Genomic DNA, 69,360 nt, shown 5'->3' with positions numbered 1-69,360 from the left:
AAGAAAGAGCACAGCTAGGCAGCAGTAAGGTTATGTTACTGTTTCCACCCTTAAATCTCAGAGAAATCAATAAGAACTTGCTGAACTGAACCTTTCCCCAGGAGAAAACAGAAAGGATCACAGCACGAGGTGTAGACATGCCTCTCCTGCAGCCACATTAAAACCATCCCTCGTCTGGATTGCTCATGTGGGAAGGGCAGCTCTTGTGAGAGCTGCAGTGAGGCACACGACATGGCCCGGGGGCTCGGAGAGCTGCGGCGAACGCGGGCGCACAGGGATGCACATCAGCACCGGCACGGGGGAGCCGGGGATGAGCTGTTTTAGAAATAAGCTCTTCACATCTCAAGACAGAACTCCTGTTGACACACACCTGCCTCGCTTCTGCCAGAAAAGAACAAGGAGCCGCTTTCATCCTTCTGCATGAGCAGAGATGAGGCCGGAGCCCAGCATCAATAAATTAACAGAAGGAGAACTGCCTTTGCTTTCGAACAGAGCCACCGCAGATCTCAGCAGGCCCATCACAGCTTTCTGCTGTTGCCTAAATGAATATTCAGCTGGCAGGGAAATTGCAAAGACGGGCTCTGCTGACACCTTCCTGGGACAGCACGACAGCTCTGCCCTCATTCTGCTGTGTCCCCTTTGCAATAAGCTGCCTTGAGGCTGGTCCAGAGCACGTCACATTGGTAGAAACAACCTCCTCACCACCCACCATGGGGACCAGACCCGGGAGTCCAGCCAGCTCCGGGTCCTCCATCATTTCATTAATGCCCATCAGTGCAGCAAGCCCCTGCTGACAGCACGGACCCTGGGGCAGAAATCATCTTCCCAGCCTCGCTCAGTTCACAGGCAAAGGCTCTACCCACCCCCTCCCCGCCCTTGCTTGCTCCCCTGAAGCAGTCTCCCATTGCCAGTCCCCGTTTAGTGGCTTATTTAACCTCTGTGGGAGCTGCACTCCCGCAGCTGTAAGAAAAAGCCGTGTCCTCTGTGCTTGGAGCCCGGGGCTGTTTATTTGCACTTGAAATCCCATCCATTTGCTGGTCCGCCCCAGGCCTGGGCAGCACGGTGGGCTGGCAGGGACACAGCACGCTGCTGCCAGCAGCCCGTGACAGCCCCGCATCTTCCAGCCTGACAACCAGGTACCCCCGGGCACAGCCGGGCAGGCTGCGGGCCAAGTCCCAGACAAGACTCTGAGGAAATACTTTGCCCTGTCCAGCCACCAACCTCCTCCCTGCTCACAAGAAAGATGTTTTCCCATTTGTGCTAGTTAATAGGTCCTTGGCTCAAATGCCAACAGCCTGATTGTCTAGTGATGGTGAGAAGAGGAACAAAGAAAGCTGCCTCTGACCCCAAAAGCTTATAATTAAGAAATAAAATGAGCAGCTAACAGGAGGATACACCTGAGTGGCACCAAGACACAAGGGCTGAGCAGTGCTGCAGGCACCAGTGGGAAGCGAGGGGAGGCAGCGGGTGGCTGCGGGCACGAGGGCAGCCCGGAGAGGTGAGGCAAGAGAAGCAGGAGAGGTGGGAAAGCAAAGCCTGAAGCAGCATCTGAGTGAATGAAAGCTGGCCCACAGCAAGCTTGTTGTGGCCAAAAAAGGGATATTGCAGCAAGTGGAGGGGGATGTGATGAAAGAGCAGGTGGGAGTTTTAGCTTTAGGAGAGGCTTAGCAAGGTTACACAAGCCCTTGAGGTGGCCAGGATATGAAGATACAGGAGGAGGCAGGAGATGAAGACAGCTCTCAGATTCTGACAGAGGAGCAGTATCCTGGTGTTGCTGAGCTCAGGGAAACACTGAGCTGAGGAGAGGTTAAAAGCTCTGATATTGCCATGTTGTGCTTGAGCGGGTGGTGAGACATTCACGAGATGTCAGAGAGCTCCTCCGAGATATGAATTTGGACAAGGAAAGGAGAGCCCAGAGTGGGGATGCGTGCCTCTGAGTCATCACCATAGAGATGGTATTTGAGTGGAGCTGCAATGAGATTACCCAGAGACACAGCGCAGAAGGAGGGACACGGTCTGTGAATTCCAGTGGCAAACGAGCCTCCAACAACAGCCCAGCCGTTAGCCACTGAGGGGGACAACAGGTGGCCAAAACTGGGCCATGCCACGGCCCTGCCTCACCTCCAGAGCGTGATTTGGGCCCTCTTCAGAAGATGTCCATCTTTTTTCCATTGGCCACACAGGAAATCTTGGTCCCCAAACCATTAGACACCGAACTCAAGCACTTCAAGGGGGACAGAGCTGAGGTTCAGTCCTCCCTCTGCAAAACCGGGGGAACCCCACACTCACACCCCACAGGAGAGCTCCAAGGAACAATCCCAGGGCAGTGAAGTGACCTTTGGGGTCAGGGTGAGGGGGAAAGAGGGACCTCAGAACAGCACCAAAACAGGCACTGGCTGGGAGCATCACCACATGGCCGGGAACTGAAACCCCACATGGAACAGGAGCTGATGGAGAGACTGAGACCTCTTGGCCTCCTCCTCCAGGCAGGGGTGGGAGGAAGGGTGTGTGTGGTGCTCTGGACATGACACCCAAGCATTTTGCCCCCAGGCTTCATGCCCCGGGCGGTGGTTGGTCCTGGAGGCTCTGACCAGAAGGTGGCAGGCTCAACTCATCCTTGGACGATGGCTCTTCTGCAGGAGGGTCTGGCCATGGGACAAAATCGCTGGTAACGCAGTTCTAACCCATCACCTCAAAAGGAAGCCAGAGCATCGAAGCGCTGGAGGAAGAGGAGAAAAAAGAGACCGTTTGAGCTTCTCTGAAAAGGAACCACAACTTGGGAGAGCCGTTTCTGCAATCAAGGCCGATGCCTATCGGGGACGCAGTCGTGCTCAACGTCGGGCCTGGCGTGGGGAGAACGGCCAAGCCGGTATTGCAGGAGACTGTTTCTCTCCGTTCCCGTTTCAGATAACTAACATGAATCAATGGAGAGGAGGAATATGTCTGCAGTTCCAGTCGTCCCTCCCCACTCCCGGCGCTCTGGTCCCTGGGAGAGCACTTGAAAAATTACAATCGCTATAATTAGAAGCAACACTCACTTTCCAAGAGGAAACTGTGCAAAAGGTTGACTTCCTCTTTAATGCCATTTTGACTCGTTAACAGCTACATATCTGCAGCTCCAATGGTAAGGGGATTTGCTGAGCAGCAGTCTGGATCACTAACAAGAAGTAAGAGTTTCCTCCCACTTCGATGGGGATTACTCGCTCCAGGGAAGACACCAGGTACTAAGATGCAGAGGAGACTGTGATACTCTGTCCTCTCCCTTTGCAAAGAGCAGCAGCCAGAGGCATTTTCAGTTATTCATTATCTCGTCACTATTATGCGTTGTCCCCCAAGGCTAATTAACACTGCTGCATGCAGCACTGGCTTGGGAACACCAAAGACATCCAGAACTTCATTGCGAGAGCTTTCAACAGAGCTACAAGTCACAAGCAAGCTCCTTGTGATTCCATACAAGGAAATATTCACAACATACAATAAAAATAGCCTCCATCACTACACGTTATAATCACATCAGGGAGTTTCCAATCTCTGCAGTAATAAATGATGCCCTCCCTCCTCACCAAAGCATTCACCCAGGGTGCTCTGCAAACACTGATTAACCCTCCCGACGCCCAAGGATGGGCTGCAGCAACTTCAGCACAGACTGCAGTCAGCAAAAAAGCACGGCAGGGAGTCTGTAGCAAAGCCTGGACAGTAATGACCATTTTCTCTTCTTCAATAATCTCAGGAACACAAGGCAAGTTTACAGCATATCTTGCTCTTTCCAACCTTTTTGGGACCTTAAGGCCAAAAGAAACTGCTACATTTTCTCCCCCTTCAGAAATAGTTTTGTGCTGAGCCCAGGAACTTGTGATGGATAAAAGCATCTCCAGAAAGGCAGTCAGCCTTAACTCAGAATTATCAAGAGGTAAAGAAACACCCCACTCCCCCTGGCAGAGTGCTCCAGTGGTTAAATCTCTTGCTATTCAAAATGTTTGCCTTATTTCTAATTTGAACTCATCTGCATTTTGCATCCAGATGTTGGACCTCGCTAAGCCCTACTCTGCCACATTATCAAGCTACTTACTCCTGTGCAATGTTATTCAAGCATCACAATTGAATCTTCTTGATAAGCTAAAGGCAAAGGGCACTTTCATCTCTCATTGCACAGACACCAGACCACTTACTGGAAATGCTCCTCCAGCCGTGGCAGTTTGCGATGACCGAACCTTGGGAATTTCTGCAATGAACCTTTTCGCTCAGACCCCCCAGCCCCTCATTAAATTCACCAAATAAACTCACATTCTCTTTCAAATCACCATTGACACAAAGGGCATTTCAGCAGTCAGCCCCAAGATGGTTTTCTTAAGACAGAATTAAGCTCAGTTCATTTATCTACAAAAATCCCTTAAAAAACACTTTCTCAAACTTTTTCAGACATGTAACCAGACCACACTTTTTTCACTCATTTAAATCCAGCCTCAGAAGTCAGATGTGCCATCCCCATGTCATTCGCCGCATTTGACCTCCTCTGCAATGCCAGAATTAGATGTGTGTGTGTCAGCCCAAGCTGCTGATTTCTCCTGCCTCCCCAAAAAACATCTGCAAGGCTGTGAGTGGGTTCCTAGGGAAGCCGTGGCTCCCATACAAGGCAACTGCTCCCCGGCCAGTGAAGGACAGCTGGAAAGACTTGACCAAGTAAGAGATTTACTTGGCTGAGCATCATTTAATTCTCTACAGTGGCAGGGGGGGGAGGAGGCAAAAATACAATCGGGCCACCTAAAAAAGTGAAATATCATCCTGCGTTGCTTGTTTCCAAAGGGCGCTTGAGTTTCTGCAAATGTCACGCTCATCCCCAGACAAGTAGGGAAGAAACTCTATCTGGGGGTAAGTTAAACGTCTTCCCTTCTCCCACTCACTTCAGAGGGAAGAGTGCCTTGGCTGGATAAGTTCCTCCACCACACCTGCAGGTGTTTGCTTCGTGGGTTGTACCCTTCCCTTACAGCAAACCTGCATCACCAGGTGTAGGCAGGTACAGGCTCCTCTGCAGCGAGGCTGAGCACCAGGTCGTGTCCGCCGCCGGGCGGCTGGCAGGCAGGACCCGGGGGAAGCTCAGGTCACTCCACACGCGCCTGTGCAGACCTGGCCTCGTAGTGTTTTGAAAGAGAAAGGCGATTGCACATGTCAGGCAGATTAGAAGGTGATAGATAGACGGACAGGCAGGCAGGCTGCCTTCTAAATAGCCTTCATATTTTTCCCATGACATCTGTCTGCAAGAGTTCAAATTATGATTCTTACTTACAGCTTTGAAAGGATTTAAAATGCTTAAATCCCTGTTAAAAACTGAACTACCAAAGCTTGGCTGGATACTACATTTTTTAATCCCCAATGAAAGCAGTGCGTTGGATTTTAAGGGCTGCAGAGCTCTCATGGAAATACCCTGCAAACACTGAGCTCCTCCTAATGATCAACCTGCTATAAAAGTGGTTTGGTGCCAGATTCGGCTCACAGCTGTGCCAAAGTGAGTCCACCGAAACCCCCACACACCTTCTGGGTGAGGGATCTGAGCCTGGATGTGCAGTTTGCCCTGTTTGGAGACACTACACAAGCAATAACTTTGATGTAGAGGACCCAGATGCTGGCAGGGATATGGTAGAAATCATTTAGCTGCCTCTCACGCTGGTGAGTGCAGGGAGAGAGCAGCAAGTCCCAGAGCTGAATGCTTTCAGCAGGACAAGCTGCTGCTGCCCCCCAAGCAAAACAGCCATACATCCTACGTGCTCTGCTTCCCCTACACCAAACTGTGGCAGCACGGGGCTCCCGCGGGGGCTGGCACCCTGCTAACAGGTCCAAGCACTGTTGGGGTGCTCTCCAGCTGGGCCCAGAGGGTCTCTGTCTGAGCAGGAAGCAGGAGGGGGTCCTCAGCTCCCCCAAGCCAGAGTAGCCCTGCCAGTCCCCCCACACCCAGACATGAGGGGAACGTTGTAGGCAAGGCAGGTTCCATCACTAGCCCAATCCTTTGGAAAAGCCCATTGGTAGCATAAACCACAGACAATAAAGTCCCAGGGGAGACCTTCACTTCCCATTAGTCTTTATCAGCCTCGTTAAGACAGCAGGTTTAACTTCCACCTCTCGGTGCTGAGCACAGCCTGCCGTCTGCAGGAACTGCACCGCTCGCAGGCAAGCCCCAAAACTTCCCAGCTTCTGGCCAAAAACTGAAGCATGGCCAGAGCACGAGCAAGCACGACACCGCAGCAGCTCTGAGCCCATCACCCTGCCCATCGCCTGCACTCGTGCCCTTCGCTTGCTCTCATGCTGCACCGTGGGAGAGGAAGCTCCATTCTGGTTTATCTAAAACTGTTGCGCTCTGATAGGGACTTACAGAGGTGGATCCACCAAGCAGGGTGAAAAAAGGGACAGGGGTCCACCCCCGCCAGCGACAGTGCCCCATGCGATACACAGGGACATGCAATACGCGGGGGACTTCCCCGCCGAAGGAACATGATCGCGATCAGACGCAGTGCCTGTTCGCCATCCAGCCTGCAGCTGGATCTCATTGCCGAGGAAAGGCTGACTTCTGACTATTCTGTTTATTCTGCTACAGACCATAATCATTCTGCTAATTGTTTGGGTTTGTTAGGGTTTTTTTAGCAAGCTCCTATTTTTGTGAGCCCATGTGCTGCGCTCCCTCTGCTGGCAGGCTCACTGGGGCTGGACGAGAGGCTGCTGGGGAAGGGCAAAAATAAATCCCAGCTCCAACTGCCTGTGAAAAGTCACACCACAAACCCTTCCCAGGCCCTGGCTTTGCTACATGTGAGTGTTAAGACACGAGAGTGGCATTCTTCTGCCAGCTTTATTCCTCATGGCCTGGTTATGCTGAGACTTGTCAAAAAAAAAAAAAATGGGGGGGTTTGGTAAAATTCATGTAATCTTTGCTTTAGATGGAGAAACTCTTACGCTTGAAAATCACGTCCACAGCAAAGAGACAGGGTTGTATTGCTGAGGATGGTTTTGAGCTGCAGTGTTCAGAGGAAGACCCTCAGCATGAGTAATCACACCCATGACAAGTTGTGAGCAAAAACATGAAAGCAGATCTTGAAAATCTTGATTATAGAAAACCTCCTAAAGGACAGGAAGCATCTCCCCAGGAGAAACAAGGGGATGCTTCAGAAAGGCGCCTTCCCAAGCCCCGTGCCAGGAAACACGCTTCACAGCAGAATCTCAGTGGCATGTTCTCCGACTTCAGGCTGCATTTTTGTTTCGTGCGTGTGACAGGCAACCATTAAACACGCCACGACACAGCACAGACGGCTCCATCGCCACCGTAAGCAGCAGCTGTGACACGCCTCGCGTTTCTCTGCCCCATCACACAGCTCCTGCAGCCCAGCACCGCGACTCACGTCCGTCTCAGACACCATGGGCACGGCAGCAGTTCGAAGCAACACGCATGGGAAGTGTTAAAAACCCTGCCAGAGGATTGACGGATATTTGGGGGTGGGAGCAGGACACGGGGGTCAAACTCTTCCTCAGGACTCAACCAGCTGTACGCTCCCAGCATCATGCTATCCTAAAAATGACCTCACAGCATTCTGTTTTCTTGTGGGGTCCTTATTTTCTTTGATAACTTGAGCAAAGCCCAGTGCAAGAAAATCTCTTATGCTTCAGAGAGCGTTTCTCATACACGGAACCGCTACTGAGAGCCTCAGAGCTGCCTCCCCTTTCTGGAAAGGCGGTGAGTGGGATTAAGCCCGGGGTCTTGCAGCATTTACAGTGCTACTTTCATCATCAGAGGAGCAAAGAAATCTTTGATTGACATTAGTATAAGCCAGCGGCCAAGTCATTAACCTAAGAGTAGGGGAGTTTTTCATCAACCCTATTCAGTAGGAAAGTTAGGAAATGGTAAGGGCACTCTTAAAATCAGCCAAATAAAAGGCAAGACATCCCCCCATATAGCTACTTTCTTGCTAAAACTATTAATAAACATTGCACATTGCGTCAATCTCTGAAGGTCAAAGCAATCTTTTTCCCTAGTGGAAGCTCTTACAGAGATTTTTGAGCTGCATTTATGCCTAAATGTGCTTCTTTAATGAGTGCAATTTTACATCTGCTCAGGTAAAACGTGTTGTTGTACATTCACTTTCTTCCATGGTTTTATTATACCTATTTGGTTGATGATGCCCAGCCAAAAGAAATGAAAGAAGCTGGGAAATAAAAATTGAGTTCCTGAAAGTCTTTGTCTTCATAATAAAAAAACCCCCCAACAAACAAAACCAGGCACCTGAAGCAGCATCCTTCATTACCTATTTACTTTCACTGTACACCTTTTCCTAAGGTAAAAAAGCACTTAACTAACATAAACAAACTGAATCCTTCAGCTAGACGAGCCATTTGCTTCCAGCTATAACATGCAAAGGAAAAACAAAATGGCTGTGAACTGCCCAAAGGGCCCCAAAGGCTGCCTGACACAGACACCCAGAGGCTCTTAACAGAAGTACCCCACAGCGGGGGCATGGAGCAGGGAGCCAACAATATTAAATACAGCCCAGGCCTGCAAGCAGGCACCGCTAGTGGAAACCTCTCTAAAAAACTCCAGTACGCAATAAATTAAATCATACAAAGTGGCTCTTATCTCTGCTGGCAATGAGAGAGCAGCGGAGAGCACGATAGATGAGAAAAATTCAAATGAGTTCACCCGTGAAAATAATGATAATTATGAAATATTATTGCAGCTAACTGCCAAAAGAGGCCCAACAAGAGGTGGGCCACCACACTGAGGCCTGCACAGCACTTGAGGCGCGGCCTACCACGCCTGAGCCCAAAAATGTTCATTATTATTATTATCAGGATCATGATAAAGGCCCCAGGCGAGCTCAGCGGACTGGCCCAGGGGGCCAGTGGGGTAGGCCAGCTGACCAGGGACCACACAGGCCCAGGCCAGGCCTCACCCTGGCACCCGCCGCCATTTCCCCCCCATCCCTAGCAACTGCCCCCATAGCAACGCCCAGCCACGCCCCTCCCTCCTAACCACGCCCCCTAGGTCCCGCCCCTCCGTCGCTTGACGTCACGCTGCCGGGGGGCGTGACCGCTGTCACGTGGCCGCGTTGTCTAGCAGCGCCGTAGCCATGGCAGCGCCCGTACACAGGCGGCGGGAGCCTGCGCGAAGGGGGACGGGTAAGAGCGGCCATCGGGGATGGGGGGACCGACACCCCCAGCCGGCCCCGCGGGGGGGACCGACACCTCCAGCCGGCCTCGGGGGACCGGCCGGCGGAACAGAGACCGCGGTGAGGGGCGCAGATGCCGCCCGGCCCAGCGCGCCACAGTCCCCGAGGCCTTGAGGTCTCCTTGCGCTGCCCTGAAGCAACGGAGGGGAGCGTGGGAGTGCGAGGGGAGAGGAGGGAAAACCCTGACAGAAAATCACTCCTTTGGGGCCTGGGGCAGCCCGGGCTCTGCGCTGCCGAGCACTGTGGCAGGCTGGCCAGGAAGGCGCTGTGCTGTTACTGTGTGTAAACCTCAAAGGAAACCCCAAATCTGTGTGTGGGGAAGGCAGGAGGTGGGGAGCCACAGTGGGCCCGGCTGAGGGGATCTCGGCAAGAGCTGCCACCCTGGGGTGGGCAGGTGTGGTGAGGAGGGGTGTTGTATGGCACTGCTGTGCCGTGCTCCAGATGTGCTGCTGACGGGGCGACAGGTTCTGTCCCCAAAAAGGAGCTGCTTTTTTGTCTCTTTTCACATAAATATATTGTCTACACAATGGTGGGCAACAGCTTCCGCAGTGATGCAGTGTTTCAGCCCAACGCTGGCAGCCGGGAGAGGTCCCTGCAATGCCTTTTCCCAAAACACTGAACTGTGGGGTATCAGGATTCAAAAGGTAATTCTCCAACGATTTTGAATGTCTGCTCTTGGGGTTGTTCCCAGGCAGACTTAGCATCGTCTGAAACAACAGACAGGGCCGTGAGGTTGCCTGTGGTCGGCTCCAGTGCTATGTTAGTTACTGAGGTTTTCTAGAGAGCTTTGCTGGGTTTGGTTTTTTTTTTTTTCTGAGTCTTATGTTTTATTTAGGAGATGTACTTACTATAAAGGATTCTTGAGATAGAAACGGCTTTTTGCTGTCAGGAGCAACATCACAAAAATTGGATTTCTGCAGCTCCCTTCTCATACCCTATTCTCTTTGTATTATTGGTAATTACGTAATGGTAAAAGAACTTTAAGCAGAAGATGTAGGAAGACACAATCCCAGCTCCCAAAACCTACTGTTGAGTTACAGAAACAACAGAGTGACAGGTGGCAAATAGCAAGCAGGGGAGAAGGCTAAAAGAGATCTCTAATTCTATCAATTTAATGAGTTCTTTCCTTATCAGCTTCAGCCTTGTCCAGATCTGCTAAGTGGCTTTTCTTGGAGATCGAATGACTATGAATTAGCGTGTGGCAGCTCCTTTTGTTACACAACTGACCAGATTTTCGACAGTTCAATCTCGACAGAGCTGAGTTGTTTTCAAAGCCTGGCTGCTAACGCCAGCACACAGACGGCAGCTGAGCTTTTCTGAAAATTAAACCTCTTGCAGGGCCAGATTGTGAGGCCACAGGGCCTCCACCCACCCAGGCAATACCCAAGGCCTCACAGGGTGCGTCCAGGTTTTCACCCTGATACTTCCCCAGGGTGGAAAGCCAGCTGTGGGAGCCAAGATAACCACGATACTCGCGCTGGGAGCCTGTGTTCAGATCAAATTTGTGTGGCTGCATCCACACCGAAGTGGCAGCAAGCCAGACTGTCTTGGGAAGTACTAGCCTAGGAAATGTGATACAGTGTTTTGGGGGAAATCAGTCCTTCCTTCATTTGCAAAAGTGTTTTCTGTCTGGGAGTGCAGTACAGGAGCAATCCTCGCTCTCCATCTTCTGCCCAGGGAATGGATCTAGCTCAGAAAAGGCATCTATGGGGATAACCTCAGCCCCAGGTCTTCCTGCTCCAGGGCTCTTTGGTAACTTTTAGAGTGGTGTAGAACAAAGACCTCACTTGTCTTATTTCTACCATCATGAAAACCACTGTTGTTTTACCTTGGACCACCCAAATACCAGGGGCTGACCTCCTCTTGAGAAACTGGATAAGCACTAAACCTCAATGTGCAACCATTTATAGAGCTTTAACCCACACGAAGGCCACTTCCATCAGCAAAAAGAAACCTTGAGACTAAAAAGCCAAACTGCAGGTGGACCTTGTTTATTAAGCAAAGGTACTTTTTTTTTTTCCTCAGCAGATTTGAAATTGAGTTGTATTTTATAAATTGCAGATTTAAAACATGACTATTCCTATTTGTCTTGTCCGTAATATTTTCTTAGTAATGAAGAAGCTGTTTCTTGCTTCACTACAGAAGTCAGGAAGTGAAGCCACGTTTTGCCTGGAAAACAAAGGCACACAGCACATTTCAAGTGCCTGAGGACAGGTAGGGCAGGTGCCACTGAAGCAAGGGACCTTTTCAGTGGGGTTTTTTTCCCCTCTGATGCTGAGGTGACACCTAGCAGGAAAATATATTTCAGTGTTGTAGCAGGAGTTGAGAGAATTGATGCGTTAACTGCATTGGGAGATTTAAGACACACGAACAGGCAGCTAGATCTGCACTGGCTCTCATTAAATTAAGTACTCCTGAATTTCTGTCTGTGAGTAACAAACAGCATGGAGGTGAAAGCCTGCATTTTGTTATAGGCTCACCAGTATCATGTTTTCATGAACCATTTATGAGCAAGCCTTATGAATAATTATTTTACTCTGAGTTTGGACGTTTTTAAGGGCACTGATAGAAATTTAAGATTTTTCAGCTTCACATGGCTACTGAGCTGAACTTAACTGCTTAAAAGCTATATAGGTTGGCTGAAAATAATCTGAGCTACATTTCGTGTACAGTAAAAGAAGCAGGGACATAGACTCCATGCAGAAATACACAGGCACCTTCACTGAAAGTGTACCATATATATATATATACACACACACAAATGTGTACACAAATTCTGTAGGTGCGTCCGTCTGTTTTATTTGTGTGCACAGTTATTTTTAAGTGTATTCAAAACTGTAGCAAATGACTAGCTAGAACTGAAACTGTTTTCATTTGCAGTTACAGTAGATGCACACGCTATCACAGCAAGCACGCAAGGCTGTGCGCATGCAGCCTTCTTAGAAACCGCCTCGTGCAACTTCTGTTGAGGCGAAGAGGTATTGTGCCTTTGAACCTGTGCACCACATCAAGAGTGAAAGGAAAATAACACGCCGAGGACCTCAGTAAACATGGATTATCTTGTTTACTGTAACCACTTAAAAATGGCAAAGGCAGCCTTGAGTTCTGCAGAAGTCAAGTGCTTTGCCCTATTTCTATAATAAGGCCGCCTCATGCACTGCCTGCTTCCCACATGGTGTGTCGCGAGTCAAACAGGACTCAAGAGTAGGTGGGGCCTTCACCAGACAGCTCGGTAAGACTTCAAAAGTTTCAGTTCCTGAACAGGTTTTGTAACAACACCACCCCGAAGCAAGAGATTACAAGACAGTTTGGCCCTGTTGAGTCATGAGCCAGGGAGGCTTCAAATAGAGCTCCCGGAGCTGCTCATCCTGGTGTGCGCGGCTGCTCTGGCAGCAGAGGCAGAGAAAGCAAAAGCACTTCGTGCTGTATGAACCGGTAGAAAGACGTGCGCTGAGATATGGCTGGCATCCCACTTGCAGAGTCCAATGTCATCCTTAAAACCACTTCCTCCTGCTCGTCAGCAGCATCCTGTGTGATTTCCTGCGTTGTTTTGTAAGAGCAGTACAAATGAAAGGATTCCTCATTTATAGAAAGCTATTTTCTGTCTTTAGCAGCTTTTCTTTTAAATCTACTTACAAAACCCCTCTTCAAAGCAGTTTTCTAACAGGTTTTCTTTTTTCTCTTTTTTTTTTTCCCCTGGAATTCAGAGTATTTCTCTCTACAGTCAAAACCCTCTTCCTGGCTTTTTTTGGTTGGTTGGTTTGTTTATTTTTTTTTTTTTTAAATACAGCTATTGTTAACATAGAAACCCCAAAATTCACTATTTCTGTTACAAAATATATTTTCTGAGATACAGCTCAGCAAAGTTTTTATTGCATTCATAAGAGCTAATTTTTCACTGAAATCACCTACTGATCTTAATAACTACAAACATATTAGGCTTTATTTCAAAAAGAAATTAATTTCCTTTCCATCCTCATCCAAAATCCACTGTGAAGAGCAAATGTATTCAGAGTAATTTGCATGCACCATGCACCATTCCTACTATTGTTAGGCTATCACTCCCTCCCACAGGCACGTAAAGCTGCTTACTCAATGCTTAAGGCCAAACTCTAATATTACTTTGATGGATCCTAAATTGAGGTAAGTTGGCATCTTCTGGCAGCTCCTGAAACTGAGCTTTGGCAGAAATTTAACCTCCTTTACACTCAATTAGATTCTTTTAGTCTCACTTAAACTGCCACCCACCTTCCATTGTGTGTTATAAACCCTCCAAACACCCTAAAATTTCTTCTTTTATATTAATATGTAGATTAAATCAATTTGCCTTCCTGCTAGTCATGTTCATCAGGGTACAAATCAATCTAAGGAGAACCCAGCTGAGGCAAAGGCAGACTGCTTATACTCCACCATATCCCTCTGCTCCGAACATGTTATTCTCTGTGTCTTGGTGGCTTGTCTGCTTAGAGTCAAACCAATTTACTCAAGCTCTTTTGTTATTAAGAACGTTGTCAATGAAATAAACCCTGAGGATCTGTGTAGCACAAAGTCAAAGGCTTGCTGGCGCTGTGGGGACCAAACATATTTGTTCCTCCTGACCAACAGCATTTCCTGTGATAAGAATAGTTTCTGGTTACCACAGGCTGGCACATATTTATGCACAAATTCCAGTTTCTGAGAACTAAACGAGTATGCCTCGGGCAGCCCTTCGTGTGAAACTTGACAGGTTTGGTTCACACGGCTTGGTGAAAAACAATCTCGGCTCCCATAAGCCCATCCATGGGTTTGTACTCATTCTCCCTCCGCTCCAGCAAGCACCTCGCCGCGTTTCAGCCATAATATCTGCGTTTAATCCATCTTTAGTATAATTTTCACCTGCAGCCACTAGCTGCCTTGTGTTAATCTGCAGCCAGCTAGGGCTGAAATCAGGAGCTAGACTTCAGGTTTTATTCTACAATACTGGTATGACTCCAAGGAACCCATTTTGGTAGCAACAAGCTAAATCCAACAGCAGTTTCTATTTTACACAGACTGCTTTCAGAAGCTGTTGACCTAACCCCGCCTGTCTTCTCTGTCGTGAGGACATCCTAAACATGAGACCCTGTGTCTTTGTGCCAGTCCTTTATTTGGGGTTTCTCAACATCGGGATTGTGGCCAGTGCTCCCCGGCTGCCGTGTGTGCTACAGGTACGCAGCAGCAGCAGCAGCAAGGGATGAGTGTAAGAACTCTCTGAGTGTCAGTTTTAATATGGGTGCTGATGTTTGCAGTCGTTAGTCAGCTAATTACCCTTTGTGGCCTCAGTAAAATGAGGATTGTGCTACTTGGGATCTTCCTAGGCCTCTTAGAAGGATCAGTTGGTTAATGTGTATGGGAGGTTAAAATAGATATGGTGCTTTCTGAACAACAGATGTATCCTGATTGCCTAAGTATTTGACATCCATTGGCTTGTACCTTCTCTACTGCTTTCAGCAAGAAATATCAGCACACACAAGGCAGTATCTAGCATCTTTGCATTTTTTATACATGGCAAGGTTGTGGCAGCCTTTTGTGGCTTTGACTCACGCTCTCAGCTCACACTGCAGCTGGGACAGCCACTGGTGACCTCGGCGTTTGGACTGAGATGTGCTGCCTGGCCCCGCTTCCCCACTGATGGGAACTGTGGAGCTGCGCTGACTTAGGCTGGCCAGTGCCTGGTGCCTAGGTCCTGCCTTCGATTTGGGTTTGGTTTAGGTCACAGACTGCCCTGGAATTGAGGAGGGCCATGAATCTCAAGATGCACTTGACAAGCTGACCTGGCCTGAGCTACTAAAACAAAACACAAGCCATGGCAGACTTTCCCTGTGATCGCTGAACATTTACAATCTTCCTCGTTTACTGCGCAGGTGAAATTATTCCCTGTTAAATTGCATTTCTGCTGCAGGTATTCTGCTTCCATGCAGAGACGGCGTTTCTCAGAACTTGGAAACATCGTTCTTTAATCAACTGAATTGGACTTTGAATCTCATGAAGTGGCAGGAACTAAGTACACTGTGTCTGTAATGCCCCATCTGTCTTCTGTGAAGCTGCACAGAGCACAGCCAGAGGACCTTTGGGCTCATCTAAAAACATTACACTCCAAATGAAACCTGAACTAAAAATAGTAATTACTGGAAAACAAAGGGGACAACCTGACCCCACAGTTGGCAGTCTTAGTACAACAGCAGTGATATGTAATTGTCTGCATATTTCTGAACTACACTTGAGAACAGCTTCCAGGAGCTTCCAAGTAGAGATGCATGCACAGGTCTGGCAGAGGGTTTCTCCTTGCAGGAGAGAGGGCTCCTTGGGCTGTCCAGGCCCCGTCCCAAATACAGACGAGGCTGTTCAGCATAGTGCAGCTCAGCTACCTGCAAAACCTCTCAAGTGGGCCAGATGTGACTCTGTTACCTGACAGCAGAGGATTTGAACAAAAGAATGAAGTTCTAAATAACCCTGATGAAATAAGACTGGGTCATTGTGGAAGTGATGGATCGTGTGGTGGCAGAAATCCCAGCGTAGGTCAGGGTCCTGTATTATTAGGCAGTGGACAGATGTCCTGCCACCAAGATGGAGAAAACAGGCACAGTGTGAGAGATGACAAAGATCTGAGTTTGCTAAAGCTAAAGGACAGGTCAGCATCAAAGCCACAAGCAAGTTGCATGTCTTCTGAGCCTGAATACTTTTATTCACTGGCCATGCTAAAGAAACTATTGATACTGCAAATTAGTACTAAAGTTACTGAGATCTCTTCTAGCCACTCCTTTGGCCAGATGACCTGTCTCTTTTTTCGTGTAAAGTATACCAAGTAATTCAAGAAACCTCTGTCCTCATATACAAATATAATTCTCCTGTCATCTTCCTCTTTTCCCCCCCTCTTTAGGTTGCTTTGCAGTTCACAGCTGAAGTAAAGATGACTTCAAGACAGAGAGATTCACACACAGAGGACTATTCCCCCAAAAGCATCCCTGCATTTAACACAGCCCAAGAGAGGGCAAGGTATCTGGTATTTGCTGAGTCCACTGCTGAGAAAATGAACTCCATGCTGGCCTCCCACGTCTTCAAGATGGATAACAGTTACTTCAAAGAAGCCGAGCCTAGCATAGACAAAGAGCAAAAGAAAGAGGCCGGGGTCCTCGGGCTGCTCAGAGCGGCAGAAGCCCACAATCCCCTCGACACCAGAGACTCTGCTATCAGGAGCTGGGGGTAAGTTAATTGCCAGAGGATCTCTCGGCTGGGATCAGCGGGTAGCAGTGAAGGGCAGGGCTAATGAATGCAGTGTATCAGTCAGACTTGTTCAACCTAACCTGAAATGTCACTTTTCAGCTGTTCTCTGTATGATTAGAACCAGGAATAGCAGAAATAAAAAGTACATTTATTTTTTCTCTGTGTGTTCAAGTTTCTCCACAGCTTTTCATGAGAGGGCACCCTCTAATCTCTGCTGTGAAATGGCATTAAACTGAGGGAAAGCATTTCAACAATTATCGTAGACGTTTGCATGTGGCGAAATTCTCTCGCCTTACATTAGAGAAGACATGAAATTTGGAAGTTTGTACCACAACTCTATGGTCCTTTATACCAGGTTTGAGCACTACTGGATCATTGAGCAGGACAAATTCAATCCAGATCATGCCTGGGCACACAATTACGTTTCTGTTGAATTAGCCAGAGTACATAATACAGCGTTTATGCTGGCTTTATGCCGGCAGCAGGAAGAAAGACAATATCTAATCTGGCATAAAGCCTACCAATACAGACTTACTGTCATAACTTTTTGAACAATTTTGAATGGGATCAGTGCTTTGGGTTGAGTGGTCTAGCATTTTGTATCCTGGAGCACTAGATTCAGATTTCCTGTACCATCCACCTATGACCATTTTTGCAGTATTTAAAGTGTCTGGTTTCTCCATCAAATTTTCTCTTATTACGCCTCCTCACAGCAGCCCCTTGTTGTGAGGATCTCTCTCACAACAGCCTTTCACTGTTGCCCCCAAGGTCCTGCAGAGTTGTACGTGCATGTTAATTGTGTGTAAATTTTGTAATACAAATATCACAGTTGTTTTTTTGACTGGGGCAATGGATGCACACTGGCTCTCACCTGCTCATGCAGTTTCTATCGTGTTGCCCACGCAGCCATGGGAACTGGCAGCGCTGATCTCTTAATCCATCTTTCTAATGGGCATTAGTGGCATCTGATTTCTGAAGGGACCGATGCTGCTGCCTGCCTCCCTAATACAGAGATCGGGTTGGAAAAGACTACGCTTGCTCTCATTCACGGGAAGATGCTGTTTTCTAAGAAAACCAACCGAGTGCCAGGCTGTCATTCACTGAGGAACTTAGAAGAATCTCCCCTCTGAGCTTTTTTTACCTGCTGACACTTCTCATCCAGTCAGCCTTACCAAAGTAATCCTTCTAATTCACCGCTACACGCTGGAGTTTCTCTGTGTAGTCTTTGGGAGAAACCCATTTGGGAAAAGTTGCTTATTTTAGAACCCACAGCTCAAGGAAGATATTTTTCCCTAATCCTAAACTAAATGATATCATACTTGGCTAGTGCTGTAACCATGGTACTGAAGTTATTTATGACTCTGAAATTAATGCTATAGTTAGCAACACTGGAACAGGGTTTCTTCTATGCTACTGTCCAACTGCCTCCCTCCCCCAGCCCGAGGCTACACTGGAAAGCAAGACAGAGTGTCTCCAGAGGGTCTTTAATTTGCAGTAAACAATGTCAGCCTTTGCTGATTTCCAAAACTTGGCAACACACAAGTGGATGTGCACAAAGATGCATCTTCTAAGCAAAACAAAGCACTTGGCTATGTTTTTATTGATCTTATTTTGTTAGGAGATTTATTTGTTTTTGTTTATTTTAGTTCTTAAAGTAAATGTTAATTTCCGTGAAAGGACCTGGAACTGCAGTGTGCAGAGCCAGGGCTGGCAGGAGGAGGGAGAGCTCGGTTGTACACTTACTCATCAGCTCTAGCATCGGGGAATCACCGCGAGGGCAAAGAGGGGAAGTCAGCTTTTATGCCTGGAACACTGCAAAAGTCACCTCATCGAAATGGATAGCCTGTGTATACAAGATATCTGGGGACCGAACCAACATTATTCCAGTCTGATCCCTCTGTGAAGATCCCAGAGAAGGTTGGGAAGAATCCAGCAGAGTAGAGAACAGAAGAAACATAGAAAACCACACAACACTGAATCCCTCCTGGTCAAAGATCAGGCAGCTCCCTGCCTTCCACAGCGCAGATCACGGAGAGCAAAGCTCACGGCCGCATCCTGAGGCTTAGATGGTGGCCTAGGGACTGCGGCACCTCTCAGCTCTTCTGGGGGGCTCGTGCCAGCAGCAGTGGCTTCTGCGTGCCTTCCACAGCAGATCACCTCTCAACTCAGGGAGTGAAGAGAACCATAAAACGAGACTGCAGTAAAAGCACTGCAAATAGAAAAATAAAGGGCAAAACGCAAAAAGAAGAAATTGGAGGAGAAATATTACAGAATCCCAGAATCATCTCAGTTGGAAAAGCCCTTGAAGCTCCTCCAGTCCAACCATGAACCTCACCCTGACCGTTCCCAACTCCACCAGATCCCTCAGCGCTGGCTCAACCCGACTCTTCAACCCCTCCAGGGATGGGGACTCCCCCCCTGCCCTGGGCAGCCCATTCCAACGCCCAACAACCCCTTCTGCAAAGAAATCCTTCCTAAGAGCCAGTCTGACCCTGCCCTGGCGCAGCTTGAGGCCATTCCCTCTTGTCCTGCCGCTGGTTCCTTGGCTCAGAGACTCATCCCCCCTCTCTGCACCCTCCTTTCAGGGAGTTGTAGAGGGCCATGAGGTCTCCCCTCAGCCTCCTCTTCTCTGGACTTCTCTAGAAAGAAGAGACAGAGCCAAGAAGTGTGAGGAGGTGATGGGATACTGCACTGGGATGCAGAGTACGAGGGCAGCCCACCCGCTGATCCATGACCAAGGGCAGTTTGAGGGAATTTAGGCAGCTCGTGTCACAAAACAGGCAAGCCTGTCTCCATGCTCAGTGCCTGCTTCGGACAGCAGACTGGCAGATATAGCACAGCATTTTTGGTTGCCCGTGCCACTACCATGCTTCCATTTGCTATAAACAGTCTGACTGCACGTCAGTTCTGCTGCCTGAATGAGACTTTTTATGCTGCCTTTGAACACCAGTTTACCCAGCAGTCTAATTCTGCTCACCCCAAGAATAACGAGGAGCCAAATCATTACCCCCTGGTTTAGGGCTTTTCAGATACTCTGGCCTTGGGGCCAATCTGATTTACAACTCAAGTTGATGGAAGAAAGCCTCAAGACCTTCACTAAGAGGTAGATAAGGCATTCTGGGAAAATTTACTGGGGGACAATGCAGCATTTATTTGGGGTTTCAGTTTTATTTTGGTTTACAGTCTAAACTTCTAATTCCCAGAGCCACGATTCTCCCATTGCCTTCACGGGATTTATATTGGAGTCACTTGACCGGGTTTTGCTATGTCTAACATGATTGCCTTCTTTATTTTTTGCTTTTTTTATTTTTTCTCCTTTTGACCACAGGCGAAGGAAATAAATCATCTGGTACCCTGCCAGCAAACTGCCACAGGCGCTTTGAGACTGGAGGCGTTTCTCTTGCCCCGAAAGAGCATTAAAAAAACCCTGGCTGATAACTTGGATGGGGTTCAGGTATGTTTGTGCACATACCAGCAGTTAAACTGATTTCTTCTACTATCTTATCTGTCCATTTCTGGTTTTAAAGAGGAGGAAGTTTGGCAGGCAAGTTACTCTTGGAATGCACTCAGTAAACCACGGGCGAGAGAAGTAAAGAGCATAAATAGAAATAACCATAGGTACAGCAGCTGGGAGCCTGACTGCTGGCTACTATTCCTAGCCTTACCATGACTCATTTGGTGACCTTAGAAAGCCACTTCACCTCTCCATGCTCCAGCTTTCTCACAGGCAAAACCCCCCATTTCACAGGTCACCCCAGGTGGAGGGACCCTGGGTCTCCCAGCTGGGTGTCTCTGGAGGAAAAGCCTCATTCTACTGCCTCCGCCAGCCCCGGGCCATGCCACCACGCAGGATCAGGGCATTGCAGACTTTGTCCCCAAGGGGAGCTGGCAACTTTAGCCGAGTGCATTTTGTGAAGCTTTTTGGGTTCCTTCAAGGAAAGGAAAAGCACTATAACAAAATGTTGCTAATTATAGCGTGACAGCACACAACACATTCCTGCTCTGAACAGAACTCTGCTATCAGCCAACTTAATTATACATTACCTTTGTCCAGTTCCCTCCTCATTAATTGTGGCCAAAGCACCGAGCAAAACCAATTTGCTGCTTGCTCGCCATTGCTCCTTATTCAAGACCAATTCCTTGACAGTGACAGCCAGACCGTGAGACTGTTACACTGGGCTGGGTCCGCTCCCCTGCCTGTGGGAGCTCCCCCCCCAGCAGTTGTAAACATGTCTCTCCACTTTATTCCTGCCCGCCTGGAGCAGATTCCTGGGATGTTAATGCCAGATACAGCCCTGGCCTTGGACGGGCAGTCCCATGGCTGGAGCAGGATGGAGCTGCGTTACTTCACCAGGACCCTGCAAACCCCCTGAAATGGGCCACTGGAAAAACAGACCCTGTTTTTGCAGGGAAGGCTTTTTAGTGGTGTTTGGGAGCCTCCCGCACCAGTGGGAGAGGGGACCCTGCATACAGCTCAACCCCAGGGGCAGCGCAGGGAGCGTCCGAGGCTTGGTGCTAGCAGCAGGAAAACTGCAGTAAAAGCCACAGAGCCCACCTACACTGTCAGCCCCTCTGCGTGCTTCAGGAACGGCAGCAGCACAAAGGCATCCTGGATCAATCTAATTTCTGTATAAAAACAGGAAACTGCCCCTCCCTTCGCCAAAACAGAGGAAGAGCCGCATGGCCTCTATCTGTGTCACCGAGAAAAGGGGCAGGGGAAGGAGCAAACGGCTCCTTTCATCTTACCCAGGAGCGTGTCAGAAAGAGGATGCCTCAGTCAGTTTGCTCGAGGGGTACTTTTAAGTCTGTCCTCAGAAAGTGAGAAGATCTCTGCTCCAGCAGCGCTCAGACCTGAGAGGCTCAGACCTGAGAGGCTCAGACCTCTCCTAACCCCCCTTTCCAGCAGGAGAAGCAGATGGGGGTTTGGTACAGGCAGCAGCAGGGCAGGGCTGCCTCCCCCAGACACCCTGGGCTCAGGCATTTCATACAGGGCCACCAGTTCGGATTCAGTTTGGGCTCGTGGCACCTGAACCCCAGTGTTATCTGATGGTTGTTCGGGGACCTGGAGGAAATGAATCCTTACACACAAGCCTGCCAGCCCTCCCCTCCTCCTCCAGCAGTCACAGCAGGGAAAGCTGAGATTGAGTCAAGACTGAGAAAAAATAAACCCTTTCCCTTCAGAAACAGTGCCTCCCACACTGGACCAAGCATTTTAAGGCAGGGGGGGAGGTCCTTATTTTTGACACTTTTACTTCTGTAATGAAAAACAAGAGTGCAGGGATGTCAAATAATACCTTCCCTCTGTCCCACATCCATTACAGAAAGAAGAGGGGAAAGTGAGAAAACATCTATATTCCTTCTTCTTGTCTTTATTCCCTTGGACTGAGGCAAATCCACCACTGACAGCTCTAACTTGGGAACCAGTATCTGAGCCAGCATTCCCAGTGCACTGCACCCTGCTCTCCTTTACTCCACCATCTCACACTGCTTTTGTGTTACAGAGGAATCACATAAAGGCAATACTAGAAGATGAAAGAGGTGGAATATTTGTTAGAAGACCCTGAAACTTTGAGGAACTCTTTAGAATAATTCAAGACAGCTGATGAATTGGGATGGGGCACCAGGAATAGCCAGCTGTTTCAGCTACCAAATTAAAGAAATTATTTCCCAACCTGTGCAACAGCTGCAGCTACAGTAGATGGGCCTTCAGTGCTTGCAGTGTGGAAGAGCTAGAGGAACAGGCAGGTTGGCCACAGGCAGGTTGGCCACGTGAGTTTGCCCAGGATCTTGCTAATGTAAATGTAAATCCTGCAACTTGATTGTGTTTGCTCTGGAATTGCACGAACAGAAATCAGGTCATAATCAAAGCTTTATCCACTTCAGTGTCACCCGATCAATTAGAAATAGGAGTGTATGGTCTTAAACCAAAAACCACATACAACAGTTGTTCTGCAGAGAGACGTTGTTCTCAGCTTAGCGTATACGTGAGAAACCTCAAAGTCCTGAGCAGTTTTTCCTGACAATGTGTTCTGGACCATGCTGTGTTAAAACAGAAATATCAGAATGATATTTGTTCACACAGTCATAACCATCATTTTCTTTGTCTGCTGTCTTGTAGCCAGCAGGTCATGTACACTTGTGTTTAGAGGTGTCCACGGAGGAATCCAACCTGCAAATAAAGAACTGCAACAGAAGTTGTGGTTTTGTTATTACTGCTCGAGACTGAGATTGTGTGAGAAAAACACTTTCCGGCTCAGATGGAGGAAATGGAAAGCACAAAGATTCATTACTTTGCTATTCAACAGAGCAGATTTCTAATGAACTGTGTCTACCAAACAATTTAGAGATGAGGAAGTGATGGAGAGATGCTTTTTGTGCAAGTAGAATAAAAATCAGAAAATACAGTTCTCGGGCTAGATTATGTGACCAAGAGTATCTTTACCTTCCCCTCTTGTGCAAAGTATTTTCTTTTCCTTATAGACACTTGACCTTGACTTCTCAAACCTTCCCCTCAAATACTCTCTTCCCATCTCTTATCATCTACATCACCTTCCCCCTGCAGCCAAGGAGCAGAGACTTTCCACTAGTTCTCCAACACACCTGCAGGAGCTGTTCCACCTACCTGCAGACTTGTACAGAGACCAGACCAACCCGTGCTCATTTTTACAGGTGGAAGGTCTCCAAAGAGTCTTTCAACTCCTTCTACATTTTTAAAAGTCAGAGATGCTTTTGAACTATCCTAGCAGACATAGGTTGGAACAGGCTGGGCTTTTTCCACTGTCCATCTTGTGATCGAGGAAAGGGCACAGCCATCCAGCTCTCCTCTGCCTGCCTTGATTTCAGCCACAAGTAACCAGAAGAGTCCAGCCACCTCAGTTTTGTCCTTATTGTCACCACTTCCAGCTCCTTCTGACACACTTCAAACAAGAGTTCAGCCATCTGTCAAACAATAACAGGAGTTTGAGAGAAAGTCTGTAGATCATCAAGAGGCTCAGACAAAAATCTCAGTAGTGACATGGCTTAGTGCCCCCAAGACCCTCCCAGCTCGTACCACCAGGCAGCAGAGCTGATAATTTGCAGCGATTCCTTCAAGGACATTTCTACCAGGCTTTGGGGCTGCAGTGCCTGTGCTGCTCTCATTAGTTCCATCCTCGAACACCAGCACTAGCCCTTTTGGCTAAGACTTCTGCTAAGCTCCTTCTCCCTGCCCACCCCCTCCCAGCTTGGCACTAAAAAGCAAACAAATAACTCTGTGAGCTGCAGAATTTGCAGAGTCTGGCTTTCAACAGGCTGGCGTCTCTTGGGGGACTGACCTGGGTGCCTGAGAGGGCACAAACTCTGACTGAAGCTTTTCCCACGGTTTGGGCATCAATCAAATGTCGGATCCATGTGGATTCTCTACTGTCTAATAAGGTCTGACAGCATGCGTTGGGCTTTCTCACAGTTGCAGCCCTGGCAGGGTCATTCTTTACCCAACTGTTTGTACATGTACCTCTGTCAGTGTGGGATAAAACCAGCCAAAGGGTTAAAAAGTTTTTAAAGAGAGGAATTTGGAAGAATATGAGTGCGTTGATATACAGTATGATTGCATAAGCTCTGTTACATTAGGAAATCAAAATAATCAACCCTTTTCCCTCTAAATGTGATAGAATTTATAGTTGTGTGGCTCCTGATAGTGCAAAAGCCCCTTTTAAACTTTGCTCTACAACCTGTGGAGAGCCACACTCCAGAACTTCAAGTTGTTGCTTTATCTTCAAGCTTAAGAAGAGGAGAGACAACCTGTACACTTCAGGGCCCTGGGGGAAAAACGTGACCCCAAACAGAATGACTCTTAAGTCAGCATGTGAGCAGTCACAGGGAGCCGTGGAGATAGGGAGGTTTGTTACACACCTGATAGCTAAGGTAGAGATCCATGTGGGAAATGTGTCTCGGACATTCCCCAGGAAGCTCTGGGACCTTAAAAGAGCAAAAAAGGTTATAAAGGGTGCCCAGGTATTTCTCAAAAGGGAATAAACTAACTGTGATGGGACTGCAGAGCTCAAAGCAGGTATTCTGCAAAGACAGCTCTGTGACTGAGACACACAGAGTGGATTTACACCCCGGAGCAGGGCTGGTCTCCAGGGCAGCTCTGCCTCCTGCACCCACCCGTGCCAGCTCTTTGCCTGTGAGGTGAGCGTCCTCGGGCTGCCCTCGGCAGCCAGGAGATGCATATTCAGGGACAGGATGAACATGACCTTTGCAATCTCGGCTCTGACAAGCGCTTCCTGCGGGGTGACAGCTGAGTTGCTCCTCCTGTAACTCCCACTCAGGCTGTAGTAGCTCAAATACTGTTGCCTCCTCAGAGCTCCAGTCCTGGGTGCATCTCCTTTGGTCACTCCAGTCAAACTACGCTCTGCTGCTTGGAAAGCTTTAAAAGGCCCAGGCAGCTGGTGGGAGAAAGAGGCTTTTCTAAAGCAGAACATCTCAGCAGCCTTCATCCATCCGATTTCATCACCTGCCAGCCTCTTGAGGAGCTCACAAGCAGGAAACACCCTGGGAGGGATCAGCCCGCTCCCGCGAGGCTGATGATACCGCCGAGTGCTCCGGAGATGGGTATTGAGCAACCGTTGACAGGATTTCTCCATCAAACGGTGCTTTGCAGACCCATCGGGAGCCTGGCTGCTGTATCTCAGCCCTGACACAGGCTGACTCCTCTCAGATATTCATCAGAAGAGGCTTCCTGCTCCCTAGCATCCTGCCTGGTGGTACTGGGGGAGTTTTTGAGGAGGAAAACCAGCTTTGCAGGTGCTGGCTTTGTGCTGGACTCGCAGTTAGACTGGCAGAGGTCACCTCCGCTCACCCAGCGCTGTCTTATAGCAACATCATCAGAAAATTAGAAAAAATGACCATTGAAATTATGATCTTCGACCGTGATGACCTTTTCCAACCTTGATGATTCTGTGATTCTGTGAAAGCCCCGCTCCACGCTTTCGGGGCGCACACCCTCTCCCTTCCGCGACGCCTCTCCGGTACCAAACAGACGCGCCACCAGCACCTAACAGGATGGTGCCCCGGCTGCCCAGGTGCTCCTGGGCTGGAGCTGCCCTGCAACAAGCCGTGCAGCCTCCTCTCCCTCGCCCAGGCGCCCGGCAGAACCCCCCCACAGTCCCCTTCCCTCCCCGCCGGGGGGGCGGCGGGCCCGGGGCCCCGTCGAGCCGCTGCCGGTGGAGTCGGGCGGCACCTGCGGGCGGGTCCCGCCACTGCAGCGCCGAGCACCGGGGGCTGGAGACCCGCCGGGGGTGGGGGGGGGATTGGGTGGGAAAACCCTGGGGATGCCTTAAGAGCTTCGGGTGCCTTAACAGGTTGGGGTGCAACCGGAGAGGAGGCTGCGGGACAGGCGCAGGGTGTGTCCCCCCCCTGCCCCGGCAGCGCCTCTGCCACCGGTTGTCACCGTTTCACACAGAAACGGCTCAAGCCGGGTTGTCGGGTCCTTCGTCGGGGGCTCTGGGTGCTGCTCGGCCTTCCCAGGAGCTCCTGCTCCCACCCCTGCTTCACAGCCCAGGCTGGCACCGGCAGAAAGCAGCTTTCCAAACTCAAAAGTCCAATTGGAGCAGCGTTCCTGGGTATTTATCGGAGCATTTACAACTGCCAGAAAAGCCGCGTTTCCCTCCCCGCTGGGTGTGTATTTGCAGAGGTGTCTCGGCCGAGCTGTGGCACCCTGAGCACAGGCTGCTGTGAGTTTGGCTATTTATTGACAGCACTACTCTGCAGATGATTTCGGAGCTCCAAACATTTCCTCCCAATCCACACTTTCTGTTTAAAAAGGCGACTTCTTCTAAACCAAACACTCACGGTCTTTTCACCACCCGAAGAGACAGACTGGCTGGAAAATCACAAGGAATCTCAAACCCAAATGTTCACAGGGATTTCTAATAATCCCAAACCCCCATTACAAAGTTCCAGAAGATGCAGGAACGTTTATGGGCATTTGTGAGCTTCCAGTTAAATGAAGCACTAAAGCGAAGCGGAGGGCTGGCGGCCCGGTCACACGGCAGGAGGGAGCAGCCTGGCAGCCGCCGCTCCAAAGATTTGGAAAAGTCAAAGTCGGAGGAAAGACCCTGCTTCGTCCGCAGAGCTCCCTGGGCAAACACTTTGTGGCTCCCACTGGCGTGAGCTGGATGGGGAAAATGACGAAAATCCGGAGTATTGGACAGAGCAGGTTGAAATGGTGGGAGGAGCGGGGGGGGCCGTGCCATCCCCCCACATAGGGGCAGCGGGGCTCAGCTCGGAGATGCTGCTCGCATGGGTGGGGGTCGGGGTTGGTGCGTTCAGGCACATGTCGGGGCCTATTTTAAACGCGTTCCCCGCGTAGCAGAGTGCACGTCTCGAGGATCGAAATAGACGGTGGTTTGATCATTGTCTCTCCCAGGGAAATGGTTTTTAATGAGGTTTTAAATAATAAAGTGGGATAATTTCCCTGGCTGGCAAGATCATGAAATTTTTATGTCTCCTTTCTTTCCCAAAGTTTTATCACCCTTTATTTTTAGCCATGCATAACCCCCCCCCCCTTTTCAAAAAAAAAAAAAAAAAATAAGGCGGAGAAACCAATGATTTGGGGAAAGCTGCTGCTTGGCAGGGACTCGGCCGGGAAATGGATGGGGGGGTCAGCTCCATGGGCACCCCACGGCATGGGCAGCGGGAGAGAGGGGACCTCCAGTGCTAGGGCAGGGTACCACTACTGGGTGCACGGTGCTGATGCTGGGTGCCAATACTGGGTGCATGGTGCTGGTGTCCAGTGCTGGTGCAGGGTGCCAGTACTGGGTGCAGGATGCTGGTACTGGGCGCTTGTGCAGGGTGCCAGTACCGGGTAAATGGTGCTGGTACTGGGTACCAGTACTGGGTGCAGAGTGCTGGTACTGGGTAAATGGTGCTGGTAACTGGGTACTGATGCAAGGTGCCAGCACTGGGTGCAAAGTGCTGGTACTGGGTGCATGTAGTAGGTGCTGGGTGCCAGTACTGGGTGCATAGTGCTGGTGCTGGGTGCCCCCGCTGGGTGCCGGTGCCGGGCGCTGGGTGCGTGTGTGTGTGTTTTGACGTGAGGAAGTGCCGAAGCTCCGATTGCTTTAGGAAGTCAATCGCAGGGGCCGGGGGACGCCTGCGCAGTCGCAGCCGCTCCGCTCCCGCTGCCTCCCTCCCTCCCTCTCCCTCCCTCCCTCCCTCTCTCTCTCCCTCCCTCCCTCCCTCCCTTCCTCCCTCCCTCCCTCTCCCTCCCTCCGGTGCCGAGCCCGGAGGCAGCGCAGACCCGGCGGCCGGGGGGGGCACCGGGGCGGCGGCGGCGCGGATGCCCGGCCCGTGAGTACAGGGGGATGCCGCGGAGGCGGGGGGACACACACACACACACGGGCCCATCGCCCCCCCCTCGCCCTATGCCCAGCCCAGCCTCCCCCCGCGGCCCCCCCCCCCCCCTCCGCGGGCTGCGGGCGGACCCCGCTCCCCCCGGGTGAACCCGGCTTTGCATGCCCCCCCCGCCCTTTGCGTGCTCCCCCCGCCCCGTGCATCCTCCCTTTTGCACGTTTCCCCCCCCGCCGGACACGCACCGAGCACCGCGGAGCGCCGGGGTTGCTGGAGAGGTCGGGCGGTGTGTGGCTGGCTGGGTGTCCGTCCGTCTGTCCGGCTGCTGCCTGTCACCAGCCCCATGTGCGAGGGCTGCGGGGGGGCGGAGAGGGATGCTCCGTAGGGACCGGCCGGCGGGGCGGGGAGGGGGGGACCCCGAGCACCGAGCAGGGAGGGGGCCGTCCCCGCCGCATCCCCCCGGGGGAGGGCAGGGCTCCTGCGAGGAGGAGGAGGATGAAGGGGGAAGGAGGGGGGCACCCTCCAGCCGCAGGGCCGGCAGCACCGGGGCTTGCCCAGCCCCAGGGGGGGGCTTGCAGGGAAGAACCCCCCACCCCGGAGGCCTCCCCGGCCCTCCCTGCACCCACAGGTGAGTGCCAGGGCGGTGCTGGAGCATCCACGCACCGGCTGGGCCAGGCAGGCTGGGTCCCCGTGGGGGTCCCTGTGCAGAGGGGTGCCATGCCTCGTCGTGGGGAGCAGCAGCCGTGGGGACCCCTGACCCCGCCGGCTGTGACAGGAGAGTGCCGGGGCGCGGGGAGGTTGGCTGAGGTCAGGGCAACCGTGGGCTCCGCTCCCCGCCGGCTCCTCCAGCAGCGGCATGGCCAAAAGGGTTGGGTGGAGGGACCTGGTTTGGGGGTGACCGGGATGTAGCTTTTCCCCCCACCCCATAGGGATGGGACATCCAACCGTCACCCAACACGAGCCCATGACGTGGGGCAGCATCGTGGGATGCCGCAACTCGGCACCACGGCCGAGGGATGGAGAGGGCCCGGCGCGGCCGGAGCTGCTCCGCGTGTGGATCGCCGTGCGTCTCCGGGCACGGAGAGGTTCCCCCGGGAAGCTCCGTCTCCCCGTCGCTTCCATGAGGCTGCTCTGGCGCAGATCCATGGCCTTATTTAAGAAACTAAACAAAAAGTGTTAAGTGAGTGGGAGGGATTTCCCTGCTGCGAGGGGAGTTCATTCCCCTCTGGATGCGTCTCCACCATCGCCGTCGATAGAGACGCTCGTCCCGTGGCACGCTGGATGAGCAGAGCCCGTGGCGTTTGCTGGCCTGGTGGATATCGTTTTCTTTGGGAAAACGGGTCGCCCCAGTGGGCACGTATTTCAGAATCTCTCCCAAGGGAGAGCGCCACATCAGATTTCCCTACAAGGATTTTAGCTCCTCCGCATCAGCCCTTCCCCACAAATGACTCAAGCCGCTAATCAAAATACAGTCGTGTTCTTCAGCAATTAAACAAACTCCACCTCATAAGATTATAGTGGAGAAGCAGAAATTTAGTGACACGAATATATCTCAATCAGGGTGCGGGTGCCCATTTTGATACTGTTATTAGAAAAAAGAAGGAACCGAAGGCAGATAATCAGATAATGCAACTCAAACCGAGAGAGGGTAAAGGGAGAAAAATACCTTGGCAGAGTAACTAATGCTGAGTCTGCCCGAGGTGCGGGAGCAGCGCATCTCTGTCACCTCCTGAAGTGCATCTTGAGTTGTAGTCTCACTTTTAGGCTGGACTTGGGCTACAACATCTTGAGTTTCCACTGGGCTTGTGCAAAGGGGCCGGATGAGCTCAGCGCTTAGGGCTCTTCCCTCTGAGCAACAGGTCTGGAGTGACAAAGCAGCCGCCGTGTCGCTCCTCGACCTCTGCAGAACATGAGCTCAAGCTGCCATGGCTTTTCCTCTTTTTTTTCCAAATTTTTATCCTCTGGATAAAATTATTTTGGGAAGTCAGCTCAAGAGGAGGTAAGAGCCATGCTGGGTGCCAGCCGCAGGGTGCCCTGCCTTTCCCTTCCAGCTCCTCCTGCTCCTCGGGCCGGTTTCTTGCTCCAAACCTGGGCCTGAGCACCCCAAAAGCCGAGCAGGCACGGCAGAGCGAGGCCGGCGGGCATTGCCGCCTTCGTGCCACCGCACCACGCGCTCTCGGGGTTTGGCGCTCCGGGCTCTTGCCTGGGATAACAGCGGCTTCCGGGTGCGCCGGTGCCCACGGCCTTTGCCGAGACTTCCTATTACTCAGTTCCTTATTTGTCTCTGCACATCTCTCTATGCATTTCCATTACAAAAGCTCTTCAGAGGGGGGTGGATCTGAAGCCAGTTGTTTATGTACATTATTTTGTAGCTACCTCTTAATTCGGGGGGAAGAAAAGATACTAGACCTTATCACCAGTTATATTCATCCCCCAACGTGTTACAACATGTTTCTCACCCGTGGGGAGGACAGGATGGGGGAAGAGTGTCCAACATCTGTGGTGTAAGAGGGGAAGAAACTAAACTCGGGGACTCCAGCAGCCCCGTCGCAGATTTGGAAGCTGCTCTGTGGTGGCCATCACGGCTCCAGCCAGCTCAGGGAACGGGCCTCCAGCGCCGCGAGCGTCTCCCCTTTCATCCCGTTCTGCACCCAGCACCACACCAGCTCGTTTCCATCAGTTCTGGGCTCGGCCAGCCCATTTCTTCCCCCAGCTGCTTCACCACAGGTTGTTCATGCAGCACAGGCAGGGTGACCTGCAGAAAATCCCCAATCCCGACAGTAGCGTTGAGCCGCAGCGTTGTTTGTGGCAAATAACTCCGCCGGGCGGCTCTCCCCACTGCGCCCACGAGTTTCAGGACACCCGTAACTTTTTGCAGGGATCAGATCTTTTAAATCCAGCTGTGTGTGTGCTGCAGGAGCCGCCGGCTCGGTGTCTTGCTGGGGGTGAGCTGTGGCCGTGCCCATCTACGAGCCGTGGGGCCTGCCCGGCTGCTGTGTGGGACCTGGGGATGCGGGAGCCGGTGGCTTGAGGGTAAACCTATAGCAAAGGCAAAGTCCTGGCTCTTGCTGGCTCCAGAGCACCCTGTAAAACACGGCAATGACCCCTGAGTTTTGCTCGACCCTTCACCCTTCTGCGAAAGCGCTCTCTGGGAGCACAGAGAATTATTTTATTTCTATTATTTTTGGCTGGGAAACCACTGGGGTGGGCATGGAGGGTGATGCCCCAGCCCACCTCATCGGCTCCTGCGGGTCTGTGGGAGCTCGGCCGTCCCGGGTGAATTTACTGGGAGAGGTGGGGAGCGCTCCGCCGCTCGCCCATCCTGCAAAACCTCCTGCCTTTGGCCATTTCGTGGAAGCAAAGATTTAACCGGGGGGAGGGTGGAGCAGCAACAGCAACAAAAACAACAACAAAGTCCTTTGGGGTTCAGCTTTAACGTTCATCTTAGACATGGAAAAAAGGGGGTTTCCTGATGGCAGGAAAATGTATGGTAGAGTTTTATAACAAGCCGCCCTTCCAGTTCTCTAACCGCGTGGAAACAGCCTCGGTTGACCTTTTGAGGGCTCTTTGCTCAGACTGTGAAGATCCGCTGGGTTTGGGGGCCCAGTTTTGCCACACTCTGGGCTTTCTTGTCAGCACTTGCCCGCTCCAGAGGCGGAAAAGCCACGGAGACTCCGGGGCAGCAACGGGATGGGGGGAGCAGAGCCCCCGCGGTCCCCACGCGTGGCTGTGACTCTGGGTGCAGGGGACAGGCTGTGGGTGCGCTGGCAGCTCGCACCCAGAGCTGGATTTACTGCTGGTTCAGTATAGAGGGGCTCAGGGAGCCAGCAAAGGGGTTTGGGGTTAAGGGTTTGGGTTTCCCCCTCCTTCAGGCATGAACCCAACTGGGGCTTAGGTTTCCTCCAACAGAAGGCGAATGCCCAAGCAGCGTTTCAGTGCAAAGGGCAGGGGAAGAGCAAACAGGTACATATTGGCATTAGCAGGCAGGAACCCCGGAAAAGGAAGGGAAAGCTTCAAGCTAGCCTTGAAAAATGAGAAAAAAAACCAAGGAAAGATGCTGCCTGCGAGTCTGGTGTGGGTTTCACCACGAGGAGAGAGCTCGCAGAGGGGATTTGGGGTTGGGGAAATGCGTTGCTGTGACGGTGGTGGCAGGCCAGCTCCTGTGTCCTCTGACGGCACAGCCGGGCCCTGCAGCATCCTGGCAGCTCGGCAAAGGGCATCGCCGTGGCCTGTCACATTGGGGGTCCCCCTGAGATCCCCACCGAAGGCAGCTACTGCCATCTGAGCCCAGAATGCCTGCAATGGGCATCCACCTGTGGCCGGGCTCCTGTTGCCCAGGCCAGCTCCACATTCCTGTCTGGCAGCAGGAGTGGGATGCTGTGGCTGGCTGGCACTGCCCGGGGGCCAAGAGCCACCTCTGTGGCACAGGGGCCACACAGGGTGACAGCGCTTCCTTCCTCCCCACGCTGCCAGCTCCCCGCTGGGGATGGCTGAGCTGAACCCCAGTGTCTTTCTTCCCCTTTGGTTGGGTTTTAAATAACTGGCGCGGCTGGTCTCGGAGGACACGAGTTGCTCAGAGCTCCCCATTGCTTGTCACGGCTGGGCCAGGGCAGAGCATCCCGGTGCCAGTGAGGCTGCTGTGACCGCAGGACAGGGTCATGTATCCCTTGGGATGCTCTGGGGCTGGGACAGGGCATCAGGTCACCAAATCTCCCTGCCCTGGGTATTTGCCTGTAGGTCCTGGGGAACTCCTTCCTCAGTCTTTCACTGTTTTAACGTAGGACCAAAGCCTGGCGTGGGAGGAAGGTTTTTACTGGTACAAGCGAAAGCTCGGCTCTGCAAGCTCTGCTTGTGGGACCTGGGGTGGCATTGGATTAGGGGCCAGGGGGACATCCCAGCCCTGAGGCGTGACATCTGCCCTGATGCCAGACCCCAAAAGGCATCCGTCAGGACTGGCAGTGTGCAGGCAGCAGTGCCCGCAGCTCACCCGCCGTGGGCAGATATCCCCAGGGCGCAGCATCTGGGGTATGGTCCCCCTTGTCCCCAGCCGTGGTGCTGGTGTAGCCCCGGCCCGGCCGGTCCCACCGCGGGTTGAGCCGGCTGCCGGGCTCAGCCCTGCCCTGACCACATCAATGGCGCGGGGCCACGCTTTGGGCAGGGAGCGTGGCTGGAGAGCAGGGCCAGGCCTGTCCTCGGCGTGGCCGGACCCACCTCCCGCCCGTGCCGGTGCCGGCTCCCAAACCTCCTCCCTCTGCCCGGCCGGCGGCTCCCGTGCTGGCGCGGGCCTCCGGATGCAGCCGGCGGGGTTTGGTCTGGTGCCGGCGAGAAAATCACACATCGGGGAGCGCTTGGAGCCGCGGTAAGCGCCCCCTTCGATCCAGCGTTTCCCTCTGCTGCAGGGTCCCTCCTTTTTGTCCCGATCCGGGCTTGATTCTCTGGTTCCTCATTTCCTCAGAACGGGCAATTCCCCATCTTCTTATCCTCAGTCCTCCTAGCATCCCCATCCCCCAAATGACCACCAGTGCCCCCTCCTCTGCCCCGTGGTCCTTGGGGGAACACGGTGCTGCCCGCGCTGGCCTGTGCTGGGATGGGGACGAGCAGGTCCTGAGCTGGCAGCACCCCATGGACAAGGAGCACCCTGTCACCCTCCCTGCTCAGCTCTCACCCCGGCCATGCCGATGCTGTATCCCTCCCTTTCCTCTTCCCTTCCCTCCCATCAGCCGCCGGGCTCCATCCGTACGGTTTAGCCCCTGCGGAGTATTGATTACCGTGATCTTTCTTCTCCTTTCGCATGGATCATTACCAGATGCTTAATAGGAGTCTGCTTTAACAACGCCGCGATACCTCTACTAATAGAAACATAATTGTCAGGGCTTGCCTTATTAAATCCCCCAGCTGATTGTCGCAGGTGCTATTTTTACGCTGTGAAATAATTAACTCTGTTTCAGTCAAAAGCCGGGGCCGGAGGGGTGGGTGCCGGCAGTGCCGTGCCAGGCAGAGCTGCGAGTCCGCTCGCCTCTTCCCAGCGGGTGCTGGAGAGGTTCACGTGGTGCTTTCGGGAGAGCTCGTGGTGGGATTTGGCTCAGAGGATGCTCGGTGCAGAAATACACCCCGGCTACAGGCGAGGAGAGGGGCAGGGAGCAGAGATGGCCGATCTGGAGGAAGGACTCCGGCATCATCCTCATCCCGTCAGGAGAGGTGCCCACGGGGCCGTCGGCCCTCGTGATGCGAAGGACCGGGGAGGTGTTGGGACACGCTGCAGCATCTCCCAGTTCTCATCGCCAGGACCTGCCTTTCCAGTCTCAGGGGATGGCAGAAAAATCACTGCTGGGCCGAGGAGCTCCCCCAAAGGCATCCGCCCGCCGCCGCCACGTGCGTGGGCACATCTGCCGGTGTTACCAGCACCACGCGCTCGGCGAGGACGTGGCCGGGGCGCAGCATCGCCACCCCCTCGTCCCGGCGGGGTGGGGGGACCCTGACCCGGCTGGTGCCCCGGACCCCTGGTACCTCCATGTGCGGGGGTCAGCCCAGCCTTGTCCCCACAGAATCGGGGGGGGCTCGAGCCTCACCTCTTTAGTCTTTTTCTAATAGTTTGCTAAAGGAGGCGGGGGGAGTGGGGGGGGAAAGCCGGGTCTAAAAATATCTCCTAAAACTTCCTGTGCCGCTGGCAGGTGGCTGGGGCAGGCGGCGGGGGCGGGTGGCAGCTGTGGGGCTCGGTGGCGGTGCCTGCCCACGGGGTAACCCTGGCAGAGGTGGGGTCGGGGGGGGTGGGTCCCGTCCCCCCATAGCCTACCTGTGCTGCCTGCAGGGCTGGCCCGCTGCTGGTCGCACTCACTGGCCCATTTTGGCCAAATTTGGCAGAGGTTGGAGGTGCTGGGTCCCTCCCGGGAGAAAGGCAGGGAGGAGGTGGGGAAGCTGCAGGCTGGGCTGAACCCTTATTAGACACTGGAGAATCCAGCAGCGGCGTGCAGGAGGCCGAGCTCTGCCTGCCCTCATCCAGCGTGGCTGGTCTCACAGGTGAGGGGCATCTCGCAGCTCCTCCGAGGCATGGTGAGGGGCCGGGGCCAGCGCTGCTCCTCACTGAGGCGGTGCTGGTGCAGGGCAAGGGCTCGGCCGTGCGGGGGACGGTCCCTCCACCAGCACCCGGGGGGGGTGGTTTGTGCGTCACCCCCGGCCAAGCGATCCCTGCGGGGATCTGTGATGAGCAGCAAAGCTGCTCGCTTTGGTTTTGACCCGTAAAATGCGGAGGGAAGGTCCCTCCTGGGGCGGGGAGCTCCTATTGTGGCTGGAGAATAAAAATATCCTTGGTGAGCGTGGGTGCCCCAAGGGCGGCGAGCTGGGGGTGCTAGGGGTCCCCCATGGGAGCGTGGCCGCATCCTGGCAGCCTCCAGCTCTCGGAGCCGCCTGGCAGCAGCAAAGGGAATCCTGGAAAACCATCTGGAAAATAAATGAGGTTCAGGCGACCAGAGGAGCAGAGCGGTGCTGGACGCTGGTGCAGACAGCAGCGGCAGCAGGGTGGGCGCTGGCAGAAAAAGGACCTGCCGAAGCAGAGGGGGACACTTGGGTGGGGTTGGGGATGGCGGCGGCCTGACTGTGTTGGTTTTTGGGTGCTGGGGCGCGCGGGGTGGGGAGGAGAGGAGATAACAGCTCAGCGTCCCCGGGGAGGGCGAGGGAAGCGGCTGCGCCGAGCGGGGCGCTGGGCCGGGCTGATAACGGGCACGTGCCGTGGCTGGGCCCCGTGGCCCCGGGGGAGCGTGCGGGGGGTGCCGGCATCCCCCCCACACCCCCTTTCTCCCCTTTTCTCCCCTTTTCCACCTGCGGCGAGCGCGTGTGAGCGAGGGGACAGCCGCCGGCAGAGACCACAAACCAGTTTCGGTCGCTGGTGTGGTGCTGGGGCCAGAGCCCGCAGCGGTGCCGAGGGCAAATTTAATGAAGGAAACGGAGGTTGGGCGTCTGATTTCTCTCTCTCTCTTTCTTCTCTATTTTTTTTTTTGTCTGAAGAGGAAAAAAAAACCAAACAACTTTGTTTGTGAGTCACTCCTGGCCGAGGGAGCCGGGCTTTGCTCTGCGCGGCAGCCTGGCACATCCCGGCGTCGCAGGGCCGATGCTGCGGGGAGGCACGGCAGGAGGCTCTGACTCAGCCCCCGCCGTGGGCACCGGCCCCTTCCCTCGCTCCTCGCCCCGCCGAGCCCCCGGGGACACACCGGCGCTTCGAAGCGACCTCAGCCAGGTGCCAGAGCCCAGCCCGTGCCCACCCTGGGGACGTGTCCTGCCCGTCGCTCCTCCGCAAAGCCAGTTCCTTGGCTGTGGGGTCATTCCAGCGCTGGCGTTCGCTGGGCGAGATGTCGGTGCCGGTCCTGGCCGGGGAGCCCCGGCTCGGCCACCCTCATGCCTGTGGCAGCCACCGGACCCGGCCGAGGGGTGGGAAGCAGGAGGGTGACCTGGCTCAGCCGCCGGCGGGACTCGCTCGGCCCCACTCCTGCCCCAGCGGGGCGGCGAGGAGAGCAGCCAGGCCCTGCCGGGGCTTTCCCAAAAAAGGTCTGAACTCTTCGGTTGAGTTTGCCACTTCCCTTACCACTCCCTTTCCTGTGAGAGGATGTGTTCGGCTGCTTTTCTTTTCTCTTTCTCTCTTCTTTTCTCTCCCACCTCCCCGCCCTCAGACCCGGCGGTCCTGGCGATGCCACGCACCCCCTGAAGCCGGCCGGGGTCACCCTGGCTGGCACCCGCCGCCACCGCCGCGCGATGGCCAGGCTGCAGGTACGGACACGCCGCCACCGCCTCCCCCCCCGTGCCCCCCACCCCACCCCCCGTGTCCTCCTGCCAGCCACAGCATGGGTGGGCACACTGGGGGCTCGGTGCAGGCTGTGCTGGGGGTGCCCCCGCACCGTGGTGGGCACTGGTTTGTGCCCCACTTTGCAGAGGTGGGGGTGGCTGGAGGGGGATGCCACGCTGCTCAGGGCATCGTCCCCAGCCAGGGCGCTCGGAGAAAGTGGGGTGCATGGAGGGGTGTCGTTCCTGCAGCCACCATTTGCCACCACCTTGGTTTTGCCCATGTGGGCACCCCGATGCCACAGTTGGCACAGGGTGATTTTGGTGACTGCTTTGCCCCGGGGTGAGCCAGGCACAGGGCGCTTGATGTGCTGCACAGGATGGAGCTGACCCAGCGCCCTGGCAAGGAGCAGCCCCAGGGAACGGGAGGTTTCGCTTCAAAAGCGATTTTGGGGAGCACTCGTCTTGTCCGGTTGCGTGAGGGGTCCCCTCTCCATTTGGGGAGAGGACGGGGCGGTGCCAGGCTCACTGGGGACGTCACGGGCGCATGAGCTAGCACGGCCTGGGGACACCCAGCACGTGGGGACGCCTGGGCTGGGTGCTGCAGCCACCGGGCAGTAACAGCAAAGGCTCACAGGGGGCTTGGGGAGCTCACAGTGTTTGGGCGAGGGCGGCTTTTGGGGCGTCTCTTCTCCTTGCTGGGGAAACGTCCCTTTTTTGTCAGCCTTCCTCTTTCGGCAGCCTCGCGCACGCCCTCACCTTCCCTCCGGCGCCCCTAGGCTCCATGGCCTGCCGGGACTTCCTTATCCACCAGCCCCACAGCGGTACCCAGCCCCCAGGGGCAGCCAGAAACACCACCGGCGGGGTGGGGTGCTACAGGGGCTTAAAGGGGTGCACAGGGCTGCGAAACCAGCCCTGCAAATCCGGAGTGTGACAGCATCGCCTCGCAGTGCCACGGGCCAAGGGGGGGCCTTTGCAGCCCCACACCTCTCCTCTCCTCCCAGACCTCCTCGGTGCAGCCGATGCAGCCGTGGTGTCCCCAGGTGGGTGCCACAGCACCCAGGGTGGGCAGCGAGCTGATCCTGCCTCCTGGCTGGGTGCTGAGTGCACCCCGCGGGTGTGGGGAGGGGGTGCTCCTCACTGGGGGATGCTGCTCCGTCCTGCTGCCACTCCGGGATGTTTTGGCTCAACTGCTTGCGGGTCTGCTCTGGCCAAGGCTCAAGCACCAGCTGCAGAAGCAAAGTCCCCGTGGAGCAATGCCACGCGCTGTCCCCACGTCCCTGTCTCCCAACCACCCCCCAGCCACCCGCTCCACACCCCAGGGCCGCAGCAGAGCCGGGGCTGCCTTTGCTTCGGGCTGGGCTGGGTGGAAACAGCGTTTTCCCAGCCTTCAGGTTTTCCTCCTGCTCGCCCCGTTCCCAGTTCCCACAGCCTCGTCACCGCTTGCTGTAATTAGTGCCACAGCCCCCCCCCGGCAGCGCCGGGCACGGCAGCATGGCCGTGGCACCGTGGGGCGAGCAGGATGTCACCATGGGGGAAGAGTGGGCACTGGGAGTGGAAGATGGTCGGTCAGGGGGGAAGGAAAGGGGAAAAAGTGGGGAGTTAAGTGGACCTGAGGGCAGTGCGGTGCGAGAGGGAGTGGAGCCTGCTGCCGAGAGCCGGGTGACAAGGTCACGGCCGTCCTGCCAGCACTCGGGGCTATAAATAGGGACAATTGGGAGCGAAACGCAGACTCTCTCCTTTTTCGTTCCTGCGGGAGCGATGGGAGCCAGCGGGAGGGTTTGCAAAGGCCCAGGCGAGGAGCTTAGCGGGGGGGGGGGGGGGGGGGCTGCACCCGCTGGGTTGGCTGTGGGCTCGGGGTGGGGGCTCCGTCCCCCTCGCTGAGTCCATGCAGGACTCAAACGCGAAGGGATGAGACCTGGGGCAGCTTGTGACAGGGATGCTGGGGCTGGGGTGGCCAGGGGGGGCTCTGCCCCCCACTCCTGGTCCTTCCTTTGGGCAGAGAAAGGACCATGATTGCTGCCCACCACCCTCGGCGGGGCACAGGGAGGCAGAGCCGGCTGTGACCGCATCCTTACCACCACCCCGCGCCAAGGTGGGCGCTGAGCCCCGGCACCGCTCCTGCCCGGGAGCATCCCTACCCAGCAGTGCAGGCAGGGACAGGCAGGCAGGGACAGGCAGGCCTGTGGGCACGGCGGGGCCGTTCTGCAGCACCGGTGCAGAGCGCTGGACCGGGCCAACGCTTGGCACGGGCTGAGTTTTGGTGTAGTGCTGGGAGCTGTGAAAACTCCCCCCCCACACCCCGTTTCCTTCCACTCACATGATGCCGTGGAGCGACTCCGACTTCCCCATCCTGGGCCTGAACACACCAGGGGGTCCGGCCACGCTTCCCCACGGCACAGGGCACGGCCAGGGGTGCACAGGGCCGGTGCTGAGCCCCACTGCTGCCTGGGGGGGCTCGGCAGCACCGCCAAAGCGTGGAGGGGGGGTCCTGGGCAAAGCATGAGGCTGGCAGAGCGTCTTGCTGCCGTGTTTCCCCTCCTCCTTTCCTTCTCACTTCCTTTTCTTGCGCGCTCTCTGCCTGCCATGCCCCAGCTTGCCGCCTGCAAAGGGCTTTCCCCGGCCTGGAGCAGCCCCCCTCGGGAGCCGCTCGAAGCCGGAGGGGGGGTCCCTCTGTGAAGGTAACGCGGTGCCGCTCCTCTCCCTCCCCACAGGCTCCGTCCAGGAGGCGGCAGGGACAGTAGCCGGGGGGTCTGGGCAGCACGGCTCACCCGCGGGCTGCGGGGAGCGGAGAGCAGCAGAAGAGCCCCTGAAGCACGACCCAACCCCGTCCACCGTGTATGAGGCTGGGACGCAGGTGAGGTAGCCAAGGTGACCATCTCCGGGCCGGCTGGTGGCCAGGATGGCAAGTGGGAGCCAAAATTAAATCACAGCGAGTCGCTGTAGGGGGGGGTCCCTCATTTGCACGTGGTGAGGGGGCTCACCCGCTCCCTCCCCTCCTGCCTTTCAGTACGCAGGACCCGCGTCCGCAGAGACACCCCTTCCGATGTCCCGGCATGAGACTTCTCCGACAACGGTGCAACCCGCCAGCAACCACCGCCCCAACGCCTGCTGCTTCTGCTGGTGCTGCTGCTGCAGTTGCTCATGGTACGTCCCATCGCCCGCCCCGGCCGTGGCTCCCGGGGAGGGAGGGGGCGGCCACCAAGCGTCACCCACCCGCCTCCTCGGCCGATATTCACGGGTCTCATAAAGCCGGGGAGACACGAGGGTCACCCCCGCGTGTTGCTGGTCCTCGGTGCTTCGTGCAGCACCGAGCACTTGGACACAGCTGCTGCCCCGAGCCCAGGTTTGAGGGAGGGGGGGGGGTCCCGCAGCAGCCTCCACCCCTGGGTGCTCTGCACGGTGCCCGCAGGCAGCGGGTGCAGGAGGGTGGCAGGGATGGAGCCTCCGGGCCGCTTGTGTGCTGGCGGTGGGTTGGGAGTCGAGAGCACAGCGGGTGCTGGGGTTAGAAAGGGCACAAACAGTGTTTTGGAGCAGATGGGCATCAGGCAGCGCCGTGGCGTGTTGCTCTCCCACGCAGTGAGCCCCAGCCGAGCCTCGGTGCACCGCAACTCCTCCCCATCAGCCAAATCTTTAAAAATACAAAAAAGCGGGTCTGGGACCCCCCGTGGTGCTGCACTAACGGTTCTCCTGGGCTGGACGTCCCCGGCTGGGCAGCACCGATGGCACAGCACAGTGCCCAGCTGAGCTGCCCGATTTCTGCCTCCCCAACCCGCCCACCCTGGGCAGCGGGACCCCTGGGTGCAGTGTTGTGCGGGCAGGAGGATTTTGCTGCCTGTTTCAGGCAGGGCAGGGCAGGAGGAGAGCTGATTTCCCTGCCCAGCGTCACGGCTGCCTTCTCAGGCCTGCAGTGCCTGCCCAGGGTGGGTGGCCCTCGCCCGTGGGAGCCCTCCTGCACAGCTCTGCCTTGGAGCAGCGGGTGTAGAGTCCAGCGCTGCCCTCCCAGTGCTGCCCAGAGCCGAGGGCTTAACCAGCCGCTTGCCTGCAGCTGCATCTCCTGTCCTCTCCGAGGATCCCCAGCTCCTTATTCTCTGGATAGCCCAGATTTTTGGAGATCCCATCTGCTCTTCTCCATCCCCAGCGTCAGCCCGCTCTGAGATTGCTGATGGCTTCAAGTTTTGCAGTAGCTTTGGGCTTTATGGCCACCGACAACGCTGAGCTGGGAGGAGCAGCAAAGCCTGGAGCTGACCCCCCCCTGCAGCCCTGGCACCGATGCCAGCCCCGTGCAAACCCCCGCGGTGTCATTGGGGACTCATCTCGCCTGATCCCGTCTCATTTCCTTGCTGTTTGCCAGGCAGTGAGGACAGCGAGCCACTCCCCTCACAGCCTGCCCCAAACATCTCCCTCCTGGACGCTGCCACGGCCTTGGTGGCATTTGGACACGGGGAGGGTGACCCTTCCCTGTGTCCCTCCAGGACAGAAATCCCTCCTGTACCCCGCTCCTGGAGCAAGTAGTGACCAGTGCCAACCATTTTGGGGCTCAGGCAGCGAATCCCAGGGGCAGGGACGTGCCCGCAGCTTCGCCGGGGGAGAAGTTTGCACATTTAATCTTGGGCGAGCAGTGCGGGACGGTGTCGCAAGCAGGAAGCACTGCGGTCGGCGCCGGGTGCTGAAATTCGAGGGCCCGAGGGAAGTTGGCTGGAGGCCGCTCCCCCCTTGCACCCCCGGGGGTGAGGGACGGGGCGGGGACAGGGGACACCGGCACCCCTGAGCCCCGGCACCTCCACCCTGTGCTTGGCCTCTGGGCTGGACCGGTGCTGGGGTGTCCCGGGGGTGCAGGATCCGGCCCTTTGTGTTTCTCCATCCATCCCGGCCACCGGCTTCCTGGGCGAGCCGGGGCTGTTGCTGGCTTGAGATGGTGATAACCAGGCACGGGGGCTGAGCACCCCGAGCCCCGATAGCCACAGCCCTGGGCCCCGCAGCCACCCCCATTTATTTATTTATTGGTGTTTTTTCATGGTGGTTCATGACGGCTTTGCCATGGGCCAAGCACAGCATGATGACAGCAAAATTGCACAAAGGAGCCGGGGTGTCGCCAGGCTGGGTGCTGGGATCCTGGGGGGTGTGCTGATGCCCACAGAGGAGATTTGGTGGCCAGACCCAGTCGGGGGGTCAAGGTGGGGGTCTGGATGCGTCCCCAACGCCCCTGACTACCTTTCCATCTCCCCGTTAGGAACGAGGACCGGGAGCGAGCGTGGAGGGCGTCCCGGGAGACCAAACTGGAGACCATCCCAAACTGTGAAGCGTGGTGAGCGCAGGGGCAGCGCCGCGGGGACGGGGGACGGGGAGGGGGGGACCAGCATGGCACAGCACGGCGTGGCACAGTCCCTGCTGCCACCCTCCATGGCCCCCAGCCCCGCATCCTGCCCGCTGGATCGGGGCACCGAGACTCGGGGGTTCCTGGTGCTGCTTCCAGCGGCGTGTCCCTGGTTCCCAGCAAGAAACGGGGAGCCCGGAGCCAAGGGCTGGAGCCCTCTGAGATTCTGACCCTTGGGCCCGTTGCAAAGGGAAACTGAGGCACACAAGAACCTCAACAGCTTTCAGGCCAGGTCCCGGTGAGGCAGAGAGCCTCATCCTGCCCTTCTGAACTGCTGCCCAGAGCCCCGGGGAGAGGAGGGGGGAGGCTGTTGCGGGGGGCTCAGCGCTGCAAAAGAAGCAGAGGCAGCAGCAGTGTGGATGTACCACGGGACACGGTGTATTTACAGTCTGGAGGGGAGTGGGACGGGCAGGGACCCGCTCCAGGAATGCTCTGAGCCGAGCACCCGCTCCCTGGGAGACCCCCGCGCACAGCCCAGCCCTGGCACGGCAGGGTTAGGGGTCAGACGTGCTGATTAGCCACTGATAATGATGCTCCTGCTGTGCTTTAGCAGGTAATGAGGATTTGCTGGGGAGCAGCCTCCCTCCCTCCTGCCCCCAGCTGGGAGGGATGATGGACCCGTGTCAGTCTCTCTCTGGCCGGAGCAGCTCGGAGCTCGGCAAGGGAAGGGCTTTTGCTCCCTTTTGGGTTCATGCAAAAAACAGCAGGAAAATACATCTCAGCTTGGAAAATTCAGCTGCAACTAAGCCCACACTGCAGCCTGGCTGAGCAGAGCTGGGATAGACCCCACAAGCGACCTCCGAAAGCCCCTGTGATAACCAGAGCCCGAGCAGGAGCAGCCTCGGCGTGAGCTGAGGGATGAGCCGCGGTGGGAGGGACACGGCAGGGAGACCTCATGGCCCTCTCCAACTCCCTGAAAGGAGGGTGCAGAGAGGAGGGATGAGTCTCTTGAGCCAAGGAACCAGTGCCAGGACAAGAGGGAATGGCCTCAAGCTGCGCCAGGGCAGGGTCAGACTGGCTCTTAGGAAGGATTTCTTTGCAGAAGGGGTTGTTGGGCGTTGGAATGGGCTGCCCAGGGCAGGGGGGGAGTCCCCATCCCTGGAGGGGTTGAAGAGTCGGGTTGACCCAGCGCTGAGGGATCTGGTGGAGTTGGGAACGGTCAGGGTGAGGTTCATGGTTGGACTGGAGGAGCTTCAAGAGCTTTTCCAACCGAGATGATTCTGGGATTTCTGTGTTGTCCCTTTGCCTTTCTCACCGGGACCCGGCAGCGCCAAACCCACGCCGGAGGAGGTGCGGGGGTGGGCACAGTCCTTCGACAAGCTGATGAAGAGCCCGGCGGGTCGCAACGTCTTCCGGGAGTTCTTGCGGACTGAGTACAGCGAGGAGAACATGCTCTTCTGGCTGGCGTGCGAGGAGCTCAAAACCGAGTGCAACAAGCACACCATCGACGAGAAGGCCAGGATGATCTACGAGGACTACATCTCCATCCTCTCGCCCAAGGAGGTACGGGGCAGAGCTCCTGGGGGGGTGGCTCAGGCGAAAATGGGGCTTGGGGAGGGGGGTGTGTGTTTCTCTGTCCCAGCTGCCGTCACAGCCCTGCGGCAACTTGGGGTGGTGGGGATGAGTTTGGCAGGGTAACAGCTTTGCTTCGTGCTTGTGGATGGCGGTGGGGAGGGTCTTCCCGGCCCCCCAAAACCCCCAGGACGCAGCCGGCAGCGGCACCACGGGCCGGGTTGTGCTGCGGGGCCGAAACCTCAGGAGGGCACCAGCGGGCCGAGGAGATGCTGCAGCCCAGCTCGCAGAACCCCCAGAGCTGGAGGGGGGGGCACCCAGGGCAGGAGCACCCCAACCCCCCCTCCCTGTGCCCAGCAAGGGGAGACGGGGAGGACCCAGATACGCCCCCCCGCTCCCCCCTGCAACGCTCCCCAAAACACCCGGGCGAATATACAGCACAGGGCCGTCGCCCCGTTGATACCCGATTTCCCCCGAGAGCTCGCACGGGGGTGCAGGGGTGGGTGCTGGGGCTGGGCTTGTCATCGAGGGGGGGGTCCCTCAACCAACCCCCCCCCTTTATCTCTGTCCCTGCCGCCCAGGTGAGCCTGGACTCGCGGGTGCGGGAGGTCATCAACCGGAAGATGCAGGAGCCGTCCTCGCACACCTTCGACGACGCGCAGCTCCAGATCTACACGCTCATGCACAGAGACTCCTACCCTCGCTTCCTGAACTCTGCCATCTACAAATCGCTGCTCCAGAGCGTCTCCCGCTCCTCCTCGGAGTCCTAAAAGCACCCGCCGGCCGTGGGGACGCCGGTGGGGACACGGTGGGCTCAGGGAGGGCTCGGTGCCTCCTCCCCTCCACCGCCCTCCCCGCCAGCTCCCCCCGAAGTTTTTAGCTTTTTACCTATGAACCGTCACCCCGGTTTCTGGGCCACCCTCCAGGACTGTCCCCAGGGTTGGGGCCGCTGCGGCAGCACAGCCCGGGCCGGCTCGTACTACTGAACCCCTGTCCCCGCCGCCGGCCGGAGCGAGCCGGGGAAGCTCGCGGGAGCGCGCCCAAGAGCGCCCAGGGCCCCGCTCCCCTGTACCCCCTTTTGAAAAGGTCACTTTATCCCCTCTCTGCCACACCCGGGGGCACGGCAGGTCCCCGTTTCCCACCTGAGACCCAGTTGGGGACTGGGTTGGGGGGGGGGGGTGGGGGGGGAGGTCGATTGTTGTTCTTTTTTTTTTTTAACTTTTTATTTTAAATGCGTTTTTGTTGGCTTTTATTGGGGGATTTGAGGGGCGGGAGGGGGGTTTGACAAGCGTCTCTGTACATATAAAAACTTGTCAGGTTTACGTCGCTCTGTCTGTTTGAAGCGGCCCACGGGGCAGCGCTGCAGCCCCCTTTGTATTCCCAGCAGATCTGGGGGGCAGCAGCACCCTGGGGCCACAGCCCCCCCATCTCCAAAGCTGCCCCAGGGGCTCTGGAGGGGCCTGAGGGGACACTGGGGCCATGAGGATGTGCTCAGAGGGGGGGCAGGGGGTACCCCCTCTCCTGCAGTCCCCAGCAGCACCAGGCCACCCACCACCCCCCACCCATCACCCCAAAGCACCCCCCATCCTCAGGGAAGGGGACAGGTATTATCTGCCCTCCCACAGAGACCCACAGGCACCAGTGCCCCCAAAAGCTGCCCCACACCTGCCCCCCCCAGGGGGAGAAGCCCCCCCCCGGCCCCTCAGGAGCAGCTCGGCACCGAGCCGCAGCCAGGTCAGGCTCCAGGAGGTACATTTATAATTTCCATGTGGTTTTGTAGGGCATGAGGAATCATTTACTGGCACCCAGAATTAAATTCTTTCTGCCAGCAGCTCCTGCCCTCCACACCGGGGTCCTGCTGCCGAAAACCAACACGAGTCTTTGCTTTCCCTGACTTAGAACAGCCCCTGGTTTCTTATTTATCTACCCCTTTCCCCTCCTTCTCTCTTCCTCCCTTTCCAAAAAAAAAAAAAAAAGCAGCACTGGTTCTTTTTATTGAAGATATTTTTTAAACAAAGAAAAAAATTCAGCTTTTTTTTTTTTGTTTCCTTCCTTCCTAGTGGCATGACTGCGTGGAAAATCATGTCAGTAAATTGAGTGTCATTTGCCAAGCTGGAAATACAATTCAAGAAAATGTATTTTTGAGAGAGACCAGAGATAGTTCATTTCTTCAGGAATGTCAGTATTGTTATTATTTGGTTGTTACTGGCGGGTTTTCCCCCGCAAGTGCCAAGCCTGCACCACTACAGCCCCGCAGCACCCTGTGCCGGGGAGGTTTGAGTTTGGGGAGCAGAAGGAAAGAGCTGAGGTGGCCTCGGAGCTCGAGGTCTGGAGGCTGAGCATCCCTGAAGCCATTCTAGAGCAGGGCAGGGGGGTCTGAGCCTCTCTGCAGCCCCCCAGAGGGCTCAGCCCAGGGAAGAGCCCGCTGGGACCAGTTAATCTGTCTCTTTGAAAGAGCTTTTATACACTTTAAAGCAAATCTGTAGTTCCAGGACCCCTCTTTAGCCAGTGGCCTTCCCCTCCATCTCTCCTTGGTGTTATCCCCAAAAATGGCACCATAATAAACACCAAGACATGACCCTTCTCCCTCACTTCTGGGGGCCTCCTCCTGCTCAGGACAATCCCTGCGTAATTCAGGGTTGTCAGCAAACTGTACCCAAGCTCAGCTCCCCTCGTTACAGTAATATAAGAAAGGCAAGAGCAACTGGTAATTCGCTGGCTCCCGGTCACGGCACACGAGCCAGAGCGCCATGGCCAGCTTGGGTTTCAGATCCTGAAGCTTTTTTTAAGAATTTCTGCGAGGACACTGTTCCCTCCCAAGCCTGGCTTGAATAATCCCATTTGCCACAAGACTCGTGAGGTTTAAACAAGTTGTCAGCATCTTTGAATCTTTCCCTTCTCGGGAGACTTGGCTGCACCCCGTAAAGTGAAAGCCCCGAGCGAAGGATCCTGTGGGGATCCCTCGGAGGAGCAGAGCCCGCCAAGGGGCTGCGAGCACGTTCGCCATCGCTTTCATGTGGCTGCTCGCTCCTCCCTGAGCCTCCCCAAGGTCTCTGGCGAGCGGCTGCTCTCCGGCACGCTGAAAAGCCAGGGGAAATAACTTGTTTTTCACTCAAACAGGGGAGCGGTGCTGTAAGAGATGCGACTGCAGCGCAGGAACTGCAGTGCAGAGGACTGCTCCAGCGACGCCTCAAACTCAGAGGCTTTTCCTAGTTAAAGACTAGGAAAAAGGGAGAAGAGGGATTTTAAGTCTCTGTCCCCACAACTTTCAGCCTGAATTTCCCCACCAGGTTCTAGTTACCCCTCAGAAAGAGCCTGACCCTGCAGGTCCCCTCCCGGGGTCACAGCTGCAGGCAGTAGCTCACTTTGCTACAGGCTCCTTTCTTCATCTCGCCCCTTCCCAGCACCACCTCCAAGCTCACCTCGAGCCTCATCTCACTTCAAACCCTTTCAAGAGCCAAGTACTAACAGCTCCCACCAACACCTGTACTCTCCACCTCCTCCAGGTCCAAGCCTCTGGAAAATGTCTTGTATTTGCAGCATTCCCCCTCCTCCTGAGCCTCTCCAGCAAATCCTTCCAAAAATTCAGGCTGCCTGTCAGAAATCAAGCGAAGAGCAGAGCTTACACAGGCAGGAACACGCCTGGGACTCCTTTAACACGCCCACTGGCCATGGGATTCCCTCCACCTCTGCCCAAGGCTTCTCCCTCACCATGAGCTGTTCCCAGTCCCCAGTTCTTGGGGAACAGGAACAGCAACAGGCTGCCGGGCCCCCCCTGCTCCCTGCGAGGGGCTGAGGGAGCTCTTGGCTACTACAAGTCTCCTTCCACAGAGGGATGGAGCACTAGGAAACACCAACCTCACCTTCCTCCCTCTCCTGCTCCCCCAAATCAACAGTGGTGTTTTTTTTTTTTTTTTGTGGCTGGTGTCACCCAGCTTTCAGTGTTACAACCCAGGCAGCACATTCAGCTTTGCTGTTGGCATTTAAAGGCCCGAGATGGCAAGGTATGTGTCACTGCAAAAAAAAAAAATCAAACCACCACTGCCAAGATGGAAGGCATCTGCACCCCAAAACCTGTGTGCCCTCACCCGGTCTCCTCCGCCAGGTGAGGAAGACCAGAGCTGCCCATGCAGCCACCCCAGGACTCGGCCCAGGGGTTCAGATTTTGAGGTGACCAGAACACACCTTCCCGCACCATGGGGGTACCCACAAGTGACATCTCGCTGGTGGCCCTGGCAGCGTTCAGTCCTCATCCACCTGGACACCGACCCTCCGTCAAGCTCCCACGCTGTTCCATGCCGCAAAAAAAAACCCAAGTGCTGCACGCACAGCGTTCAAATAAAAGTCAGAAACTGACAAAAACGTTTAATATTAGTTTTTGAAGAAAACGTGACCATACTCGCTTAGATGAGAAAAATAACGACTAAGTGTGTTTAGTGAGCTCTCCTGCCACCCTGCCAGCCCGCAGCCGTGGCTCTCCACCCCGAGCGGAGAGGCAGCGGCGCTCAGCGCGTGACAATGCAAAACTCACTCGGGACACAAATACACAATTGCCGTGGGAGCCGGCGTATGGAGGCTGCGCTCCGCTCTGCGTTTGGCTGCCGCTCTCGGGCCATGGCACATATCAGCAGAACTGCAAGAGAAGGGAGTTTAAACCCCGATTAGAAAAACCTGGTGGCCTAAAGGGAGTTGCAGGTCATGCGTGTGCTGCCTAGATGGGGATCCAGGTGATGGTCTCGTGTCTGAAGCTGGCAAGGGCTTGGGGATTCCGCAGAGGCAGGGCTCAGCCCCTGGAGCTGGGGCCAAACAGGGCTCCCGTTTGAATCTCTCGGCTGCGGCTCTTTGGCACGTGGTCGTGGCACCATTTCTGCTCGCCACTGACCGGGAGATTTCTGCTCACCCCCGAGCTCTGGGCGCAGTGTAAAAGAGCAGTTTTAAAATTCTGAATGTCAGCACCACCACCTCTCGGGGGGCAGAGGGAGCATGGAAAGCACTGTGAAGCTGGTCATGGCAGAAGAGGGGGTGTGAGGAGGGAGGCAGGGAAATGCAAAAGTGAGACTCGACCCCAGCTGGTCTGCAGAGATGGGATGAACCCAGGAGCTCTCGCCTCTGCGCTGGGAGGACAGATGACTTGCTAGAGCCTGTCAGTGTTTGGCAAGCACCTCCGAGGGCAGCAGCTAAGCCTCTGCAGCACGGCGGGTGCAGCCACCCTAACACCCCTCAGTGCCAGTAATATCCTTGGTGTGCTACCTTCCAGCGGTTCCCACACTCGTTGCACACGACGAAGGTGGTCATGGGCTCGTCGGAGCTGCGGGTCTGCACCTGGGGGAGGACATGAGGGATGTGAGAGCCAGGCACCGCACGTGGGCCCATGGAGGTGGGGGTGGGGGGGGTGTCACAGGGAACTCCCCATCTCTCTGGCACCAGGGACTCATGCTGGGGTCACTCTGTCCAAAATCACACAATCGCAGAATCATCTGGGTTGGAAAAGCCCTTGAAGCTCCTCCAGTCCAACCATGAACCTCACCCTGACCGTTCCCAACTCCACCAGATCCCTCAGCGCTGGGTCAACCCGACTCTTCAAACCCTCCAGGGATGGGGACTCCCCCCCTGCCCTGGGCAGCCCATTCCAACGCCCAACAACCCCTTCTGCAAAGAAATCCTTCCTAAGAGCCAGTCTGACCCTGCCCTGGTGCAGCTTGAGGCCATTCCCTCTTGTCCTGGCGCTGGTTCCTTGGCTCAAGAGACTCATCCCCCCTCTCCGCACCCTCCTTTCAGGGAGTTGTAGAGGGCCATGAGGTCTCCCCTCAGCCTCCTCTTCTCCAGACTAAACCCCCGCAGTTCCCTCAGCCACTCCTCATAAGACCTGTGCTCCATCAGTGAGACCCCGAGGCTCAGCAGAGCAAAAGGAGTGTGGTTATTGTTTCACACAGAGGTACACACACCTCATGACCCTTCTCTAGCCTGACACTACCCAGAGTGGCATGTTTTGGGGCAGCAGATTCCCCTCCTCACCTTCTCTGCTGTTCATTCCTTGTGGGTGGCTCTGGAGGGGGACATACCCACAGCTGGTGCCCCCCCAGGACTGTCCCCCAGGAAGGGATGCAGCCAGCAGCGAGACAACAAAACCCTCAGCCCATCAAGCACAGGCTCCACAGCAACACAAAAAAAAAAACCATCCAAGCCATTTCCATTTACAGACCAGTCCTACATCCTGACCTCACAGACACACGCTCTGGGTTACCAGGTTCTGCACACTTCCAGGCTGTTTTGTATTTCAGCCATTAAGGAACTTAACCCAGAATTCAGGAATTTAACCCAGATGTGGCTGCTGCCTCTGACGGGCTCCTGCCAGAAACACATACTTAGCTAAAAATCAGATTTTCATGGCATTTGAATACCACGAGGCAGATCTACACTGAAAATATTGGCACTCCCTGCTCAAGTCAGACAGCAGAACTATGCCGAGGGGCAATTACACTGATCTACATGTGTAATTACCCAATATGCAAGAGTCACAGTATTCGCATGATGCAAATTAAGCATGTTTTGCAAGCATGCTGGATAGCTAAGTTTTGTAATTCTCACCCAATGTTACTGCCTGGTTCCAACACTTTCAGAAATGCCAGTTCATCTACTCGGAACTTGCAACATCTCAGTCACCAAATAGCGATTTCACTGGGAAACTCGTAAAAACGCAGAAAACCTTCTGATATTTCTATTTAGAAGACGCTGTCGTCACCTGCCTCAACTCCAGAGTCCCACGTGCTGCCGAGGCGAGCGGGACAGCCCAGGCAGAGCTTCCAGCTGACTCACGGGGACGCGCTGGCAGAGCCAGGCCCCTCGCCTGGGCCAGCCCGCGGGGCCACGAGGCTGCTGCCGAGCCAAGGGAAAATCCCCGCTCGGCTGCCTGGCTCTCAGCTGCGTTTGCACGTCAAGTCCAAGCGCACGGAGGGAGTTTCACTCGGCGCTTGCAGAGGCCGTTTTTGCGCGCACCCACTCGGCAGCGATCGCGTGGTGGCTGGTGCGTTTGTGGGTATCTGCACATTCTGAAGCGCTGACTCACTGCAAAGGCACATTTATCTCCAGACGCCTGGTACAAACATGGGAACTAAAAGCACTGGTAACGCATGAGGCTTCCAGCAGCTGCCCATTGAGAAGAAAATCCCCTTCTGCCTGCTCACATCCCTGCTTCATTTATTCCTTATGTTTCACCTGTTTCATGCTGTTTGATTTTAAGTTGGGATTCATCCAGCCACAGCTTATCTACATTCTTAATTTGTACTTTTAATACCATCAACACGCCTGCCTTGGTTTCTGCTGTCTCTCTCCTCGATGCTACCCACTCCTTTGTCTGAATCTCCACATTCCCACACCTGCTCTCAACACGCAGCTCTCCCAAGCTACACAGCAAGCAGCACTGCTGTACTTCTGAAAGCTTCCTCAGTGCTGCACAACCCCTGCTCTTGTACAAATGAGCCAAAAAAAGTTACACAAGCAGCACCGAGGAAATGTGTGCAAAACCACTGTATAAACCAGCACATTTTAGAGAGCCTCCAAGTGTACAAAAAACATTCTCTCCAGCAGTGGCAGAATTTGTGCAATGCTGCAGGGTCTGTCACGGAGCAGTAAGAGCTCGTGACCATGATGGAGCGTGCCCTGTGCAGAGGCCGTAGGAGCAGGAGGACTAACCTGCGTGTAGGTGCAGTTCTTCTTCTTGCATTTCCCACAGGTGAAGAGGTCAGTCTGCGTCCCTCCTGTCTTGGCCATCTGATGCTCCCGGATTGCTTCTTTTGTCATGGCTTTCCTGATCTCTTTCAGCTCGTTACTGGCCATTTCCTTTCAAAAAAAAAAAGCAATAAAATCACATCTGTCAAGTTTTACCACCACACCCACTACAGTGGAAAGAGTCTGCAAGACAGGGTGGCCTAACAGATGGGTATTAAGACCAGAAACCTTTCATTCCTGGTTTCTGGTTCACCCCTAGCCCCCCACAATGATCTGAAGCACCAACAGACTACTCTCCATACTGCAAATCCCACTGCTCGCTCGCTCCCCGTGTACTCCAGCAGCAGCTGGTGAGAAATCCCAGAATCATCTCAGTTGGAAAAGCCCTTGAAGATCCTCCAGTCCAACCATGAACCTCACACTGACCGTTCCCAACTCCACCAGATCCCTCAGCGCTGGGTCAACCCGACTCTTCAAACCCCTCCAGGGATGGGGACTCCCCCCCTGCCCTGGGCAGCCCATTCCAACGCCCAACAACCCCTTCTGCAAAGAAATCCTTCCTAAGAGCCAGTCTGACCCTGCCCTGGCGCAGCTTGAGGCCATTCCCTCTTGTCCTAAATACACAACCCTGGCAGCAGATCAGCCCCTTGCTTCAAGCTAAACCCCAGGACACAGCCCCTGTAAGACACAAACCCAGCTCCTCAGGCTTTCTCACCTCCGAGGTCATCACTGCGATCTGCTCGGGGGTGATCACCCCACACAGCACGTTCTTTTTCAGCTCGGGGTTTTTGGAGTCCTTCAGATTTGAGATGCGGCTCCTCACTCGGTTTTTGTATTTCATGTCAGTGTTCTTGACATCTTGGTATATGCGTACATGGCAGTCAAGGAGTCTGCAATCAACCCAGAGGTCTCCAACCACCTTCTACACCACTCGTGAACAGCAGGGAGTGTTACCCACTGCCAGGACCCAACAGCAGTGTCTGCTCTGGGAGGTTTTGCTGGATCTGAGAGCAGACTTACACAATCCCAGAGTCCAAGGCTTTCAGTTCTGGCTTTTTCACTGTGCTGGGAATAATCTTTATTTTCAGTTATGCTCCGGTGCTTCAACCTGCTCTTTCTCTCAGAAGGGCAACCACAAAACCCTCCACTAATAGAGCCCAGCTGCACCTCCTACCCCACAGCCCCCAAACCAAGAAAACTCCTGCCTGATCTCAAATCAACATGCAACTTGATCCTCATCGCTCCCTCCTTCCCATTGCTTTCATCTCTGTCAGCACACTCTCCACAACAGGGAGGCACAGGGAAGTTGCGTGGATTTGGAAGCAGAGCTGAGAGCAGGAAGTAACACGTTGATGGGAAGGACAGACTGGGGATCACAGTCCACACTGGTGCAAACAGGAAGGGGATAACCACGTCCACCACCGCAGCACGGGGTCTGCCCTGAGCTCCCAACACCACACTGGTGGCTCCTCAGGGACCCAGGACTCAGCCAAGCAGGGCTGGAACCCCACCCAGAACCCCAACAAGCAGAGTTGCAGCAGAACATTAATACAAAGAAAGACTGGCCTGTTTCTCCTCCAAGCACATTAATTTCATGGCCTGGAGGCACGCAGGCCCTTAGGAAGCCCCGTACAGCAAGGATATATTCTTCAATCTGGGCTGCTATGTGCTCACAGTCGGCGCCAACGGCAATGTAGTCATCTGTAAGACAAGACACCCACGGTCAGTGACTTCCAGCCAGGCAAGAGGTCCCCAGGCTCCGGATTTCTGAGATAGAAATCTTGATAGTTTGTTATTTTGATTTACATGCTCTTTCCATCAAATGCCATCTCAGCCTTTGATCTAGCTACCCTCTGACCCTTCTGAAAAGGGCAGTGATGAAAACAGACCCATCCAGAGGGCACAGACTGCCTTTCTAGGAGATGGACTGCAGTAGACTAAGCTAACAAGAACCTCGGTCTCAGAACATAGTTTTTCAATATATTCTTGGTATAGTTGAAATCAAACATACATAGACAGGAATTGAGTCTCATCAGATATTGCTGTCAATGAGAAGTAGCTCTACTCACACCAACAATCTGTCAGAGCCTGCAAGCAGAATCAAGCCTTCATTTCCCTTCTCCTCAGGACTCTGTCCCTCCCCTCTTTCACACGCCAGTTAAACAGCAATAACTACTGAGTGTGGACCCCAGGTATGGTAACCAACACCATAAAGCGGGGAAGATAGGGCAGAACAGGGCTGAGCTTAGATAAAGACTCAAGGGGACTCCTTCCCAGACTTCATATGGAAAGGGTTTTTCCTAAGAGTTACATAGTATTTACATATATCTAAATTACTTAATAATAATTATAGCAGCATATATATAAACACATGCAAGTGCACAGGAAGGCTAGAAATAAAGACTTTGTGAACTTCTCCATCTGCCGTCTACATTCCTTGGCTCCAAATTAATGCAACGCCGCAGTGCTTAGACCCCAATTCTCCAAAAGGATCTGCAATTTGTCCACAAGCACGTGTTCCGCTTGAGGTGTTTAAAATCTGTCAGAGATGCTGAGCACCTGCAGTTGCCTCATTTTAGACGGCACAGCCTGAGTGCAAGAGAGACCTGCTGCACACCAGATCCAGAGGACCACGGTACTTCGGGGGCTCCAGCCTGCAGCAGCAGGGGAGTCGGAGAGCAGATGGTGACTGGCATAAGCACCATGACTGATAAATCCCAGGTATTTACAGCCTCATTTTGTGCCCCAGGGGTAAGCAGAGATGACAGCTTCACCTTGCAGCAATCAGACAAGACTGAGACTTAGAAAGGGAAGCAAATACCTGCACACCTGAAGAGGAAACTTCTGGCCAGACCACCCCAGGCTGCAGAGCAGAAGACCCCACTTAACCCCACGTTCTTAACAGCCATTACCTGACCCAGAGCCGTGCCTCTGGCTCAAGCCAGGTCCACGTGCAAGCACCTAAAAATGCTGCAATGCCAGCCAGTTTGTGAAAGGGGTGACCGGTGGCTAGACTGAGCTGATGGCAATAATCCTTTGACAAGGCTGCTCCGGAAGAGCGTGTCTAAGAGGAGCTGGGGCTGACCTACGTGCAGGTCTCTGTCAGGATGCACCAGGAGCTGTGAAGCACTCCAGACAATGCAGCATTTCCCCCAGAACTTACCATCAGCCTGCAGAGCTGTTGTCAGCATTTCTCTGCATTTGTTGCGGACAGCGTCGCAGGTGATGGGTGCCGGAGGGAAGGTGGTGATTTTGGGGGTGGTCGGAGTCTTCGGAGGCTCCTGCCTTTTGTTGGAGCTAAAAGAGAAACTTCACCTGTCAGAATGTCTCAGTTCGGGTCACTGAGAGCAGAGATCAGCAGGTATGTGGCCAAGCATCCTGTTAATCATAATACAAAACCAGTCAGAGGAAAATAGTGCAAAGACACTTGCCCCAGATCAGCACAGAGCAACCAACACCATCCACCCAGGCAGGAGCTCTCCTGGGGACTCTGCTGGATGCACATGGAGGGTTTAATCCACAAAGCAGGCCTGCCAACCGACCTCTGTTATTCAATACATCGCAACTTCTGCACCACTGGGCATCAAGTGAAAATATTACAAAGCTGTCGGACACCATCCTACACTCAGGACTTCCTGAGACTATGAGCACTCTCGGTCTGGTAGCATAACGCACAGATGCTTGGTGCTTTACACCTTTCTTCCTTCACAGGACACTGGGTCCATAACTGCTCTCAGCAAAAAGGGGGCAGAAGCTGGTTAATCTCAGCTGGTTCCTCGTCTCTCATCCTTTACTGCCAAGATGTAGGGAAGAGAACAGCTAAACAAAAAATCACTCGAGCTCTCTGTAGCCAACAAGGAGTGCAGCACGCTGCCTTCTGGGGCAGAAATCAGAGAAGCCTACACTAGCCCCTCCAGAAGGAGCTGCCGTGCTAAGGAAAAGAAAGAAAATGGCTCCTTCAGCTCTGATATTAAAACAACCAACAAAGCGTAACACATAAGAGGATCCTCCTTTTTCCTGTAATCTGGACAAGACTCTGCTTACTCATCTCGCAGAAGAGCACCCCTGCACAACCATACACAGCTTGCACAGGTGCCAGGCTAGCACAGGACTAATAAATACTGCTTCACTCACAAAAATAACTTCAGTTCCACCTGCAAGCAATCATGGGTACAGTCAAGGGAATGCAAACACCTGCCTGCTGTGCCTGACTCAGTCAGGTCATCTGCCAGGGGAGCCAGCTGGAGAGACAAAGGCACAGAATCACTGCCCAATGATCACAGCACAGTGCGGGCAGGCTGAGTCCCCGCGCAGGCCAGGCTGGCACGCACCGCTGCAAGGTCTGCATGCCCAAGAAGTGACTTCTCCGAGCAGTTCAGCTGGGTGTACCCCCACGGGGCTGAGACATCATGCCCATAAAGCCTAACATCTGCACGTAGAGTTAGTTAGCCCTGCAAATACTGCTGGTAAAAGCTTTGCACTATTATGATTGCCAGATTTTATAGAGCTTCCCCCCCTCCCCACCCTTAAATCTAGGCAGCAGAACAGCAATTTTTTCAGCAGTGATTGCTCTGACTTTGGTGTCTGGGCCATAAAATGCACTGTATTTATGGCCAATGTCTGGTAACATTAATGCAGTAAGAGATAAAATAAAAATAAAAAGAGAAACCCTGATATTTCACCCATGCTATACCAGCAACATCTCCTTGAAGATCCAAGTGGCTTGACAATTGCTGTTAAGCTGGGTCACTATTGCCAGTTCTTTGCCATCAAAAATAAATCTGTTATGAACAGGCACTTCCACTACACTGTCCCAGAGGGGATTATCAGCCCACAGGAAAAACAGCACTAAGCTGGAAACCTTCCGAATCTGCTGCTGCACAAACTGAGGCAGCCAGATTCAGGAACTTATCCTGGGAGACCCTGCTGCTGCTAAATTCAAGCCCAGTCTGGCTCTGCAGTGCCTCAAAACCTGTAGATAATCACTGGGGCTACTGGATTTCCACAGTTCAAAACTTCACCAGGCCCTTTTAAGAAGCATCCACCAGTGCAGCTTCACCAAATTGTTCAGGAGTCAAACCATAGCAGAAGTTTAATTTCTTGCTCAGATGAAATAGATGCACTCTATGAGGGAGATTATATTGTGAGCTTACTGTTTCTCTTTGACCAGTAGCTGAATAAAAACCACTTTTTACCAGCTTGTTTTACTGGTCAGCACTGCAGGAGGCTATTAAGGAACATATTTGTGTCCAAACAGCTCAAAATATTCAATAGGTTTTGCACCACACATATTACAAAAAGAACAACCAACTTAGTTTGCAAATAACCAATCAGATGCTGATCTTCCCCCACCTGGAGTGTACAAATCGCCATCAGGTACTTTTGTGCTTGAGAAGCTGTGCACAGATCACAGGCAGCACGCATGGGGGTGTATATAGCAAAGCATACACAACTCAGGAATAACTCATCTAAATATCACAGCTGATCATGTCGTGTAAAATGGTTTGGAAAAAATGAGACTTCCCAAAGTACAAAGGCAAAAAAACCTAGAAAACACACCTACAATAAAAGGAAAGACTGAAGGAATTGGGGTGGCTTGCAGCAGGGAAGACTTAGAGGAGATGAGTCCTGAAATACTGAAAACTTGTTACAAAGGAAGATGGTAGGAAAAATCCTCCATACTTGCTAAAGACGACAGCATGAAGAAATGGTCTTGACAAGACAGGTTTTGACTGAGAGCAAGTTTCAAATTGTAAAGCTTTGCAAGTTACGAATTAGAATATACTGCCAAGGGCAGCTGTGGAAGTGTCTTACCCTGAGGTTTTTTAGGGTTGTCAAAGAGCTTAGAGAAAGGCCTGTCAGGGACAGCGTGGGCAGAGGCTGTGCTGTCGTGGGAGGGGTGGCAGGAGCAGCTTTCTGCGAGCTCTTCTAGCTTTAACTTTCGTCTCATTTTGCAAGCAACAGTGACACTGAGGTCTCCCAGAGCAAAACACTGCATGTGAACTCTCAACACCGACCTTCAACACATTCAATACTTAAAGCCGTGTCTCTAAACTAGTATTTGCACAGATAACAATTGATATTCAGGAAGGTTCTATCTGCAAATGCTACTGACTTAAATATTTAGATGTTTATTCTCTGGAGGTGGAAAAAAGCTGAACAAGATGCAGTTATCCCATGCTGATGAGTACAGACATATTCGCCTACATACACGTCATACATGCTCTGAGATGACAACTGATCACTTACAAATTAGATGAAACAGACTTCTCAGCCATTCCAAAGACTGTACAGAAAGTTATTTATTAAGCTTTATAAATTAGTTTATAATTAGAATAGTTGGGAAATAGAGCTCAAACACACCTAGAAGACTTATTTCAGGAAATCTTTGTGGTTCACACTGTTCCTGTTAAACAGGAGAAAGAGCTTGTAAATCTATCCCAGCAACGAAGGTTTATACGTAAAAAAAGTTACACTGGAACAAAACGGTGGCAAAGCAACAGCCAGGGGCTGTGAGCAGAACTCAGGGCTGCACTGGAAGAAAATCCCATGGAAGAGCTGAATTCAGGCCACAGATCCAATGCCTCCTAATAGAGGCAGTTTAGAGAATCCTGGAAAAGAAAAATGCTGCCAGAGACAGAGAAACATTAGACATAGCCCATTAAAATGCACTACACTAATGGTCTAAAATACTACAGCACAACAGAATATGCTTTGGATTACAGTAATGCAGCATATAACTTCACAGGTGCCAGCTCCGCGCTGGCTGGCCCAGAGCCTTCAGGTCTCGCAGTCTCTAGTCACTACAGAGGGATTTCTACATCTGTGTTCCAGAAAGCAAGACAAGTTTCAGGCCAAGAGCTATTTGAGTATTTCTCCCTGACAGAAGAGAAAGGCCTAGCCAAAATCTGTCAGACTAAGTGGCTGAAATATCTGAATACAAGCTGATCTCTTTGGTGTCTTGATAGCAGCCTCAGCTGAACCAGCTATCACACACTGAGCAACTAGTCAGACTCCCTTCATCACAGCCTGTGCTCTGAAGAACAAAGACTCTTCACTGCTAATAAATTTTTTTTTTTGGTCAAGGCAGATTAATTTATTTTGCAGCACTGGAGGATAAGCATTCCTGTCTCTGTGAAGAGATCCTGGCTCAACAGGCTGACACCGGGAGCTAGCCACTTCTGCTGGTCTATGTACACTAATCCATTTGCTTCTGTTTATCCTTCACAACCAAGGGAATGCTTTGCCATTCAGAAGATGGAGGCTGAATAAATGTAGAAAGCATCAAGGAGGAAAAACAAACCCCACCCTGCAGTATCTGCAGCACATCAAGGCACAGGGGAGCATTAGCAGCACAAGCCAGAAGCTCCACGCCACACACCCCACAACAACTGTCTGACAAGGCAAGGAGACAGTGGGATTTGGCCTCTCTACCTACAGCCAAGATCCTTCTCCGAGTGAAATTACTATGAGCCTCAGCCTTCAAACCACAGGTCCTAGCAGGCCCAGCTCATTTTGCTCTTAAAGTGTCTACTGCCACATGCCCAGGGAACATCTCTCACTTCCTTCCTTCCCTCCAGGCTCCGCATTCCACAAGGTCAATTTTCCAAAGGTTAAATCAGAAGCTTCCCTTTTTCTTTGAACTGCAATACTACTTCCTGGCTTGAGCAGTACCAGCCAAGTCAGTAATACTTGCCTTCTCCTTTCCCCATCAGGAACAGCCAACAAGTACTTCCACACAGGCTTCAGCCCTTAGCCTGGAGGGAAATCCACCTCCCTTTACCAGTAAGGACATGCACAAAGACTCCTACTCATGGCTGACTCAGTCCCTACCCTCATCAGCCCTACAACAAATCCTTCCTGTGTCCACACCCCGGGGAAGGCAGCCCCAGTTTGTATTTTAGAGTATCAGGATCATGAAGAGAAGGTAATTTGCATCACAAGGCTGGTGATACTGCTCAAACCAACTCTCTCAGCTCACACAGCAAACCCTTCTCCACTATCACCCACTGCTCTTGGGGCTCTAACCCTCACCTCCTCTCAATGGGACAAAAGGGAACAGCAGCTGGGAGACTCCAACCCACTGATTTTACCCCGTACCACTGGGTGTATTGCACACGCAGATAGACAGCCCTAGCTCCCGTGTTGCACTACAAGATTCAATTCTGGCTGGGAAGTCTCCCCACTACTTCCACTGCAATACTGAGCAAATCCTTTTTCACATTTTATGGAAGTGAGATAACTTTGACTTGGCTCAGCATCAGTAGCCTTCTCCATCAGCAGCTCTGTGTAGAGCTGCAAAAGCTCACACCAAAGCATCAAACCTTGAGAGATCTGAGCAGAAAAGGAAAAGTAAAGGGTAGAGTGGCAAGCAAGTGACCAACAGACAGGCTGCAAGCATGGAAGAGCCTGCAAACCAGCAGGACTGCAGCCTTAATACTCTGAACCTTCTGGCAAACTTGGGAAATCAGCTAAATCACTTAAGGGTTAAATCTACAAAGCTCACACCCTCCTGGGATCTGAGACTGGGAGAAGTCTCCCGTCTCTGGAGCAAAGCTTTAAACTGCATTTGCCCCCTCCCCTTTGATCACTGCCTCCACTCAACAGCTTGGCAAGTGCAGTTGCAACAGTGGAAACGGGCATGGCAAGGAGCAAGCACGCAGCAGACCTGCCAGATGGGTGAAAAAGAGGACTTCTGGGACTTGCCAAGGACAAAGAAATGGAAGTTTTACTGTAGAGTGTTGTATTAATCCCATCCATCACTTGAGATTGCAAAGGCCAAAAATCTTCATTCTAAGGAGTTCAAAGTTAGAAATAAACAAAAATATATAAAAATGCAACACAAAAAAGAACAGAGGAATGTTTTACCAATAGAAAAATCAACACATAACCAAGAGTAGAAAAACATGAAATAAGATGTGAATAAAATTTTAAAAACTCACTAAAGCCACTGTATTTTGCAGATCTATATTTCTGCATTACAGTTTATTAAAAACACCACACAGATCCTCTCTGAAGAAGTCTACACTTCTGGTGTTTCTGATTAGGAATTTGACTATGCAAAACTCACAACTCACACTTAAAAATTAAGGTGCCTTAAGAAAATTCAAATTCCATAGCAGTATCATCTTTGGTTAAAGGGAAGCATTACCTTTGGTCTCTTGAGTTACCAGTCTCCTTCGAGGAAGATGTTGGCAGGGACAGGCTTTTCTTTTTCTCCTCACTTTTTTCCTCCGAAGCATCTATATTCAAAAGAAGAGAAATGAATGCTAAAGGGTTCAGAACTGGTCTGTATGCTACAACCCTGCACACACTAAGCAATGTCTTCACACTACATGGTGTTGGCCTAAAGCAAGTTATTATTCTCCAAGAAGAATCAGGAGAAAGAACGCCTTTATGGTCTTTCACGCTTTCCAACAGACCTTTCACTTGCCTGTAGGTAGAAAGTAATTCAAACAAAAGCTTTCCTCACCAAACTAGAGCAATCACGTTCCCTGCCAAGGAGGTAAGCTTCCTCACAAGACATGCCCCATCACAAAAGTTCCTTTCAGAGACACCCTGGCTGCTGAGTGCAGATTAGATCAAGTTCTCTAAAGAACCACTTTAAGCAGCATTTCCAGCCAGCACCACCTGAAGGGCCAGTACAGGCCAGTCCTTCTGGGAATACAACTTCTAGTGTTTCCCCAAGTGCTGCTGAAAGCCAATAGCACAGCCCTGGAGAGGACTTTCATGACACTGTAGAACAAGTTCAACCCAGAGGTAAACTGCCTCAGCCTTGCCAATACACATCAACCCTCATGTGGAAGTGACAGCCCCATCCAGGACAGGAAGACGGGGCTTCTAACGCTCATTTAGCCTATCAAGAAATGGGGAGCTCTGGGGTGCAGACTAGAGCCAGCTCCACATCTCATTTAGCCTCAAATACCACATCCCTTTGTTACACACAGCTGCCCAGGAGATCAGTTCAAAAAGTAAAAGGTGTTTGAATGTCACACTGGGGTACTTCACCACTAGGATAGAGTGGGAGACACCGGGTCTTGCTAGCAGGATGCAGGTAGAGCTGCCCTTCCAATCTCAGCTTCATTCTTTTCTCAAAGGTAACCACTAAGATCATATTTGTAATCCCTCCATCTGTAACTCAACATTAGTTTGTGCTATATCAGCACTAAGATTCCTCAGACAGAATTACAAGCTTCTGCTTCTCAGTGTTCATCACCAGGAAAGCCTTCCCCACAGGAAACAGTCCACATGAATTTGTCTACAACGTGTTAAAGTAAGGTCCTTCTCCACCTCATCACCCAAAATGCATTCCAGCACTTCTCTTCACAAGTCGTTGCACAAGCTTGACAGCACACGCTGTATTAATGCCACAATGCACACAAGTAGGGGCAGAGGGTTCAGAGTGCAGATATTGTTTCTACAGCTAATACTGCTAATTATTATATGGACAGTTACACGTTAAGAATAGTCCTGAAGCTGTCAATGCTCTTTCAAGGATGAGCTAGCTACACGGGAGCTATATCTAGAGGAATGCATGGTCAGAGACAAAACTTGAAAGACAGAGGGTGCAATTGTAAAGGCTGATTTGCTAGAATATTCTGTTCAGATCAACAGATAAGCTCTCTTAAGAAGCCCAGTCTCCCACTGAAGCCAGCTCCTTCACAAATTGAATCTGACAGGAACATGCTGATTTTCTTACCTAAAAGTTTTTTCCAAGATTTGATGAGGGATTTGGCAAGCGATATCACTTCTTCATCTGTGCTCTGCTTTCTCAGTGCATTTACTGACATCCCAATGCGGGTGGACTGCAAGTGAACATCCAAATGAATCTTTCAAGAACAGGTTCGTTATTTGCTACTAACTAAAATCAGAAATAAGCACGATGAAGTCAAAGCAATAACCATGAAGCATCCAAGGACTGGCAGAATGATTAACTCCTTAGAACTTTGGAAGAGATGACACTCTCCAGCTTACACAAACCAACCACAAGCTAGACATCCCATCACCCACAAACACCTTCTCCACACACCTGTAAGAGACATTCTAAACTCAGAGTGAAAAAATCCAAGATGCATATCTTAATCTGAATTGTAATTCTGCTCACACCTCCCCAGTGTCCTGAATATCACCATTACAAAGACTCAAAGAACTTCTCCCAAGGCTGCCCTTTGTGTTTGCTGCTTTAATCTGGTCTTTCCTCTTCTTGAAACCGAAGGAGGGATTTGAGCAGTTACCCAGGTTTGCCTCAGCAGCTATGCACAAGTTTCAGGCAGCACACGGTGGCCCAGAGCTGTTTAGGCCAAAACTCCCATTCAGTACTGTTTTCTGGATTTAATGTTTATTTTGATGCTTTCAGTGAGGCAAGAAGCGAAAGGAAAGCTATTAGGTTTAGTTAGGCGACATTTTAGACTCATCCACATGCAGACTTCAGCTTTTTACCCTAACTATGCAACTCACCTGCAGTAAGTCCAAAGTCATCGGCATACTTTTCAGTTCTTTCAGTAAATCCATTGCACCATCCTGGAGAGAAAAAGAGAAACAGAATGAGTGCCTCAGCTTTTAGTGAAGAAATGCAACAGCTTGGGAATAAATTCAGAAAGTTGAATTCAAAGGGAAAAACACCAACAAGCCTTCCCTAAAACATCAGCAAGATTACTGCCAGGATTGCTGTTCCAGAGAGACAGTAGATCCCACAGTCTGGAGGCACCTGAGATATTGGAATGGGCAAACCAGAAGAGCACTGGAGCACTACAGATCTTTGCTGTTGTACAGTACCACTGCAGCATTAGCTTATTATCCTTACCTGGCAAGCCTACTGTTTTTAACACCTGAAAAATACACTCTGAATCACAACTGTCCCCTCAGCAACACCGCTTGGCTTCCAGGAGTATTCCTGCCACAGGACTCGCTGTTTTGGGGGCCCCAATTGATGTTGTTATTAGCTCGCCAGAACAGTTTAGCAGAGTTGCAAGAACTTCAGTCACCCCCTTAAAGCTCAGAATCACTGTCCAGAGACAGAGCTAAAAGTTTTCTCTTTCCACAGCACGAAACTTAATGTGGTTGTTTCCTAGTTTTCATATTGGTACCTCACTCTGCCCAGGACAAGAGCTGATACCAGGAGAAAAGCCACCAAGCAGTGACACTGAAGAGCTGGTCACTTCCAAGGAAGCTTCATATAATAAGTTTTATCAGCTCTGCAGCCCAGAACCCAGATCCAGGAAAAAAAAATCTGACTCAGCAATCTGTAGATACCTGAAATTGGTAGTCACCCAGAGAAATGGCAGGGACAGAAGCACTAGCCAAGTCACCCTTCAGCAGCACTCAGCAGATCTCAGCCTGGAGTATGTCCCTCTCCGTTAAGCTGGCTCTTTCCTCCCATCCCCTTCCACACAAGACCTTCTAGTGCTCACATTTAACAGCACATTTAAAACACCAACCACTCCAAGCCCATTTGCAGCGCAAGACCTACAGAGCCTACAACTGTAGAGAAGCAAAGCAGCCTGCACTGACAGACCCTGTCCTCGGATCTTGTCCTCCCTACGCAGAAGGGCCGTTTCCGATTCTCTGCAAGAAGCAATCCAGCTGCCAGTGCCACCCTACAGAACAGATGCTGAGAAAGCCAAATCAAAGCAAAGTCAAAGCTTTCAGCGCGCACACACAAGCAACTCACACCAGCATAAACCACACGTTACCGTACCCAGAGCGAGCGACTTCCCACTCAGGCAGTTTCACACCTTTCCGTTCCTCCAACAGCCAAACGGGCTTCATTAAATCCAGCCCTTAACATACAAAATGACCGGGTGATTCCTGTCTCCGTTATCAGAAATGGAGCCACTTGGCACAGTGGCAGCAAATGGGGATCCATGCAAAAACTAGAGTAACAAACAGGTACTCCAGGCAACCATCCTGCAGGAAGAGTTTGTAAGTTAGCCGATATACAATAAACACGCTACGGTTCAGTACCATATAAAATGCCAACCAAGAGGAAACATTGCATACCGCTCATTTAAGAAGCTGCCTCTCTCTCAATGAAGCTTGGAAGCAAATTCTGCAAGGTTGCTCCTTTCCTATTTCAACAATGGTGTTGAAAACCTGCCATCAACGGGAACAGACATCACAGGCTGCGGTTTAGCCCAAACACACTTTTTCCTGGGTTGTTACAACAGCTACATGAGTGCCAGCGCTTGCCCCTATCCATGGCTGGCAGAGCCAGTCCAGCATCCAAAAGTTCACACGACAACCGCGCCCAGCATCCCATCACCCAAATACCACATTCCCCAAAGCCCTTCCCCTCCTTGCCCACCACCTCCCCTTCCCCACAGCCCTCCCTGGCCCAGAAAGCCCTGTCCCCCACCCCAAACATAGATCGACAGCCCACCTCCTTCACAAACCCTCGTCACCCATCTTGCTGCCTTAGCACTTACGTAACACTTTGTACAGCCAACATAGCCCATTAGGTAGGGAAATACTTGCTCTGTGCCCCCCAGACAGAGACAACAGCTACAACACACCCTGCGAGACCTGCAGCGTGCAGACAGCAGCAAGGCCAGCCCTCCACACTCCAAAGGCCACATGAGAGTGAGCTGAAGTGGTGCTGGCATGGGATGGGGATGCAGGAGGCAAATACAGAAGCACTGGGGTTTTTCCTGAGGGCACAACAGAGCCCCAGGCCAGTGCTGGGGGACAATGCACAAGAATCCTCCTTGCCAAGGGTCCCCAGTGTGAGGGGGGGGGAGGGCTGAGGATGCTTCCCTGGAGGGGAACACCCCAGCAGGCAGCACAGGGTGAACCCCAGGGTGCTGAGCTGTGGGGCAGGGGGTGCATGAGGCCTGGGTGGGGGGCACAGTGTGGGAAGGATGAGTTGTCACAGCAGCAGGGGGGGAAAACACGGAGCCACCGCCCCCCAGTAACGGACAGCAGGATGGAACGGGGTGGATCCTACACCAGAGCCCACGGAGAAGTAGACCACCCCACTGCAACACCTTGACTGGGGGGAGGCTTCTGCTCCACCACAACGACGGGGGGCCGCACAGAGAGGGAGGCCCCCAAAATGGGGGATGAGGAAAGGGGAGGCCCCCTCACAACGGGCACTGAGGGAGAAGTGGGGGGGCCCTGCAGCACGGCAGCGAGGACGGGGGCCCCGCGGAGAAGGAGGCCCCGGCTGCCGGACCAGAAACCGGGGAAAGGGGGAGGCCCCCTCACCCCAACCGGGCTGCGGGGGCCCGGCCGCCGCCACTCACCGCGCTCTTCTTGGCCACCATCTTGTCCAACCGCCTGGCGATACGCACGATCTCCTCCTCCCCGCCCATCGCGCCGCTCCCCGCGGCGGCCGGTCCCGGGGGCCGGACGAGGCGGGGGAAGGAGGCGGGAGGGGGGGGGGGGTGGCGGCGACTGCCCGGTGCCCACCACAGCCCCCGGTACCGCAGTCAGGGCGGGCGGCGCGCGGTGCACGAAGGGATTTGTAGTCCTTCGGGGGGCCGCCCGCCTCTTCCTGCCGCGCGGCGGGACTACAACTCCCAGCGTGCCCCGCGTCCGCACGGCCCGTGCCGCGGGACATTGTGGGGGCTGTAGTCCGTCCCCTCACGGCCCGCAGGCCGCCGCCCTGAGGGAGCGCGGAGGGGGAGCGCCCTGGTCTCCCGAGACAGCAGGGACACGCGCGTTCCAAATTGTTGCCGTGGGGCATCTGTGGCTGAGCCAGGTCTCCTCTCCCTCAGCCTGGCATCCCCCAGGGAGCCCCCCCCGCTGAGGGCTGAGCTGCGCCCCAGGCGGCCCCCCCCCCCCCCACTACGGAGGCCTGAGCACCACTGCACCCTTACCCACATCCCAGCCAGGGTGGGAGCAGGGAGCCCTGCTCTTTATAACCTGCCCAGCCCTGCCACAGGTGGGCCTCGCTTCGCTCCTGCACCAGCCGCAGGTGAGCTGATCCCGATGGAGCCGCAACACTGCTTTGAAGACGACTCGAATCAGCAGCCCTGTGGTGCTCAGGGCCAGAGAAGCAGCCTCAGCAGTGATCAAGCACCGCAAGAATATCACCTATGGCATCAGTCTTGCGGTGGGTCACCCTCAGTGCTGCGGTTAGCCCCGCTGCCTGGCTAAATGGAGACGTGGGGCTGTGCAGCCAGTCCAGCGTGACCTTAGGGACTTGAGACTAATTAACAGAAGGGTGGAGAGGGAACGGATGGTTTGGGGTGCCCAGGCCGGGGTGCGGAGCCCCCCTGTAGGTGGCACTCGTAGACTGTGCGAGGGCGGCACTTTCCCCCGGGAGCTGCACAATGGGACTCACTCGCTGCTGAATATTGTTGCTCTCTCCAGCTGGTTCCTGGCAGGGGGACAACTTCGAAGCCTCCTCTTGCACAGCCAGCTTCACAGCCCTCGCCAAGCACGGATGTTTCAGAGAAGGCCCTGACTGTGCTGGTAAAGAGCGGCCGTGTCCTGCCCTGGCGGGGCTGCCGATCAAGCGAAAGCATGGAGATGTGCTACGTGTGGCCTCAGGCTGCACAATTAGGTGTTGGGAACCAGGGCTTCCTGAGCTCCACTCCAGCCCTGCTCTGTCCTCTGGCAGCTGAGTCACTGAGGGCAGAGTTTAGCTTTACCAGCACACAAAGGTGGGGAGGATTGAACAGATCAGTGCTAAACCTCTCTGGGGTGGCTGATCCCCAAGATGCCCGTTAGGTACCTAAAGCTGCCAGCTTGCTAATCTTTATGGCAGCTCACATGGAGTTGGACAGACCTCTGGGATCCCCTCGAGCAAGAGCTGCTCCCCAGATGTGCGAGACACATTTCAATTCATCCCCCAAACCAGAGGTGGCCTCAGACCAGACCTGAGCTCCAGACCCTCTTCTCCTTGGCATGACACTTGGCGCTACCTTGGAACTTCTTGGCTTGGCCCCATGTTTGCGAACGCGAGTTCCCTCCAACCCGCCGTCTGGAGCCTCTGCAGCATCTGGAAAGCCTCCATCCCTTGGCAGGGTCTGGCTGTGAAGCGAGGGGGTGCCATTTTGGAGAGGCCCACCTCTGTGAGGGAGGAGGAAATAAGTCCGAACAAGGGGACCTTCTGGAGGTCCTTGGAAGCGGGCAGCTGCCTGTCTCGTGTGTGGGGTCGGGTCACGCCGGTCCTTGGCGTCAGAGACGCGCTCAAGCGGCACTGCTGCCACTGTGAATGTGGTTTGTATCGCTGCAGCGCAAAGATGGTTCCTGACCACAAGTATGGCCGGGGACGTGTCTCAGATTCCAGAGCGCACAGTCACCGATGCCGAGCGCCGTCACCCTGTCGCTCCCTGCCTCCGAGCAAGAAACCCGTCACCCCACCAACGCCGGCCTCCCGCCGCGGCGGACCGTCCTCGCCCAGGCCCGACTGCCTGGTTGGCAGCGGGTCCCTGAGGAACAGAACGGCATGAACTCCTCACGCCTGCAGCCCCGTCCGCTGCCGGCTGGGCAGGAAAAGAAAATGCCCCCTGCCCCTGCATGCCTGCGGGCACGGGCCAGATCTTCAGCCGAACCCTGCCAGCCTGCGGCTCCACTCTTCCCAAGGGTTAACAGGACAGGCTTTTGCGGAGCAGGGAGGGTTTCTGGCTGACCTTGGCCGGGAAGCAGCGGTGGCGTCGCTCAGCCCAGCCCCCCGAGCGTGGAGCCGGTGGCCGGAGCGCTCCCCAAGCCTGGGTGGAGGTAGATCCAGAGGAAACTCCACCTCCGCGGGAGCCAACCTGCTATTGCAGGAATTCCCAGAGAAATTCCTGCTTGGGCTGATCTGTCAACGGATCCGTGAACTTTCTTTTACCTCTTGTGAAAGCAGCTACTTGAATGTGCTAAAAACAGAGCAGGGGCGAGCCTGTCGCTGGAGCTGGCCTCAAGGGAGAGGTTGGGAAGGGGCTTCAGCTGACCCCTGCACACCCAGAGGCACCGACAAAGTCTCTGTACGTGGTGCCTTGCTGGCAGCTCCCCTCGGCAGGCAGAGCTGGTGGAGCCAGGAGGAGAGTGTGCTGCAAAATAAAACCCCACAAGATCTCACCTGGTTTTCCCACTGGGCTACAGTGTTTCCCAAGTGACTCTCAGCTGCTTTGGACCCAGCGGATGGCCTGGATCAAGTCCGATGAGCTTTCCTTGCTTCCAGTATCCCCAGCAGATTCAACTCACTGTCATTTATTTGGAGATCAGCCACCAAACCCCACCCTTTCCCTCACTCCCAACCATTGGCGGCTCAATCTGGTCCACTTTTGGGGAAGGCAGAGAGGAGAGGCCCTCCTGGGCCCAGCCTTGCTCACCTAGCCACCATGAGACCCCTGGAGAAGCTCTATCCTGAGACACCCCCCAAATTTCAGGTGCGCCCCAGTCTCCAGGATCTCAGCCTTGGGCCACAGCTCGCAGGGCCTGGATGTTCAGTTGTCCTGGGCTCTGAGCTGGTAGCGAGAGACCCCATCCAGGGAACAACAGACAGCTGGTAGACCCCGAGCCCTCATCCAGCACCGCGGGAGATGGGAGCAGCTGCCATAGACTTTTCCAGAGCAGCACTGATTTTGGGGAGGGGTTTTGATGTGTCTCCCCTCCTTTTCGCCCTCGTGAGCCTGTCTCAGTGGCAGTGGAGCGTTTCTGACTCTTGGCCATCTCCTGGCATTACTGGCGAGGAGGGTTGTCCTGCACAAGCCATTCCTAGCACTGACTGCCCTGGGTTGGTTATTCTGTTCCTCCCTGAGCCCAGGACAGCTCAGATTTGGGAGAGGAGGAGGAGGAAGAGAGACAGGGGAACCAATCCCCTAGACATGAGCTTGCGCCAGCCACAGAACAGAGGCAGGGATCTGCCTTGTGTCTCCCTCCTTGCTGCGATTGTCTAATGTCCTTAGTCTCCTAGCCCTGGCACCAGGGACCTGAGAGGCCAAAATCCTCCAGTCAAACCCTTAAAAAACCTTGAGAATTTGGCACAAATGGTGGCTTGCATTTCTGTCTTGCAGACTGTCCTGTTTTCTCCTCTGAGGAGCCCAGGGTCCTCTCCACACCTCGTCTTGTGGCACAGGCCCTCCTAACACAACAGAAACCAGCTCCATGTCCTCCACTCCCCACAGCCTCCCACCGCATCTCTCCTGGTGCTGCTGGTGAGTAGCCCGTGCCTGGGGATGCTGCCATCTGGACCTCCTGGGACAAGTCCTGCACCAGGAAGGGCTGCAGGATCGGGCTGCAGCGGGCAGCAGCCACAGAGGGGAATGT

General features: G+C 53.8%; 2 protein-coding genes across 6 annotated transcripts; one reads left to right on the top strand and one right to left on the bottom strand.

Annotated features, from left to right (window-relative positions):
• Positions 1 to 35,755: 35,755 nt before the first annotated feature.
• On the top strand, positions 35,756 to 47,635 carry RGS19 (regulator of G protein signaling 19). 2 transcript variants are annotated; one of them, XM_074843605.1, is made up of 6 exons: positions 35,756 to 36,533; positions 39,260 to 39,402; positions 39,556 to 39,692; positions 41,779 to 41,853; positions 43,191 to 43,425; positions 44,016 to 47,635. In XM_074843605.1, the coding sequence occupies exons 1-6, from the start codon at positions 36,119 to 36,121 to the stop codon at positions 44,202 to 44,204; spliced, it is 1,194 nt and encodes a 397-aa protein (XP_074699706.1). In that variant the 5' UTR covers positions 35,756 to 36,118; the 3' UTR covers positions 44,205 to 47,635. The 2 variants fall into 2 exon arrangements, with proteins under 2 accessions (XP_074699706.1, XP_074699707.1); XM_074843606.1 differs by lacking the exons at positions 35,756 to 36,533; positions 39,260 to 39,402 and having other exon boundaries at positions 39,567 to 39,692; positions 41,780 to 41,853.
• Positions 47,636 to 47,767: 132 nt separating this feature from the next.
• On the bottom strand, positions 47,768 to 65,602 carry TCEA2 (transcription elongation factor A2). 4 transcript variants are annotated; one of them, XM_074843609.1, is made up of 12 exons: positions 65,403 to 65,530; positions 64,162 to 64,254; positions 63,860 to 64,068; positions 62,620 to 62,682; positions 61,862 to 61,967; positions 60,314 to 60,404; positions 54,326 to 54,459; positions 52,807 to 52,863; positions 51,878 to 52,032; positions 51,127 to 51,273; positions 48,685 to 48,756; positions 47,768 to 48,067 (listed from the first exon to the last, which is right to left on the bottom strand). In XM_074843609.1, the coding sequence occupies exons 4-12, from the start codon at positions 62,671 to 62,673 to the stop codon at positions 48,059 to 48,061; spliced, it is 825 nt and encodes a 274-aa protein (XP_074699710.1). In that variant the 5' UTR covers positions 62,674 to 62,682; positions 63,860 to 64,068; positions 64,162 to 64,254; positions 65,403 to 65,530; the 3' UTR covers positions 47,768 to 48,058. The 4 variants fall into 4 exon arrangements, with proteins under 4 accessions (XP_074699710.1, XP_074699711.1, XP_074699709.1 ...); XM_074843610.1 differs by lacking the exon at positions 64,162 to 64,254 and having other exon boundaries at positions 65,403 to 65,467; XM_074843608.1 differs by lacking the exons at positions 63,860 to 64,068; positions 64,162 to 64,254 and having other exon boundaries at positions 65,403 to 65,602.
• Between the last annotated feature and the right edge of the window lie 3,758 nt (positions 65,603 to 69,360).

The sequence above is a fragment of the Strix aluco genome, chromosome 17, assembly GCF_031877795.1.
Source record: "Strix aluco isolate bStrAlu1 chromosome 17, bStrAlu1.hap1, whole genome shotgun sequence".
In the NCBI taxonomy this organism is placed as follows: domain Eukaryota; kingdom Metazoa; phylum Chordata; class Aves; order Strigiformes; family Strigidae; genus Strix; species Strix aluco.
Note: the sequence above shows the minus strand (reverse complement) of the source record. Positions and strands in the feature narration are given on the sequence as shown.

Excerpts from the sequence above, each read along its gene's own strand:
- RGS19 (XM_074843605.1), top strand. The coding sequence starts at position 36,119 with ATGTCGGTGCCGGTCCTGGCCGGGGAGCCCCGGCTCGGCCACCCTCAT. Across the intron at positions 36,534-39,259 it reads GCGCGATGGCCAGGCTGCAG|GCTCCGTCCAGGAGGCGGCA; the intron begins GTACGGACACGC and ends CCCTCCCCACAG. Across the intron at positions 39,403-39,555 it reads TGTATGAGGCTGGGACGCAG|TACGCAGGACCCGCGTCCGC; the intron begins GTGAGGTAGCCA and ends CCTGCCTTTCAG.
- TCEA2 (XM_074843607.1), bottom strand. The coding sequence starts at position 65,471 with ATGGGCGGGGAGGAGGAGATCGTGCGTATCGCCAGGCGGTTGGACAAG. Across the intron at positions 61,968-62,619 it reads TGACTTTGGACTTACTGCAG|TCCACCCGCATTGGGATGTC; the intron begins GTGAGTTGCATA and ends GTTCACTTGCAG. Across the intron at positions 48,757-51,126 it reads AGAACTGCACCTACACGCAG|GTGCAGACCCGCAGCTCCGA; the intron begins GTTAGTCCTCCT and ends GTCCTCCCCCAG.